The following is a 62,160-nucleotide window of genomic DNA, read 5'->3' as shown; positions in this document are numbered from 1 at the left end:
CTCTTCTACTGACAGAATTACTAGTTTACATGTCTTTTCCTCACCCCTTGCTCTTTACCTAATGTGCATCATGCACTCTGAATTTATTGAATGAAGTAACTTGTGCTATTGTAGCCTAAAGTCAGAGCAAAGAACTAGAGTGAAGGGTAGGATTTGGATAGCAGAGAGGTGCAGATGGAAATGAGTGGGTAATGGAGTTATGTGCACCAGGCACAGATTGCTGATTTTTAGGGAACCGGGATGTAAATAATTATTAGTGAAAAAAAGAATTTTAAATTTATTTGATTACTAGAATGGTACTTTACAGTCTTGTAGTGCTTTTCAAGACCCATTATGAAGGGACTTCCCTAATGGTGCAGTGGTTGAGCATCTGCCTGCCAATTCAGGGGACATGCGTTCGATCCCTAGTCCGGGAAGATCCCACATGCCACAGAGCAACTAAGCCTGTGCGCTACAACTACTGAAACCCACGCTCCTAGAGCCCGTGATCTGCAACAAAGGTAGCCACCGCAATGAGAAGCCCGGGCACCACAACGAGGAGTAGTCCCCACTAAAAAAAAAAAAAAAAAAAAAAGAAAGCCCGCACATAGCAACAAAGACCCAATGCAGCAAAAAATAAATAAAATTAAAAAAAGAAAAGACCCATTCCGAAAATTACTGTCAACATGAAAAGAGAGTCGTTTGGTTCATTTTAGTTTTCTTCTTGTTGGGATTCTGCTTTTTGGGCTTTCCAATCATTTTTTCCCCCTGCCTCATGGTTGTAGTATTCCCTGAAGTAAACAAGATCCCTTTTGAAAGGGATCTTGATTTAGTGGGAAGAGCACTGTATTTGGATCAGAAGACAAGTTCAAATACCAAGATCAGCCCTGCTAAATTCACAGGATTGTTTTGAAGATCAAATGAGGTAAAATCTTGTGAAGGTGCTTTAAGAACCCTAACACTATACAAATGTGAGGAATGGTTATTAATCCCTGATGTTTACAGAGCTAGAGGGTGTAGGCCTTGGAAGAACCCTTAGTGAGCATCTAGTCTATGGGAAAGGCAGTGTGGTATAGTGGAAAGAACAGTTTTTGATATTATACTGACTCTGGTTAGAAATCTAGCCAGGCATTTTGCTACCTTTTGCCTTGAGCAAAATATTTGAGCCTCTGTTTTTATCTAACGTATGGGGATCATAGCATCTACCACCCAGGGTTGTTGTGAGGATTAAATAAAATAATGTATATAAACTGTATAGTACATAGTAGGTGCTTAATAAATATCAAAGTCCCTTCCCTTGATGAGCAGTGTTGGTGTTCCCCTCTCAGATTGGGGGTCCCTTCCTCTTCTCTTAAGCATAACTTCTTGCATCGATATTCTGGAGATTGGTCCCTTCTGGAAGAGCAGGAATAAGAAAGGAACACTTGTGTACTCTTGGTTTTTGTTGGTCTAATTGGTTGGACCTTCTTGCCCAGGGTGCCCAAACAGTAGGCACAGTTGCCGCAACAGACCTTGGGAGTCTGGCATTACAGGAAGAGCCTGGAGACGCTGCTGCATTCAGCGTCCATGCATGGGTAAGGCTTTGTCAGGAAGAATGGTTGCCCAAGGACCCCACAGTGTACTCTCTACCTGAGCACGTGTAGGGGCCTGCCAAGACCTCCTGAGCACCTGGCTTGCTCCCCACGTAAAGGTTACTGGAGAGTGAAGTCTGGATCAGCTCATTCAGACACAAACCACAGGTGAGATAGGCCTTGGCCACCTTCCAAAAGGACAGGACTTCTGTGCTGCAGGGCTACCACACACCTCTGTTGCCTTTACTCCAGTTGGCCCCCTCCTGTTCCAGCCACAGAAGTACTCCCCCCTTGTTGACACTTGCCAAACAATCCCTACTCTCCTAGAAATCTGATCACTGATGACTCACTCCCGTAAGACCTACTATCCTTTTTTCTTTCCAACTATTACAATTTCTCCCCCCCATGTTGTTAATCCTACCAACTCATCACATTGTTCCATCTAGTACTTCTTTTTTTTTTTTAAAGCCCTTCATGACATCTGTTTTTTTAAAAAAATATTTATTTATTTGGTTGCACGGGGTCTTAGTTGCAGCAGGCGGGCTCCTTAGTTGTGACATGAGAACTCTTAGTTATGGCATGCATGTGGAGATCTAGCTCCCTGACCAGGGATTGAACCCACGCCCCCTGCATTGGGAGCGCAGTCTTATCCACTGCACCACCAGGGAAGTCCCCTCATTCTAGTACTTCTGTGGACTACAGGGCCCAGAAACCACAGATCTCCCCAAGCAGTGTGTTCTGACAGAAAGAGCTAGAAAGACACAGGGGTGAGTCTCAGCTCTCCATTTTCTGTTTGGACAAGTTACTTAATCTTCCCAGTGTTTCCAAGTCTATAAGATGTTTGGTAAGACTGACCTCAAGGGTTGTAGTACCAATAATATGAGATAATGTGGGCAAAGCACACAGCCCAGAGCCTGATGATAGGAGTTCAGCAAATTGTGATCTGACCCCCTCCCCCTTCCCCAGGGTGTGCTGGAATTTACCCACTGTGCTTTTTACTTTAAATCCTTTTTGGAACAGGCTCCACAATAAACTAGCAAAACAATAAAATACAGACCTCCTTTTCTCTCTCCTTTCCCCCTTTCTTCTTTCTTCCTCTGCCTTTTCTTTGTGGTCCTTTTCTTCCCTTTCTGTTCTTTATTTCACGTGTGTATGTGTCTGTTATTTCTTTTCTGCTTCACCTACCATACCTTAGCCAGGGTCAGGGAGCAGTTAACCAAGTATTTTCACTGTGAGAATCAAATCAGAAGATAAAAGGAGTCAAAAGAGAAAAGTATTCTAGAATGGAGCCAAGTTTCTCACTTCACGCCCCCAGCGTTAGAAAACACATTATTGGTATAGATCTAAACCATTGTGGGCTAGGTGAAATTTAGGGGGAAGACTCCCTAACCTGTCTTTAGTATGGCCAGATCACCCTTTTCTCCCTTCACATCTTACTGATTTGTTTGCAGTGATGGACTTCAAGGTCAAAAGACAGAACTGTGTCAGGCAGGCCCTTTTGGGTTCCCAGAAGCAGAGGGGGATGAGGCAGTGGGAGGAGAGGCCATAAGGATGGTAGAAAGAGAAATGAACTGTGAGAGGATGGCAGAATTGGAGCTCCTTGGGCTAGAGACCTTGACCAAATCATTCTCCTTTCTGCTTCCTTATTTCTCTCTTTATGAAATGAATAATTATCACATGTCTTGTAAGGCGGTTAGGAGGATCAAATATAAAAGTGCTCATGAAATGTGAAATAGTTAAACTGCTGCTTAGATGAAACGTCATAATTTACATTTATTCAACTACAGAGCACCTATTTCACGACATCCATTGCTAGGCACTGGAAAAACAAAGATAAAAAGGGTCTTTCTAAGAAACTCAAAAGCTAGAGGGTATTTTTAGGATAATGGGTACAATGGGGTCTTTAGACAGTGGACCTAAAGACTTAAGAACTAGAATTGGCCTAAAGATAGGTATGATCAAGCTACTGAAAGTGCAGAGGGATAATAACAGTCTCAACATACCTTCAGTAGGTGTGCCCCAAACTTTCTACGGTGTGTGTCACCAAGGTGAGGGCTGAAGCAGTTCAAATGCTCCATGAGCAGGAGGAAGCCATGGGACGACGTGGAGGGTCCCCTCAGAGAATGGAGCCTCTTCAGTATCGGAAACCACAGGAAACCAGGTCAATGCGTGGGGCCCACTCCCTCAGCTCCAGGGCTCAGCTATGAGACCTGCGGCTTCCTGAGCAGACTGTACTGATGAGTGGATCCTGGAAGCTGGAGGCCCTTTGGCAGAAGTGCTGGAACTGGCCAACGGGTAGAGAGAGAAAGCTGGACCCTAGTCCTGAAAGTCAGCCAGGTGGGAGCCAGGATGCACAGGGGGACATGTGAGGTTTACGTGCTTTTTTGTTCTGCCCACCTCTAAGTGGTGCATCAGTCACCTCGGTCTCCAGCACCCACTGCAGAGAAGTGCTTCATGGCTCTGTCAGTCTTTTAAGTGAGAGGATGAAGCACGTGTCCAGGGGAGATTCAAGGCCAGGAGCACGCTAAGGGGCGGGTCTGATCTGCAGGGTGTTGCAGGAGTAGGAGGAGTTACGAAGTGGGTGCAGCCGCCATCCATCCCCCTGACCCTGTGCCGGCCTCTTGCCTGTTATTTCTCTGCCAGAGCAGGAGCCCCCTTGCCCTCCAGGTAGGGGAGTAGGGTTTTCTGGGGGGCAAGTGTCCTTCAGTCCCTCCACTTGGAGGAGAAGGAATGTGGCCTGGCTGGCTGGTTGGGCTTGAGGAGGAGCTTTGGGGCAGGGCGGGGCAGGGGCAGGCTGAGGCGAGGGCTCCTGCTGGCACTGCACTCCCTGCTGCTGCACGGCAAGGCCCTGCCACTCACCTTCAGGAGGCGCAGCCATGTTCTGGATACCCTGATCCCTCGGAAGCCCATGGGGAGCACCGGACTGGCAGCCCTGCTCCTGCCTCTCGTCCAGCTGCTCCTTGGCCTGTCTGCCTCTGCTAGTATTGGCTGCCCCTACCTTCCCAGCTGGAGCACCCTCTGTCTGCTGGCGTCCCACATGGTAAGGTGTGCCTGCTGCTGCTGGGTGGGGACACCTGGCTGGCACAGGCTGGTACAGCTCCCCACTCTCCGCCTGTCCTTTCCTGCTACCCAAGTCCCTGAGCTCTGGTGGCAGCCTCAGTGTGTTCTCTACATCGTCTTGAAGGGATGGATAGTCAAGGTCCTGGTGCACTGAGGGCCTGGGCAGGGTGGAGCTGGGAAGAAAAGCGCCAGAGTGGATGGGCTATTGGCTTCTGCAGACCCCGAAATTAGGTGATGTGAGGCAAAGACCCCAGGGAGAATGCTCCTCGTGGGAATACCTACTAATTATACTTCTGTCCTTTCTTTTCCCTATTGGGCCCTGTGCCTTCAGGATGACAGTTTCACTGGTGAGTCTCATTCCCTGCCCTGCTCCTCTTCCCCATTCTCCCATTCTAATTTTTGGTTCTCAACCTGGGAAGTAGCATAGTATCAAAGAAAAAACACAAGGTGAGCCTGGATTTGCGTTGTAATTCTGCCGCATACTCCATGCGTGGCTTCAGGCAGTGCACGGTTTCTGAAGGGTATAGCAGTGCGGCAGAAATGATTATACAATGAAAACAGCTGTCCCTGAGCTGTGGGGAGGATTAAATGAGAGCCAGGTAAGTCTCCAGGCACTCTCCCTTAATTGGTCCCTCAGCAGTCAGTAATACAACAATGATCCTTCCTGTTTTAGGGTACATTTTGTTATACTTCGTAAGGCATTTTCCCACGCATCATGTTACTTGATCTTGACAGCAGCTCCACTTTATGAATGATGAAGCTGAGACTTAGAGGAGTCTGTAACTTGCCCCAGGTCAGTCAGCCAGGATGTAAGTGGCAGAGCTCAGCCTCAAGTCCAACTTTTCTGAGGCAGGAGGGAACTCCTGGGACCTTACCATTTGATTTCCTTTTCATCTTTCACAGGAAGGTCTGCCCAGATTCCTCGCCATACCCTATCGGCCTTTCCCCCCTCCCCAAAGCCTTGGCGTGCTTGGCTCTGCCACTGCCCCTGCTGTTGGTGCCTGCATCTGGTGTCAGATCCTTCGGGTATGAGAAACAGTCCTTTGGGCCATTCTTAGTGGAGATTGGAATTTGGGGGGGCCCCTAGGCTGACGCTAGTAAAACATATCCTACTAGAAGAGATGTTTGTCCTGTTGTCGACCTCAGCAGAGAGTTAGGCCCTCCTAAAAGAGCACACACCATGATTGATATTTGTGAGTTCAGTTGTATCGTTTTGTGAAGGTGTTTCTCCTTTCAGCTGGTACCAATTCTTGGGATTAAAATGTTTTAGTTCTATGAGTTTACTATTTTTACCTTCTATCTGTAAAGTAAGATCTGTCTTATTCAACTCTACATTTTCATTGCCTAGCTCAGTGCCTGGGGCATACTAAATGCCCACATACTGCTTAAGAATTGACAGTTTTTAATTGTTCACTGTTATAAATAATGCTACCATGAACATCTTTGTATATACATAGTTTTTCTCTACTTAAGAAGAGAAAAGCCTTTTTTGATTGTATCATAACTTAGGACTAAAGAAGTTTGCGATCATTACCCTCCCTGATCTAAAATGACTGACTGTCCAACACTGGGTCACATCTCCAGGTAGCGGAGGGGCCGTGAAGGGCTGGATAGTAAATGTGTCCTTCCCTGTGCAGGTCTTCAGTGGGACTGGCTCCACCTCCTGGTGCAGAAATCCAAAAAGTCTTACAAGTTCCGGTTCTGTAGGAGGCACACGATGCCAGCATCTGCTCAGGTACTCTCCCTGCCAGTTCCAGCCCTTCCCTATACCCCACAGCCCTTCTCTTTCTGGCTTCTCATTCTGTTCTCCAGCCATAAAAGAGATGGAAAGAGTGGAGCTCAAGAAGACTGTTCTGTCCATTACACAGTTAGGGACACTGAGCCTTAAAGGTTGAGCAGCTCGCCTGTGGTGCCCTGGATTCCAGAGACAGGAATAGAAGCCAGAGTTCCTGATTCCTGGCCTGAGACCAGCCCAGCCTTGCTCTCTGCCTGCAGAGGAAGCTGCTAAGTAGCCGTTGCCTGTCTGAGAAGGGCCATCACATCTCCGTCCCCTCCCCAGACACCTCCCACAAGGGGCTGCGTTCCAAAAGAACCCAACCTGCAGATCCAGAGAAAGGGGAAGTTCTCTCCAAACGTGGCTCACAAAGGCTTGGAGGTAGGCACATCGTGTGACTGGAGATGGTGGAGCCAAGTAGTGGTACCTGTGCTAAGGCCAAAAGACAAGGCCACCAAGTCCCCCTTCTCCCCAGGGCCTGAGTTCTCCTTTGACTTGCTGCCTGAGGCACGGGTTATTCAAGTGACCATTCCTCCAGGCCCTGAGGTCAGTGTGCGTCTTTGCCACCAGTGGGCACTGGAGTGTGAGGAGCTGAGCCGTCCCTTTGATGCCCAGGTATGGAGGGCCATCTGCCTGTAAAAGCCAAATCACACAGGGCTGGAGTGAAAGGACCTACCCATTATACAGATGGGGAGACTGAGTCCCAGAGAGAGGTGGTGATTGTCCAAGACTTCCTTACAAGTCTGAAGTGCCTAGCATGAAGACTTCTTTGGTCTAGGCAGAGAACACAGGGGGCCTTGTCTCCTGGCAGGAGAGGAAGGAAAGGGCAGGCAGAGACCTGCGCCAGCCATGAATGCCTAGCAGAGAAATGGATATGGCACTTACCCCCAGTGAGGACCCTCAGTGAGATTCAGGTTGCATTAAGAGGACTTTTCAGTTCCCCCAAGAAGCTGTTCTCCTGAGAAAATAACAAAATGGTCACATCTGTCTTGGTACCCTTCCATCTCCCTCCCTTTTGTCACTGCTCCTCAGAGAATGAGATGTCCCCTATTCTTCCAGTCTAGGCCCTGACACTCCACCTCAACCTCCAGTTGTCACGGATGCCCTTGTATACAGTTGGTACCATTTGAAGGGACTGGCGCTGTACCCGAGTCCCTCAGTTCTCCACATTTAAAATGGTGATGATGCCTCCCAAGATCACCATGATGCTAGCATTTAATTAATTGAGTTGGTGCTTCTAGCACCTAGCACTCCCCCTGGCATATAGTAGGGGCTCAATAAATGTATATTCCTTTCCCCATCTCCTCACCACTCCCCTCATTCCATATATTGAGACACCTAGAGCAGATGGTCAGATTACAGGGCAGAGCCCCCCTGAGAAGAAATGTCTCAAAGAAATGTCTCAGATAAGAGGAAAAGTAGGGTATGTGGTGACCAAGGTCCCAGTTTTCTCCTGCCGTTTTCCAGGGTGCCTCTGCTCTTTCTCAGGCCCCTCTTCTTCTCTTCCTTTGCTGCTTTGTCCACAGAAAATTGTGTCTGGGGGCTGCACTGTAGACCTGCCTTATGAATTCCTTCTGCCCTGTCTGTGCATCGAGGTGAGCAGAGGAAAAGGTGTGGGTGGTCCATGGCTTCACTCCTAGGCCACCCAGATAGCACCATTGGTCAAGCATATCTCCACTAAGTCAGGTTTTAAAAGGGCTGATGTTAACGAGATGCTAGGGAAGACTGGTGCCAGCCTGACAGTGAGCCACACACAGAGCCAGGGATGGAGGTGTCCTGCTGACCATGGCACATTCCTGGGGGTGGGTCCAACCTCAGCCCCACCCAGACCCAGCTTGCCTTTGTTGAGACCCGACCTCAGCCCACAGAGGCAGAATAGACAGCTGCCTTCACTGGGTGTTCTGAGCTGTCACAGTGGGGGCTCGTGGCCACTGCAAGGCTCCATATGGCCCCAGAAGTCTCACCCCCACTAGCCCTGCATGGAAGTCCTCCTCCTCTCCTTGTAAGACTGAGGTGCCTAGCATTAAGACTTCTTTGGACTAGACAGGAAAGGCGGAGGCCTTGTCACCCAGGAGGAGACAAAAGGGAGGGTGCAGGCAGAGACCTGGAGCGGGGAGCACCTGCCAGGGGGATAACATTGGGTGTTGGGCTTTCAGAGGGAGGGGCCCTATGGGGCACTCAGCGCCTTAGGAATCGCTGAGAGTGGAGGCCAGGGAAGGCCAAAGTTGAGGAATGTGGACCTCATGATTTGCCTCTTTGTGGGGATACGTTCTCCTCTCCGGGAGAAGAGGACTCAGCCCCTCACCCACTGATCTTGCTCCTATAGTCTGGGGTTCCTCCCTGAGTGCCAAGTGCCACCCACCGTTGCCCACACCCCACACTTCTTCCCCTCCTCGGTGCCCTGCCAGCTCAGGCAGCTTGCATCTGGGCAAGGTCAAGCCAGAATGAGTTTCAAGTCTGAGTGATGTAGGGAAAGCCATTCCTCTGACCCTTCTTCCCTCCTCCCCTGTCCCCTCAGGTGTCCTACCTGCAAGAAGACACCGTGAGGCACAAAAAATGTCCCTTCCAGAGCTGGCCTGAAGCCTGTGAGTGCTACTCATGTGACTCTTGTGCATGCACAGCTTCTCTCTGTCTCTCTCTCCCCCACAAACGTACACGTACATGCACATACACACACACGCACTTGCACACCCTCTACACCTGTGTTGGAGAAAGTCCCCAGAAGGCATGCAGGCACTTTCTCTGGAGTCAGTGGGGGCAAGTCATGGGCTACCATGTCTAGCAATCAGCCTGCCAATAAATCAGAGCATTGAACATTGTACTAGCACTGTTCAGAAATATCTACCCCAGGAGGTAATGTCCTAAGAAGGTGGACCAGAGGACCCGGGCTCACACCCCAACTCTGCCACTTACTCTTCTCTGAGCCTCAGTTTCCTCATCTGTAAACTAATGATACTTGTCCTGCCTCACTTTCCAACTCCTTGTGAGGCTGGAGTTCAATGTTATATGCGAAAGTGGTCGGTGACATCTATGCATGCTGTTGAGCCCAACTTGCAGAGACAGGATTCTCAGACGTGACAGATGAATAGCTCACAGCATCCTATGGTCCAGGGCAGGGTGCTAATTAAGGAATAGGCTGTAAGGCGTGAACTCAGGGGAGGGAGAAGCCCATGACGGCTGTCCATGAGTAGAAAAGGTCTCCTAAAGGGAGTGACACCTGAGCTGGGCTCAGAAAATGCGCAGGATTTAGAAAGGAGAGAAGGGAGGGGAAAGCATTCCTGATTCTGAGAGGAACATAAGCAAAGATATGAAGATTTTGAGTTTGGGGAGCAGCAAGGGGTTGGCCAGAATGGAGGTGCAGGAAGGAGAGGAGACAGCTAAATAGAAGAGGCAACAGGAGGGGCAGGAGGAGGCATGCTCGTTTATCAGGCACCTAGGCAGACCAGGGCTGTGCCAGGCTCCCTCACAACTATCATCTCCGGATGCTCTGGGGATGGGGCTCAGGCCTCCTGGGCCTCACTCTCTGCCCCTGCTGCCTGCCCAGATGGCTCGGACTTCTGGGAGTCGGTGAGCTTTACTGACCACAGCCAGCACAGCCAGATGGTCATGGCCCTGACACTCCGCTGCCCACTGAAGCTGGACGCCTCCCTCTGCCAGAGGCGGGGCTGGCACACCCTCTGCGAAGACGTCCCCAATGCCACGGCTCGAGAGTCAGAGGGGGTGAGACGGCCTCCCTAGGACCTGGGTGGGCAGGGCTGGGGCCCAGGGCCCTGCTCCCTAACTCCCTTCTCCCACCACAGTGGTATGTCTTGGAGAAGGTGGACTTGCACCCCCAGCTCTGCTTCAAGGTACAAGCATGGGCAACATGGGAGGGGGAAGGGTGTGCATGGTGCCTGGAGCTTGCTGACTTGCCATTCTTGGATTTCTCAGTTCTCTTTTGGAAACAGCAGCCACGTTGAATGCCCCCACCAGACATTCGGTGAGCCAATAAGTGACCCTGGCTGGGACCCCTTCCCACCATTTCACCCTCATGCAACTGCGGCAAAGCCAAACTCTATCCCTGCCCTGACTTCTCTGTTAACTGCAGCCCGGCTTCTATCACCTCCCACAAACCATCATCTATTACATGATGCCCTTTCCTACCCCCTGGCAGCCCCATCCTGGAACGTGAGCATGGATACCCAGGCCCAGCAGCTGGTCCTTCACTTCTCCTCAAGGATGCCCGCCACCTTCAGTGCTGCCTGGAGCCACTCAGGCTTGGGGCAGGACAGCATGGTGCCCCCTGTGTACAACGTCAGCCAGGTATGGCCTAGCCAGGGCTTGGCCCCCACTAGAACCTGTTGATTAGAGCACAGCAGGTGGAGGCAAGCAAATCTCTTACAACATCTGGTTATTTATTTACTTGGCCAGGCTTTGTTCAGCTGCCTCCTCTGCCAGTCATTGGGGTCTTCAATGGAGCAGTTTCTAATCCTTTTCTTTTTTATTTTTTATAAACTTATTTTTATTTATTTATTTTTGGCTGTGTTGGATCTTCGTTGCTGTGCGCGGGTTTTCTCTAGTCGCGGCGAGTGGGCTCAGTAGTTGTGGCTCACGGGCTCAGTAGTTGTGGCTCACGGGCTTAGTTGCTCCGCAGCATGTGGGATCTTCCCAGACCAGAGCTCGAACCCGTGTTCCTTGCATTGGCAGGCAGATTCTTAACCACTGCGCCACCAGGGCAGTCCCTCTAATCCTTTTCGATTTTGAACCTACAGGGATAAACAGAGACAAGAGACTGGCCCTCCCACTCCCAGCTGTTCTCTGGCCCACTCGAACTCCCACCACATTTTATATTGATGCCTTCTCTTGAACCAGCTGTCCTCTACCACTACTCTCCTGCCTTCCTCCACAAGGCTCCTGGCAGACGTTCTCTATCTTTGGGAGGCAGAGCCCCAGGAGGCTGAAGTGCTCTTCGCAGAATACTGTAAACTACTGACAGATTTAACTCTATCATGTGAACTAACAGCAGTTTGACTAGCAGACTCTCTTCTGTGTATCTGACATAAAAACCACCATCAAATGTATCCGCAGGGCTTCCCTGGTGGCACAGTGGTTGAGAGTCCGCCTGCCGATGCAGGGGACACAGGTTCGTGCCCCGGTCCGGGAAGATCCCACATGCCGCGGAGCGGCTGGGCCCGTGATCCATGGCCGCTGAGCCTGCGCGTCCGGAGCCTGTGCTCCGCAATGGGAGAGGCCACAACAGTGAGAGGCCCGTGTACCACAAAAAAAAAAAAAAAAAAAAAAAAAAAAAAATGTATCCGCAAAACCACAGCACCAAGCTGACTAAGCATAGCTAGCTTGTTTCAGTTCTTTCTTACTTACATGCAGCTTGTTTATTTGTTTTGTATTCTGTGAGGGCTCCCAAGCCTACAGGTGGTAGGAAATGCTTAAGATTTAAGACGAAACCATGCTTAAGATTTACGACAAAGTCATGTGGGATAACTTAAGATTGAGAGCTAAATCCATGGACTCATTTATTTTTGTGAGTTGAGAACGTCATTGAGTTTCACCACGATTTGAGAGCCACTGCATCAGCACCTGCTCACAGCTGGCTGGAGAATGGGGTCTGGGGCAGGGCTGGGGTCTGGGGCAGGTGGTGGAGGGTATTCCCAAAGGGTGGAGACTGATCAGCTCTCCAACCAGCACCCAGAGCACAGGGTGAAGCCACACCCTTGCCTGTGGACAGATGGCAGTCAGTTCAGCATGCATTTATTGAGTGCCTACTCTGTTCCCACTCTGTATGAGGCCCTGGGAGATACAAGAAAAGTATATAACACAGTCTGCCCCTAAGGAGTCCATAATGTAATAACAGCTACTACTACTAAATGAATACACATTGCACTGTGTATTTTTAAATATTTATTTATTTATTTATTTTGGCTGTGCCGTGTCTTAGTTGCGGCACATGGGATCTTTTAGTTGCAGCATGTGACTTCTTAGTTGCGGCCTGCGGACTCTTAGTTGTGGCATGCAGACTTTTAGTTGCCTGCATGCAGGATCTAGTTTCCTGACTAGGGATGGAACCTGGGCCCCCTGCATTGGGAGCGTGGAGTCTTACCCACTGGACCACCAGGGAAGTCCCTGTACTTTGTATTATAAAGGGGGTTCACCTGCATATTCCCATTTGATGCTTTCAGTAACCCAGTAAAACAAGGATTATTATCTGTCACACACAAATGAAGAAACTAAGGCTCAAGGAGAAAGGAAGTCTCTCTCCATGCAAAGATCCCACAGCTAGGAACCACAAAGGCAATAGTTAAGCCTGACTTTGTTAGCTGTGGTCTCCTGACTCTACAACTTACGTTCTTTCCAATGGACAAGCTGCCCCTTCAGGTGCGCAGAACAGAGAAGGGAGGCAGCATATAATTAGCCTCCTGGTTTGTGAGCTGCTAGAGGACAGAGACAATGTCCATGCCCACCTTGTCTCCTCAGGGGCTGGCACAGAGTAGGCACCCAGAGTATGTTTGTTGACGAGTGCCTGATTGCCTGATTAATGTTTATCTGTGCAGCAGTTCAGATCTGGGAATGATCAGCGGGATCTGGGAATGAAGCCTGGGAAGGCTTCTTGTCAGGGGTAGCACTTGGCCCTAAGCCTGGGTAGGCTTTGGGTAGGGGTGGTAGGTAGAAAGGAGGAACACAGCAATGGGCAAAGACTCAGGGGCTGGACAGAGCCAGATCTGCCTCTATGGGGACAGTCATTCTGCTCTTTTTTCCCACAGACTCAGGGCTCAAGCTCAGTGACACTAGACCTCATCGTTCCCTTCCTGAGGCCAGGGGGCTGTGTCCTGGTAAGGAATCCTGCCCTCACTCTGCTGCATATACCCCCCTGTCATCTATACCACAGGTGACACATGGGGCAAATCCAGTCCATAAAAATGTTTGACAGCCAGCACGGTGTTCAAAATTGGAATTAGTTGCCACCACTTAAATATTGGGAGATGTCACATTTTAAAAAGTTGATTTCCGGCGTCTCTTGAAAAAAATCAGAAAACCTGGTGCTTTGTTTCCACGTTCAGGTATGGTGATCATGGGCTGGAGCTCAGCGGTGTCTGATTACTTCAGTCAGAGCCTGTGCCTTCCACGTCCTCATGGATGCTCTGGTTAACTTTGGGTTTACTTCCTTTCTTTTTTGATGTGGACCATTTTTTTAAAGTCTTTATTGAATTTGTTACAATATTGCTTCTGCTTTATGTTTTGGTTTTTTGGTCCTGAGGCATGTGGGATCTTAGCTCACTGACCAGGATTGAACCCGCACCCCCTGCATTGGAAGGCAAAGTCTTAACCACTGGACCGCCAGGGAAGTCCCTGGGTTTACTTTCTGAGTTTGCCACTCTTGACCTTGTTCTGTGCCCAGCCAGAGCTGGACCAGACACAAACCCTGTGCTGGAGGAATTCCCTATCCAGGGGGATTCCCCTTCACTATCCCCATGCCTTATTCAACTTCCCCTGGGAGGAGGGTTTACCCTGGCTTACAGGGATTGGGGGGCTCTGTGCCCTCAGGTGTGGAGGTCAGATGTCCAGTTTGCCTGGAAGCACCTCCTGTGTCCGGATGGTGAGTTCTTGGGAGGGGGAGGGGGAGTGAGAGGGAGGTTGGGCACTGAGGAGCCGGGCTTGGCCTCACCCTTCTTGACTCAGTCTCTCATAGGCTCCTGGGGCTCTTGATCCTGGTACTGCTGGCCTTCACCACCCTACTGGGTGTTCTTCTGGTGCTCACCTGCCAGCGCCCACTGTCAGGTAAGCTCACTGGGGGTAACCTGGGGATTCAGACTTCCTTGGCTCCTAGGCCAGTTGCCCCCATCCCTCCCCCGCCCAGGCTCCCTTCCGAAAGAGCCTTGTCCCTGCCGCTGCACCCCCTTGTCTGTTACCGAAGGCGGTGAGTCTCATGCCCCCTAGTGGGAAGGAATGGTTAAGGCAGGGCAAAGGTCCTTCTGCAGGTGGTTCACTGCACCAGTCTCTAGGCCAGACGCTAGTGGGGCGGAAATCCAGCCTGCGCTGCACCTGGCGCCCTAGCCCTCTCCTCTTCCTGGGCACCTTTATCTAATTAGCCCAAAGGCGCCCTATAGGCCTGTAGGCTAAAGCTGCCTTGGGTACCCATCCCCAGCGCAGATGAAGAAAGGGGTGGTGGTGGAGTTAACCGTATCATGTAGCCCTGAGGCCTGGGAGGAAAGGGCTGGGCTGTCCCTTAACCCCCCGACCCTATTCATCTGTTGCTCCACCCCCAGGCCCAGGTCGAGCGCGGCCGGTGCTGCTCCTGCACGTGGCGGACTCCGAGGCGCAGCGGCGCCTGGTGGGAGCGCTGGCTGAACTGCTGCGGGCCGCGCTGGGCGGCGGGCGCGACGTGATCGTGGACCTGTGGGAGGGCACGCGGGTGGCGCGCGTGGGCCCGCTGCCGTGGCTCCCTGCTCCGCGCCGCCCCGCGCCCGCTGCCGCTGCTCGCTTACTTCAGTCGCCTCTGCGCCAAAGGCGACATTCCTCCGCCCCTGCGCGCCCTGCCCCGCTACCGCCTGCTTCAAGACCTGCCGCGCCTGCTGCGGGCGCTGGACGCGCGGACTGCTACTCAAGCCACCAGCTGGGGCCGCCTCGCGGCCCGGCCGTGCCTGCGGGGTCGCGTGGAGCTGTGCCGCCAGCTGGAACGCGAGGCCGCCAAACTTGCCGATCAAGGCTGAGCAGAGCTCACCGCAGTCCAGATGTCTGTGGCCGCAGGCCTAGGGGCACTGGCTGGAAGCCCCGAATGAGGCTTCTACCCTGGAATGGTTGGATGCCTCCTAGGGGCCACTGGCCACAAAGCCTTACGCTACCTCCCAGCCCGGGAGCGGGGCATCACACTCACTGTCCCAGCCCGTTCCCCACGTTCCCCCAGGGTCCAGTCTCTTCCTCATGCTTATGCTTGAGGGTTCTCTCCCTCAGAGCCCCCAGGGAGAGTCACTCTTTCCTGGGAACTCCTCTGACCTCAGTGCTGTTGTGAGTGGGGGATCGTCCCACTTCCTCTCTCCGAAATTCCAGAGAATAGTCATCTGCACGTGCTCCAGTCCAGGCCAGAGAGGTTGGGACAGGGGTTGGGGAGGCAGGAGACATGGCAGCTCTGAGTGGGAGGTGGCTGCAGAGGGGGTGGGGGGACAGAAACCCCTTTGGGAGCCAGGGATCTCCCTTTTCCAGACCGGGGCCCTGCCCAGAGTGGGAGGAAGGGAGGGAGGGAGGGCTCTGGACCCAGGGAAGGAGGCTTTGGCCCTGGGTGATGGGGGCAAAGGTGGGACAATGGAGACTGAGATAGAGAAAGTTGAATAAAGGTGAACATGATGGATAAACTAAGAAACACAAGGTGCTTTTCCAGTGTGCCCGGGGTGCTGAGTTGGGGGAAGGCTCAGCAAGACCCTGCCTGGCGGTTGTTATGCATCATTTTCTGGGCCCAAATCCACATCCATGTCTGTCATATTCTCACAAGCAATGTCTCCCTGGAAATTTCCTTGATCCTCACTGTGATCCTTCAGAGAGAAGAGAAGAAAACACAGGTTCAGAAAGGTGGTGTGGGGCCACAGTCACGCAGCCAGCCCATGGCAACAGCACAAATAGGACCCTGTTTTCCTGGCTCTGGGTCCTGGGTCCCATCCACCCCTACCCCTCACTTGAGCATAGGCCGGGAAGTGGTGAAAATCTCACGTTACGGTGCCCCTTGTCCCTGTCCTTAGAGATCATGTCCCACAATGAGGCCCAAGGGGAATGTCTGAAGGGACCTGGGGTGGCCAGTAAGAGGGGCCCCGTGGACACCAAGATCCCAGAGTCACATGGGAAGTGCAAATGCCCCAGGATTGCCTAGGGCCTTGGTTGTCTCAATGGAGACTTCCTCTTTAGGGACTCCCAGAGTGGGTAAGAGCTCCCTCACTCAGCCATTAGGCCACCACCCTCTCCAGGGGCCCCTCCCAGCCAGGTGTCAGCAGAGAAGGAGGAGAAGGGGAAGAGGAGGAGAGGAAAAGAGGGAGGGAGTGAGGCCACCATTCCGGTCCAGGCTGCTGGCTCCCAGGCCTGGTGTTGGTGGGAGGGGCCGGGTGGGGCGGGAACAGCCGGCTGCCTGCCAGGAGCCAAAACGAAAGCACTCTGGCAGGGACTGGTTGGGAGTCAGGACTCCTGGGAGAGGGCGTGCGCAAGCGGCCCAGCGCCGGGACCCCGAGACTGGGGAGGGCTTCCGGCCCCTCCTGCCCGCAGGCACACTCCCCCTTCGGGGGGGGGGGCAGGACTGGGCCTCAGGCCTGGGTGCTGCCTGGCACCTGGAAGATGCCTGTGCCCTGGTTCTTTCTGTCCTTGGCACTGGGCCGAAACCCTGTGGTCCTCTCTCTAGAGAGGGTTGTGGGGCCTCAGGACACTGCCCGCTGCTCTCCGGTGAGTCTGGGACTGTAGGAGTGTTGAGGAAGGCTCAGGGCTCGGTCTGCGGCCATTGAGGCCCTAGCCTGGCTCCTGCCGCTGCCATCACCGTCAGAACTGCCCTGGCTGGTCTGTCGGGTGCTGATGGGGTAAGAGAAGAATGGGGAGGGGGCAAGAGCTGGGCCTGAGCTCTTCTGGGAGGGACTTGGAAAAGGGAGCCCTAGAAAGAGGTAGGCGGGTGGGGGGGGGCCTCAGGAAAAGATGGTTAGATTTGGACGCATAAACTCTAACTTGTCTTTACCTCCTTCCCAGGGCCTTTCCTGCCACCTCTGGGGTAAGTAGCCCTACTTTTAGAGAGGAAAGATCTTCCCAGGTGGGCAGAAGGGAGGGGAGCTGTTCAGTTCCATGCCCTCACCACCTACCCTCAGCCCAGGAAGAGCCCAAAGCTCCTTGGCCCTCTGGGGTTGTCAGGTGCAACCAGATTCTGGGTCTGAGGAGCTTCAGCTCCCACCCCACCCTTCACACACAGATGGTGACGTGCTCTGCCTGCCTGGGAGCCTCGTGTCTGCCCCAGGCCCCGTGCTGGTGCCCACAGGCCTGCAGACAGAGCTGGTGCTAAGGTGCTACAAGGATACCGACTGTGACCTCTGTGTGCGTGTGGACATCCACTTGGCTGTGCATGGTGAGCCTGTCATCCCATGACTGGGCATTGGTGCATGTGAGTGTGTCTGGAGTGGGCACGAAGACCAGGGAGGGTGTCTGTCAGGAAGCACGGGGCATCCTCAGTATTCTCCTGGAGGACACTGGCCAACGGACCCCCCCAGGTCACACTGGTCTCCCCGCCCACACCCCCGGCCCCAAGCCTGGCCTCTGCTTCCTAGCGCTGAGCTTCCTGGAAGGAACCCAAAACCAGAGCTGGGGCTAGATCTGAGCCTTGCTCTCGGGTCATTCCAGGGTACTGGGAAGAGCCTGAAGATGAAGAGGAGTTTGGAATTGCAGAGGACCCAGCGATCGAGGAGCCTAGGAACGGTGAGGAGAAACCGGCTGGCCCAACTGCCCCTCGCCAGAGCCTTGCCCAGGGCCCCTGAGCCTGACCGACCCCCTGCCCTGTTGCTCACAGCCTCTCTCCAGGCCCACGTCGTGCTCTCCTTCCAGGCCTACCCTACTGCCCGCTGCGTCCTACTGGAGGTGCAAGTGCCTGCTGCCCTCGTGCAGCCTGGTCAGTCTGTGGTATGCGAAATGATAATGAATTTATGAAGGGTTTTCACGGGCATTATCTCTTTAGGTCCTGATTCTAGCAGGGCTGTGAGCAAGTTCTTTCAGTCCTTTATGCCTCAGTTTTCCTGTCTGTAAAGTGGGAAAAAGAACAGTCCTACCTCGGGAGTTCCCTGGTGGTCCAGTGGTTGGAATTCTGCGCTTTCACTGCCGAGGGCCCGGGTTCGATCCTTCGTTGGGGAGCTAAGATCCCACAGGCCACCCGGTGCGGCCAAAAAAAAAGAAGAGTCCTACCTCATATAGCTGTTGTGAGAGTAAAATGAGTTGATATGTATAAAATACCTGGTATAATACCCAACACGGAAGAGTCTCAGAAAGTTTAAGTTTTCCTTTCTTTTGTAATCCTCAAAACTACCCCCATGAACTAGACATTATTATTGCCCTCATGCTCCAGATAGAGAAGCTGAGGCTTGCAGAGGGGAGGTCTGTGGGCTGAATCCACTTTTCCGGATTCCCTGCCATACTGTCCGTGTCTGCCCCACATGTACCATGTCTGTCCCCCCGCGGAGCTTCTCCCAGCCTCAGGGGGCTGCTCATGGTTGGGATATGTATCTCCACTTGGGCCAAGTCACTCAAACTTTGACTTCCCTCCTGTCCCCAGCCCCCAGTCTATATCGTCTTACCTGGAAAATAATGGGAGGTCACCTGCTGGTCCCCCTCACAGGGCAATCATGAGGCCCACTGAGGCACTGGGAGTGAGAACGACTTCTGTGGGGAGAGCCTCCCACATTTGTGCTGGGGTCTGGGGTCTCTGATCACCTTAGCTTTGGCACGTGACCTGGAACAGCAGGGATGAGGCAAGGACTAATAGAGTGGGGGCACTAATCCTGGCCCTGCTGCCACCCCTCCTGAGGCTGTGTGCTTTAGAACTGGAGGCCTTTGAGGACATGTTCACAGCAGAATTGGGGGCCATACAGTATGAATGGTCATTGGTTGGGAATAGGGCAGAGGGTGAGTGGAGCAGACCATGGAGAAGAGCCTCAATTTTGAGCCCTATACCACCAGCCTTCCGCCACCCTCTCCTCACAGGGCTCTGTAGTATTTGAGTGCTTCGAGGCTGCCCTGGGGGCTGAGGTGCGAATCTGGTCCTACACTCAGCCCCGGTACCAGAAGGAACTCAATCTCACACAGCAGCTGCCTGGTAAGTGGCCCCACAGCCTGAGGGGCCCCAAGTGCTGGCCCCTTAGTCTCTCTCCCCACTGGCCACTGCCCTTCTGCTTTAACCGCCTTCCTCGTCCCGGCCGCTCTCAGGCACTGTCACTTCCAGCTGCCCATAGTCAGTCCCTCATGCCTCCTCTCCCCGGGTGACATTGCTTCCCAGTGTCTGGGGAAGGTGCTTTGGGCACTGGAATAGATATGGGTGGTATTGAGGGGACAGGGAGCCCTCCCCAGGGCTCCCCATGGGTCGGATTGCCCCCGTTCTTTCTTTGCCCTCAACCCCACTAGAGGCTTTTCTGTGATCTCTCCCCAGACTGCAGGGGTCTCGAAGTCCGGGACAGCATTCAGAGCTGCTGGGGTAGGAGCTAGGGCCAGCAGGGCTGGGAGGAGGGTGGGGGTGGGTCTGGAGTGTGAGGGACCCTTGGAGTGAACTTCAGGTCTGGCTGCCACATCCCAGAGGCTCACAGAGCTCATCTATTCATTCATTCATTTATCACAAAAGAACTGCGGTAGCTCTTACTCAGTGCCGGGCATTTAGAATATAAAGGTGAATCTCTCACTTCTTAGAACAAATATGTATTAGTACCAGGAACATCTAGTGGCCCAAAACATTGTCAAGATTACGGCGCACCCCGCCCCCACATATTAAAATAAAAAGAATATGAAATCATAAAATAAGGGCTAAGAAACTCAAGGTTCTGATGATTTTTCTCATGTACTATTTGGACTTTGTTTTGTTCATATTTTTGTTTTGTATTTTCTTTCTTATGGTAGAACATACATACAGAAAAGTGTGTAAAGTGCACCAATTTTAATGTCCAGTTCAATTAATTTTTACATATGTATACACTTGCATAACTACCAGCCACATCGAGATAGAAACACTGTGATGCTTTTGAACTCAAATGATTTCAGCTTCATTTTCCATTTGGGTTCTTAAACTTAAGCTTGATGCCTCTTTGGTAATTCATTAAAGACTACTCAGCACCAGAGGTCTGAGGATACAGACACACATCATGGATTTCATGTCTTTGTTCATTTGGTAGACACTGATTCAGTTATTCAGCAGATGTTTATTGAGTCATTACCCTGCTCAAGGAATAGCCCTAGGCACTGGAGACAAACCAATTACAAAAAAATAAAAAACAACTGACAAAAATCCCTGCCTTCACGGAGTTGACGTTCTAGCTGGGCGTCAGGGTCAGGGTGGGGATGATGGAGGACACGATAAACACATGGAGATGTGAAATATGCAATAAGTTAGATGGTTATTAGTGCTATGGAGAAATTTCAGGGAAGGGGGATAGAGAGGTTGGGAGTTGGAGTGGTCAGTGAGCAAAAGACCTGAAGGAGGTGAGGGAGGAGCCATGGGGTATCTGAGGGAAGAGGGTTCCATGTGAAGGGAATAGCCAGTGCAAAGGGCCTGAGGCAGGAGTGTGTCTAGTGTGTTTAAGTATTAGTAAGGAGGACAGTGTGTCTGCAGCAGGTTAATTAAGGACAAGAGTGCTAGGAAATGAGGTTAGAGTTTCACAGCAGCCATACTGGGGAGCCATACTGGGGAGCTGTAATGACTCTGGCTTTTACTCTGGGGTGATGTGGGGGCCATCAGAAGGTTCTGAGCAGAGGAGAATGATTTATTTTACAGTGGTTACAGGTACTTCTGGCTGCAGAGGGAGAAGCAAGAAGAAGAGCCCTCTCCAGACCCTATACTGGGGCCTACATGGGTTCAGTCCTGGGCTGTGGCTGAAGTCTTGTCTGACATGGAGACACAGGCTCTGCCCTCCAGGGGCCTCCTAGTCTAAGGGCTTTGAAGGAAACTCCAAAGGGGCAGTGGGTGGATATGCAGGCTTGGGTGTACAGATGAGGTGAAGGAAGTCTCTCTCTTTGCCTCCTCCGCAGCCCTGCCCGTGCTCAACGTGTCTGCACATGGCAACGACGTGCACCTGGTGGTGGACATCCCTGAGGATCAGCGCTTTGGCCTCTCCCTGTACTGGAACCAGGTCCCGGGCCCTGCAAAACCCTGGTGGCACAGAAACCTGGTGAGGCCTCTCCCTCCCCAAGTCCATTCCCACTGCAGGCCGATGCTTGAGCTAAAGTTGCAAGTGCATTATCATAGGGCACCTTTGAAAAGGACACAGCCACCCACACCCAAAGCAAGGAACATTTGTGGGGGAACGGCTGCCTGCCCGGTGTCCTTAACTTTGGCTTCCAGCCTTCCTCTTCCTCATCTTCTTCAACTTCTCTCCTTCTGCTTCTCCCACAGACTGGGCCACAGACCATTACCTTGAACCACACAGACCTGGTTCCCTGCCTCTGTATTCAGGTAGGAGCAGAGTCCAGCTGGGTGCCCGGGGACAGGGATTAGGGAACTGGTGAGACGGTTGGCCCTCACCTTCCTGGTCTCCCCACCCTCCACACTCCTCTCTGAGATGGAAACTGTGGCTCCCTAGGGGGACTGGCCCTCCCTTGCACTTTGCTGTCCTATGTTTTCTGCTTGTATGTGCCCTGAATGCTCTTCGTGATCCTCTATCCCCAGCACTTCTACTTGTGCTTCAAGGCCCCCTTCAGATGTCATCTCCCCCTTGAAGGCTTCCACTACTCCTCCAATTCCTTCTTTGTGCTCCCCTGGAGAGTAGAGCATGAGCTGTGAACTCAGACTTATTTGAATCCTGACTTGCCATTTGCTAGCTGTGTGACCTTGGACAAGTCACTTCACCTCTCTGAGCCTGTTTCCTATCAGTAAAATGGGAATAAACAGTACCAGCCTCACAGGGCTGTTATAAGGAAGTGTGCCACTTCCAGCTTATATATGTTATAATAATATATTCTCCCTCTGATTATACATTTAATTGGTCATCAGGTCCCATCTGTTTTAATCTCTGACATTAATGTCTTTCATTCCCACTACCTGAAATGCCCTCACTTCCTTTCTATACACCCCAATCCTTCTTTTCCATACACCTCAATCCTTCCAGTCACCTCTTTCCCAAAGCTTTTGCCCAACCTTCTGGCCTCTTCTGTCTCCAAATCTTGCATTTCTGCCTTTTCTTTTCTATTTATCATTTATCACTTGTTTTCTTATTTGGGCACCTGTCTCTTCTTGCATACCACAAATCCTCAATAAATGAGTGATTGATTTATTAATTTGTATACATGTCTCATCCTTACTACAACTGTGAATTTGTAATTTCCTTGAAGGCAAGGAAATGATATCTATACTAATTTAGTAATTTCTCCAGAGCCTTGCATAATAACTGGTATGTAGTGGGTGCTAATTAAGTTTAAGTGAATGAATGAGTGAATGAGTGAAACTCTACTGCCTAGCACAGTGATAGGACATATAACAGACACTCATGAAATGTTTGCTGTGATATAAATGTCCTCACTGCCAAGCCCAATGCCTGCTACGTAGTAGGTGCTCTTATACATTTGTTGTATAAATTAATTTATTATCTCTAGTGCTTTAGAACAGGGCTAAGCCAAGAATGGGTGCACTTAAAAAGTCTATTGGGTACTTCCCTGGTGGCACAGTGGTTAAGAATCCGCCTGCCAATGCAGGGGACACGGGTTCGATCTCTGGTCCGGGAAGATCCCACATGCCATGGAGCAACTAAGCCCGTGTGCCACAACTACTGAGCCTGCGCTCTAGAGCCCGCAAGCCGCAGCTACTGAAGCCTGTGCGCCTAGAGCCCGTGCTCGGCAACAAGAGAAGCCACCGCAACGAGAAGCCTATGCACCACAATGAAGAGTTGCCCCTGTTCGCCTCAACTAGAGAAAGCCCGCACGCAACAATGAAGACCCAACGCAACCAAAAAAAAAAAAAATGTCTATTGGAAGAAAAAATGAATAAATGGACGTGTCCTTAACGCTGTGCTGAGAACCTGTGCTAAGTAGGTTCTCACAAAGTGATTGTGGATTTAATTGTTAAAAGTCCCTATGCCTACCACAGTGCTAAGACACATAGTAACTACTCATTAAAAATTGGTCGAGTGAAGATGTTGCCAGATGTTGGCATAGGTCTTGCTAGAAGAATAAATGTGTGCAATTCTAGGCCCTTGTAAAGGGCAAAAAGACTTGGGCATATGTTGGTGAAATACATCCTCCTTCCATATCCAGTATCCCAGAGGGATTAGTTCCAGGATCTCTGTGGATACCAAAATCTGCAGATGCTCAAGTCCTTTATATAATATAAAATGGTGTAGTATTTACACATAACCTACTCACATACTCCTGTATACTTGAAATCATTTCTAGATTGCTTATAATAACTAATACAATGTAAAGGCTATGTAAACAGTTTCCTGCAGGCAAATCCAAGTTTTGCTTTTTGCAACTTTCTGGAATTTTTTTCCCCGGAATATTTTTGATCCGAGGATGCAGAACAGCGAATACGGAGGGCCAAGGAGCACTGACTGTATGGGCTGAGTGAATGCATCCCCAGGGCTTAGCAGAGTGCTGGCTGGGTTGAACTGACCTGTAGAGCCCCGTTTCCTTTCTAGGTGTGGCGTCTAGAGCCCGACTCTGTCAGGACCAGCATCTGCCCCTTTAGGGAGGGTGAGTGGACCGGCTCTGCCAGGGCGGGAGCGGTGCGGGCGGGACCTGGTGGCACGCAGTAACCAGACCCTCTCCCTGCAGACCCCCGTGCACACCGGAACCTTTGGCGTGCCGCCCAGCTGCAGCTGCTGCCCCCGCGGGCCTGGCGGCTGGACGCGCCGTGCTCACTACCCGCTGAGGCCACACTGTGTTGGCAGGCACCGGATGGGGGACCCTGCCAGCCGCTGGTCCCACCGCTGCCCCGAGAGAATGTCACTGTGAATGTAAGTGAGGCGGCAGGAGGTTCCCGGGGTTGGGGAAGGAAGGGGAACCTAGGGGCCCAAATTTAATGACCCCACCCATTACCCTCTTTCCACAGAAGGCTCTTGAGTTCCCATTGCTGAAAGGCCACCCCAACATCTGTGTCCAGGCAAGAAAGGGGCGCCAGAGAGCCAGGCTTGGGGTCAGGACCTCCGCGGACTCCCAGACAGTCACTGTCTTCTGAATCCACTTTATCCTTGGGTCCCTGGAGCAAAGTGGTTACCAGCTTCCTCTTTAGGGGTTCCACTATTTACTTTACCGGTGCATGGCGCGGGACCCTGGGCACTTCACCTCTCTGAACGTCAGTCTCCTCATCTGTGTAATGGGGATGATAATAGTAACTACTGCATACTTCATAGAGTGGTTATGAAGATTAAACAATGCTTCATCTTAGCAACGGGCACAAACTAAATTCTCAATAAATGTTAACTGCTTTGATTATTGCTATAATTATCCTATTTCTCTACCTGTAGAAATGGGTTGCTTTATAACTTCGAAGGGTAGTTATAAAAATATTAATTCCAGATTTATTGAGCCATTATGTTTCAGGCACTGTTTTAGGCTCTTGGAATAGATATGTCAGTGAATAAAACCAATAAATGTTCCCACCCTTAAAGAGTTCATATTGTAATGGAAAAAGGCAGACAATAGGCATAATAAGTAAATTATACAGTATGTTAAAATTGTATATAAATACTATAGGAAAAGGTGGGGAAGGATAAAGGAGGGTTGGAGTTGCAATTTCAAGAGGGGCAGTCAGATGAAGCCTCTTTGAGAAGGTGGTTAGGTGAGAAGGGAGTGTATAAAGTGTTCTGTCAGAACTGAAAAGAGTTAATTTACGGCCGTAAGGCCCTTTAGCACAGATGACCTCACAAGGCTGAGGCTGAGAAAGATGGAGTGATTCCTAATTACTCAGCCTTGAACCCAGTTCTGCCTAAGGTCAAGTCCAGAGTCCAGACCCCACCCCCCAACCTGACAGGCCTCCCCTTGTCTGACCCTTCTCTTCTGGTTTTTCTGGCTTCAGCTTTTGCTTTTCCTCGTGCCCCTAACCCTGGCCCCTTCTGAGCAGGTGAGCACCTGGGAGAAGCAGGAGCTACAAGAGTGCTTGTGGGCTGGTGAGTGGGACCTGGGGGAGGCTGGGGCAGGGCCACTGCAATAGGGGTGGACCCTGGAAGTGCCAGCTCCTGGGGGTGAAAGTCAGGCATGGGGCAGGGGAGTGGCAGCCCTCAACCAGGTTGGGTCTCACTCAGAGTGGGCTCTCACCCTTTCCAGACTCCCTGGGGCCCCTCAAGGATGACATGCTGCTCGTGGAGACACGAGGCCCCCAGGACAACAGATCACTCTGCGCCTTGGAACCCAGTGGCTGCACTCCACTGCTTAGCAGGGCGTCCACGGTGAGGGATGGGGGACCCTCCTTCATGTCCCTTTCCAGCTACACTTCAAACCTGGCCTCAAATTTTCACTATTCAATTTCCCTTTCTCTGTGCCAGGCCCTGTGCTGGTCTCTGGGAATATAGGGGTAACTCAGACCTGGGCCTTGTTCTCAGTGGTCTCTGAAAAGTCTCCCAGACCCTCCCCCCTACTATTCTGCCCAGCTGTAGCCTGGTGGCCTCCTAGGTGTTGTGCCTCTAGGTGACAGCACCCATTCCTTGGCTTGGCAGAGGGCAGCTCGTCTTGGAGGGCCGTTACTACAAGATGTGCAGTCAGGCCAGTGTCTTCAGGTGAGTAGGTGGCAGGAGGGCCCTCCCCAATGCCCAAAGGCAACAGGCCTCAAACCCTGTCTTCAACCTCTTCTACCTCTTCCTGTGCCTAGCAGGAAAACTGTCACTCTTCAGGGGCAGGGGCCTCCTCATTGCCCCTCTAGCATCCACCCACCATCTGTGTGTGCTTATTTTGTGTCCAGCCCTGGGGAAGCTAAGAGTTGAAGAAGCATAGTTCCTGTCCCCAAGTTGCTCGTGGCTGAAGAGACCAGCCAAGAGATAACCATTGGGTTAAGACAGCTAATAACCAATGTGCTAAGCTTTGGGTTCCAGGGAGAGCTTCAAGGAAGGTTCTTTTCATGTGGGCCCAATCTGGCACCAGTAGCAAGGTACAGTCCAGGAAATAGGCACAGCATAAGCAAAGGCAGAGCAGCTTGCGGCTACTGTGTGTGTGTGTGAAATATGCATAGCTGAGGCTGGAAATTTGGGACCACACTTGATGGGTGTTGAATACCAAGCTGGGGGCTCTGGATTTGGTTTCGTTTGTGTCTTACAGCTGTGGGACGGTGACCTGGGAGCACTATGGGCCTGCCCCATGGAAAAGTGTGAGTATTACAAGAACTGCCCTTCTTCTCTGTACCAGGAGCTGGAATCTTGACAGGGACCATTCCTGGGGGGAGCATACACAATGGCCTTAGCCTTTCAATCAGAGGGTCATTGCTTCATTAATTCAAACACCACAGGGGGCGCTTGCAGGGATCCCAGCATCACCAAAGAGACACGTTCCCTGTCTCCATGCCAGCCATAGAAGCTAGAAAGACATTAGCTAAACAATCATTTAGGAAGTGTGGGCTATTGAAGCATTTACTATAAAAGTGTCCAAAGCCCTGAATGCATATAATGGGGACCTGACCTAGTTCAGGGGAAAGGCTGGAGGTGAACTCTGAAGGCTGAGCTAGATGAAGGGGGAAGAGATGCATTTTTGTGAAGACTCTGGGGTGCTTTTTTGAGGAACTCCAAGGTAGCCAATGTGGCTGGAGGGTCTTGAGAGATAGGCCTCTGTCATGAGATTAGGATGCAAGGGCCATGTAGGGACTTGGGAGCTGATGTAAGCAATTTGGATTTTATGTTATGAGTAGCAGGAGCTTCCCAAACGGCTATAATCAAATTAGTATTTTTTAAAATAAATTTATCTATTATTTATTTATTTATTTTTGGCTGCATTGGGTCTTTGTTGCTGCTGCATGCGGGCTTTCTCAGCTGTGGCAAGCAGGGGCTACTCTTCATTGAGGTGTGCGGGCTTCTCATTGTGGTGGCTTCTCTTGTTGCAGAGCATGGGCTCGAGGAGCGAGGGCTTCAGTAGTTGTGGCATGAAGGCTCAGTAGTTATGGCTTGTGGACTCTAGAGCACAGGCTCAGTACTTGTGGCGCACAGCTTAGTTGCTCTGCGGCATGTGGGATCTTCCCGGACCAGGGCTCGAACCCGTGTCCCCTGCATTGGCTGGTAATACATTTATTTAAAAAAAAAAAAAAAGAGCTCTGGGGCTGCCATGTTGTAATGAATTAGAGGCAAAAAAGAGTCAGAAACACCAGTTAGAAGGCTGTTGCAGTCATCCAAGAGAGTGAGGTCAAGGGTCCAGCAACCCTAGGCTTAGGGGGCAATAATCTTTTTTTAAAAAACATTTATTTATTTATGTGTTTGGCTGCGCTGGATCTTAGTTGTGGCACGTGGGATCTTCACTGTGGCATGCGGGATCTTTAGTTGCAGAATGTGAACTCTTAGTTGGGCATGTGGGATCTAGTTTCCTGACCAGGGATCCAAGCCAGGCCCCCTGCATTGGGATCATGGTGCCTTAGCCACTGGACCACCAGGGAAGTCCCTTAGGAGTCAATAATCTTAGCTGACATTTGAGCACTTAATATGCCCAGCACTCTGTTCAGTTTTTTATGTGTATTAATACATATAGTCCTCACAGCAATCCTGTGAAGTAGATATTATTGTTATCCCAATTTTACAGAGGTGAACTGAGGCAGAAGGGGAAGTCACTTATCCAAGGTCACCCAAGTAAATGGATCTATGTTCATACACTGACCCTGTGAGCTGTGGACGTCGGGCAAATCTCTTCATTTCTCTGAGCCTCGTTTTTCTCCTTCGTGAAGTGGGGGTCTCTAACAAGCCTGTCTTCTCCCCTGGGTCTCCTAGACATCCACCGGCGCTGGGCCCTGGTCTGGATGGCCTGCTTACTCTTGGCCGCTATGCTTTTCCTTCTCCTCCTCCTCAAAAAGAACCACGTGAAAGGTGAGCGCTTCCCGGCTCCCCATTCCCCAGGGGCAGGACTCGAGTGGACCTGGGAGCTGGCCAGGAGAAGGCGGTGGCTGGGCTCACCGGCTGCCTCCGCTCCTCTCCCCTCACAGGGTGGCTGAGGCTCCTGAAGGAGGACGTCCGCGCGGGGGGTGAGTGTGAGCCAGCTCCGGGCGGGGGGCGGCCCCCAGAGGGCCGGGCCTCGGGCCAGCTCACGTCTCTGCTCCTGTTGTGTTCTTTTCCACAGCGGCCGCCAGGAGCCGCGCGGCTCTGCTCCTCTACTCCGCCGACGACGCTGGCTTCGAGCGCCTGGTGGGCGCCCTGGCTTCGGCGCTGTTCCAGCTGCCGCTGCGCGTGGCCGTGGACCTGTGGAGCCGCCGCGAACTGAGTGCGCAGGGGCCCCTGGCCTGGTTCCACGCGCAGCGGCGCCAGACCCTGCAGGAGGGCGGCGTGGTGGTCCTGCTCTTCTCGCCCGGGGCCGTGGCGTTGTGCCGCGAATGGCTGCAGGACGCGACGTCGGCGCCCGGGGCTCACGGCCCGCACGACGCCTTCGCCGCCTCGCTCAGCTGTTTGCTGCCAGACTTCTTGCAGGGTCGGGCGCCCGGCCGCTACGTCGGGGCCTACTTCGACAGACTGCTGTCCCCAGACGCCGTGCCCGCCCTGTTCCGCAGCGTGCCGGTCTTCTCACTGCCCTCACAGCTGCCCGAGTTCCTGGGGACCCTGCAGGGGCCCGCAGCCCCCCACCCCTGGCGGCTCGCGGAGAGAGCGGAGCAGGTATCCCGGGCCCTGCAGCCCGCCCTGGACAGCTGCTTCCGGGCCCCGGGGACGGGACGCGGGATGGGGCCTGAGGCAGAGGACAGGACTTGAATAAAGGCAGACGCTATTTTTCTACCCGTGTCTCCCACGTGTGTTTAAGAGACCCAGCCGCTGGGCCGAACTGTCCCCGTATCTGGTATCCCCGCGCCCCTTTAACACCCGGACAGGTGCAGGACGGCGACGCCTCTGGTTGGCTGGCGTGGGGTGACGCAATGGCACATGGCCTGCTACCATTGGCTGTGGCGCGGGCTCCGCCCCCCGGACTGCAGAGCCGGCGGAGGGCGCACGTCTTACGCAGCCGGCGGCAGCGGCGGCGTTGAGGAACCTGAGCCTGTGGCGTCCGCGGGCTCGGTGGGTTGTCTCTTCCTCCTCCGCGGCCTACGTGGGTCTGGATCCTTCCTTGCCCGCTCGGCGGCCGTGCGTTTGCAGTCTGCAGACCCCGAGCCTGACCCCTTCTCTTCGTATCCGGATCCGGGCTCCTCCCCCCCTCCCCAAGACCGGGGTTCCGGACTCCTCCCCCCAAGACCGTCCATCCGACGTCTTCTCCCGCAGTATTTAGGAATCTGATCCATTCTACTTAATTCCGCTGATCCAGCCCCTAAGAACCATATCCCGACCCTAAAACAATGGGCTGACTCCTACCCCCTTGCCGAGGATCCAGGCCACCTCCCCCCTGCGGGGACGAGGATAACTTGTTCCCGTCCAGGAATTGCAGAATAGGCTCCTTTCCCCAACTATCTCCCCTCCCTCTGCCTTACCCCAGTCTAGACCTTCTTTTCTTATAACACAGATCTGGGCTCCCAGACCCGCGGCACCTCAGAACCCACGCTTTTCTTTCCCACTTGGCTCCTCCAGCGAACCCTCCCCATGTCCTGTGTCTACAGGTCCCCAGCCTGGGAAAAGATGGCCCCACGGGCCCCGAGGGGCCTAGCCCCAGCTCTGCTCTGGGGCCTGAGCCTCTTCCTTGGCCTCCCAGGCCCGGTCTGGGTCCAGCTTTCTCCGCCTCCCAAGTCTTCTTCCCCCACTGAGCCCCATCCATGTCATACCTGCCGGGGACTGGTCGACAGTTTCAACAAGGTGGGTGCACCAGCAGTGTAAGAGGAGGGGGCTAGCTACTATTAGCACAGGGGTTGAGAGCTGGGAGCTCTGGCATACAAGTCTGCATAGACTCAAGTGTCCCAGCTTGGTTACTTACTGGTTGTATGGCCTTGGGTAGGTGCCTCTCTGTGCCTCAGTTTCCTGGTCAGTGAAATATAAGTGCTAGAATGTGCCAGACACTGTACTTAGCTATTACTAGTTTTCTCCATTTCCAGGGCCTGGAGAGAACCATCCGGGATAACTTTGGAGGTGGAAACACTGCCTGGGAGGAAGAGAAGTTGTCCAAATACAAGGACAGGTAAGGAAGAGGCTGGAGGGGTGGATTTGTATATCTAACATCCCAATCTGTGCTCTGCTGGTGGAAGCCTAGAGACACTTGGGGAGCACTTATTCAACAAATGTCACTGAATATCTATAGGAGAGCACTAAACAAGCCAAGCAGAATTCTTTCTTCAAGGAGCTTCTATTCTAGTAGAGGAAACAGTGAATAAGTAAATAATGTCTTATTAGGTGAATGCCATGGGAGGCATGGCATTCAAGGTATGACATTCGAACAGAGACCTGAGGTGCAGAAGCAAACAGTGCGACAGTCGGGCAAGGGTTTTGGACAGAGCGGGACTGAGCTTGGTGTATTTGAGAAGTGGCTGGATTTGGAGTGAGCAGAAGGGAGAGTGGTGGAAGGTGAAGGCAGAGAGCCTTGAAGGCCGCAGAAAGGCATTCAGATTTCATTCTGAGTGTAGCGGGAAGTCATTGGAAGGTTTGGAGCAGGAAAGTGATGTGGTATTATTTGTACCTATAAAAGGTTACTCACACTAACAGACTATAGGGGGCCAAGGTGGAGGAGCAGGAAGACCAATTGGGAGGCTAGTGCACAGTCTAGGCGTGACGGTAGTGTTGGACCTGGTGAGAAGGGGTCAGATTCTGGGTATATTTTGCAGATAGACTGATAGGACATGATGATGGAATCATTATGGGGTGTGAGAGAAAAAGTAGAATAAAAGGTGCTCACTGGGTTTTGGGCCTGAGCAACTGGGTGAATCGTGGGACTGTCTTCCGAGATGGGAGAAACGGGTCTGGAATCAGACGTTCTCATTGAACATGTTGGGCTGAGATGTCTGTTAAACAGTCAAGTAGAGTTAGATTTAGGAGTCAGGAGTTCAGGGTAGAAGTAGGGCTGGAAACATGAATTTGACAGTTATCAGCGTATAGTCAGTGTATAAAGCCAGGGGACAAGATGAGATTTTATTGAGAGGAGAGGCCTGAGTCCTAGGCCCTCTAGCTTTTCAAAGTCAAACTGGAATTAGACCAGGTTGTCATTTCTGACCCTTTGTAGCTTAGGGTCACCTCTCTGATCCTCAATTTCCTTATCTGTAAAACGGGAGTATTAATGCCAATCCTATTTCATAGGATTGTGGTAAGGATTAAACTATGATACGTCCTAGAAATAAAAGTTTCGTTATTACGTAACACTGGTCATTTTCCTTTCCCTCAGTGGGGCTTAGTTGCCTCATTTGGGAATGAGGGGATTGACCAAAATAACCCTAAGGGCACTTCTAGCTCTCTAATGGTTACTGTTTTTTTGTTTTGTTTTAAATCACCTCCTATATGCCAGGCACTGTGCCAGACCCTTTAAATATATAATATAATACATTGTATGTGTAAATCTATTTTAAAAAATTTTTTATTGTGGTAGAATGCAATAACATAAAATTTACCATTAGAGATAGTCAGTATATTCAGGTTTTGCAACTATTGCCATTATCTAGTTCCAGACTGATTTCATCCCCCCCAAAAGAAACTCCATCCCTATTGAGCAGTCACTCTTCATTCTCCCTCCTCCCAGCCCTTAGCAACCACTAATCTGTTTTCCATCTCTATGGATTTGCTGATTCTGTTGGAATCATACAATATGGCCTTTTATGTCCGGCTTCTTTCACTTAGCATAATGTTTTCAAGGTTCGTCCATCTTGTAACAAATATCAGTACTTCATTCCTTTTTAAGGCTTAGTAATCTTCCATTGTATGAATAGATCACATTTGTTTGTCCGTTTATCAGCTGATGGACATTTGGGTTGTTTCAACCATTTGGCTACTGTGTATAGTATTGCTATGAACATTTGTGTACAAGTTTGAACACCTGTTTTGCATTTTCTTGAGTATGTATCCAGGAGTGGAATTCCTGAGTCATGTGGTGATTCCATGTTTAATTTATGGAGGAACTGCCAAACCGTTTTCTACAGCGGCTGCACCGTTTTTCATTCCCACGTGCAATGTAGGAGGGTTCCAGTTTCTCCACATCCTTGCTAACACTTGTTATATGATATATTTTTAACCACATCTACCCAGCAAGGGTATTATATTCTGTTGTACAGATGCAGGGACTGAGCTATCTTCCAGTCAACCTAGAGGAGAGCCATTGTCCCCATTTTACAGATGAGAAAACACGTTCAGGAGAGGTTAAGTTACTTGCCCAAGGTCACAGTACTAGATTGGAACCCAGGTCTCCCCAAACCAATACCCCTTCCATTGTGGCCTCTGGCCTTTGACATTATCTGGCATGAGGTGGGGAGGGGGGAGATTGTAAAGAGGGTGGTGGGTGGGCTGGAGTGTGTTCCTACCACCCATCCCTGTCTGGTCAGTGAGACCCGCCTGGTAGAGGTGCTCGAGGGCGTGTGCAGCAAGTCGGACTTCGAGTGCCACCGCCTGCTGGAGCTGAGTGAGGAGCTGGTGGAGAGCTGGTGGTTTCACAAGTGAGTAGCGGGGGCCTTCCTGGGAGGGGCTGAGGCAGGGCCGGCTGGTAAGGCAGAGGGTGGCGAGCTAGGGGCTGTGTCCTCATTCGGCTCCTTCCTCCAAACCCAGGTGTGCTGAGGACTTGCTGGGGGGCCCAAGCTCTCACTCTGAGCTGCAGACTGCCCCTCTGTCGGACGGGGAAAGGGCAGCCTTATGGGTCTTACGCCCAAGACGGGCTGTATCACAGATCCTGTGGGAGGTTGCGGGAGACGGCAGCACCTCTGACACTGTCTCAGCCCCCTCACCATCCCTCCGCCTCAGGCAGCAGGAAGCCCCAGACCTCTTCCAGTGGCTCTGCTCAGATTCCCTGAAGCTCTGCTGCCCCTCAGGCACCTTTGGGCCCTCCTGCCTTCGTGAGTTTTTCAAGTTCCTCTTGGGGGATGGAAGGGGACTGCTGGGGCCGGGGATCCAGTCCTGGCTCGGCCCCTGGCTGGCTGTGTGAGCTCAGGCTGCTCATATCACTTCTCTGGACCTCTGTTCTCGCCTGCCTCACAGGGCTGGTGAGATGCACAAATCCATGGGGAACGGCTCTGAAAAAGGATATGGGGTTAGACTGAGTCAGATGCGGCCGTGGTTTCTGTCATGTATTTAAGAAATGCCCCCCCTCACCAGGCATTTCCCATGTCTGGACTAAGGTGACCTTCCTAGGGACGGGCAGGTGCTGCTGAAGGCCCTGTTGTCACCACCTTTTTCTACACACAGTCCTGAGGCAGGAGCTGAACTTAACTACCAGCCCCTTTTAGAAAAATCTCTCTCAAAGCTGCAGATACAAAGAGCTAGCAACAAAGATGGTCAATTCAGTTTTTATAAAAGAAAAGATTTGTAAATAACCTAACTGTTCCACAATGGGGTGTTGGTTAAGTAAATTTCATAGTTTTATGACAAAATATTATGATGTCGTTAAAATTGTTTCCTCTCCAAAAATGCTTACTAATACGGGGAAAATATTCTGTACGTACAAGGTTGTATTTACGATCCCACCTGGTCTGGTGTCTGCCCACAGCCTGTCCTGGGGGTGCGGAGCGGCCCTGCGGTGGCTACGGGCAGTGTGAAGGGGAAGGAACTCGAGGGGGCAGCGGGCACTGTGACTGCCAAGCCGGCTATGGGGGTGAGGCCTGTGGCCAGTGTGGCCTCGGCTACTTTGAGGCGCAGCGCAATGCCAGCCATCTGGTATGTTCGGGTAGGTAGTCAAGAGGCGTGGCCTTGGGCAGGGGCATGTGGGGTACCTGTCTGCCCACCCTCATACTTCCCCCATTCTACCCAGCTTGTTTTGGCCCCTGTGCCCGCTGCTCAGGACCTGAGGAATCAAATTGTTTGCAGTGCAAGAAGGGCTGGGCCCTGCATCACCTCAAGTGTGTAGGTGAGTGGGGCCCTGCCCTAGGTCTGGAGGGGTGGGCAAGGTCTTGGGCTTGGTCCCCCATCAACACACACATCTCTGGGCTAGACCAGTCCAGTCCCCATCTTCATAGAGATATCAGCCTGGTTGGGAAGGCAGAAAAATAACCAGGCGCTTACAGTATAGACTGATCGTTGTACAGTGAGAAATGTCTCTCTTCCAATTCAGTGGTAGTGGGGAATCAGAGAAGCCTTCTTGGAGGAGGTGTCACTTGGGTCAAGTCTCGAAAATTGAAGAAGGGTTAACCCGGAGAATGAGCATACTGAACTTGGGGTCAGGAAACCTGTGTGCGAGACGAGGGTAAAAGCTAAGCTGCTGTAACAGAAAGATCCCCAAAGACTGTGGCTTAATGAATTTAGAGGTTTATTTTCATCTCATATCACAGTCTGGAAGCCAGTGGTCCAGACTGGCAGAAAAGCTCTGCTTGTCATAGTCATTAAAGACCTAGATTCATTCTGTCTTACTGGACAGTCATCCCCTTGGGTGTTGAGGCTGGATCACGGTCACCTCTATGTATCATGACCTGGTATTCAGGAAGTGCGAAAGAGAAGAAAGTGCACGGAGGATCCAAGTCTGTTGTATTAAGGCCAAGTGAAAAGTGGAGCACATCACTTCTGTTTACAACACGTTGGCCAGAACTGAATCACAAGGCCACACTTAGCTGCAAGGCAGATTGAAAAACACAGTCTCTAGCTCGACAGCCCTGAGTCCAGCTGCACCTCTGCATCTGTGTTGGTGGACAGCCTGCAGTATCAGCCACACTGTTTAAGCCTGGGCAAGTCCATTCCCAACAACCCTGGCCTCAGCTTCCCTGTTAGTGAAATAGGGATTGAAATCCCCACCCTACCGGCCTCTTTGCAGACATTGATGAGTGTGGCACAGAGCGAGCCAGCTGTGGAGCCGACCAGTTCTGCGTGAACACGGAGGGCTCCTATGAGTGCCGAGGTAACTGTCCGCTCCTGCGGGGGAGGGGTGTGGGGAGGGTAGAAGGAACTGCTCCACGCCTTTCCCCCAAAACCGCCGCGTTCCCAGGTGCTGGCACCGCCCCTCGCCCCCCCCACCCCGCCCTAGGCCTCTTCTGGAGCAGGGCTTCCCCCAGGCATACGGGCAGCTCGCACCCTTGTCTGTCCTCTCCCTTCTCCAGACTGTGCCAAGGCCTGCCTGGGCTGCATGGGGGCAGGGCCTGGCCGCTGTAAGAAGTGTAGCCCTGGCTACCAGCAGGTGGGCTCCAAGTGTCTCGGTGAGTGTCCTGCCACCTGGGAGCGTCTCATCCACCACAAATTGACAGGGGCCGAAATGTGGACGGGGCGTGGGAAGGAAGGGTGGAATGTTGCCTGCGTCAGCACAGAGCGGGTGTCAGGATGTGAGTGAGACCAGAGTCGGGTGCTGCCTGTGGGACCCTGGCAGTCAGGGCTCTGACCTCTCCTTGGCCTCCGTCAAGACGTGGACGAGTGTGAGATGGCGGTGTGTCCAGGAGAGAACGAGCAATGCGAGAACACCGAGGGCAGTTACCGCTGTGTCTGTGCTGAGGGCTACACACAGATCGAGGGCGTCTGTGTGAAGGAGCAGATCCCAGGTGAGCCCCAGCTTGGCCCCAGAAACCTGGGGAGGGGAGCTCCTTATCCAGGGGGAGGGCAGGCAAACCCCTCCTTCAGGCAGCTGCAGGCCCTGGCCCACCTGCACTGCCACCCAGCCCTCATGAGGCTGCACTGGGACCCGAACCCCACCTCTGACCCCCAGGGTGGCTTTTGGTGACCCCACACCTCCCAGGGTAGAAAGGAAATCGGACTTGGTGTCATATCATTCTGTGCCCACCGAGTCTCTTGCTTCATCTGCCCTCGCCCCTCCCGAGGGCTCTTGTAGGCCGTGGGGGTGACGAGACACAGGACAATCGCAGTGGTGACGATAGCGACCACTTCCACAGTTCCTGTGTGTCACACGCTGTTCCGGGCATATTGCACGTATTCACTTATTTCACCCCTAAAACAAATCCAGTGCTGTAGCTATTGTTCTCATCCCCATCTTGCATAGTGGAAGCAGGGACACAGAGACATGAAAAAACTTGTCCAGGGCCCCATGGCAAGCAGGTGGCAGAGCTGGGCGTCACATCCAGGCACTCTGGCTCTGCAGTGGGGCTAGTACACATGCTCTGACCCAACTCTCCCACGTGGCCTTGGGCAAACCTCTTCGCCTCTCTGCGCCTCAGTTTCCCATCTAGGAAGACAGGGATAATAAATGCCCGTCTTGGAGTTGTTCTCAGCGGTAAATGACACTGTGTGCTGGTGTGCCAGGCAGGCGTGTGGCAGTGATGATCAGGTGTGTGGGAGGCTCCAGGAACGGGGGGTGAGTGACGGGCACGGCTCTTGCCCAGAGTCAGCAGGCTTCTTCTCGGAGATGACAGAGGACGAGCTGGTGGTGCTGCAGCAGATGTTCTTCGGTGTCATCATCTGTGCGCTGGCTACGCTGGCCGCCAAGGGTGACTTGGTCTTCACCGCCATCTTCATCGGGGCTGTGGCAGCCATGACCGGCTACTGGTTGTCAGAGCGCAGTGACCGTGTGCTGGAGGGCTTCATCAAGGGCAGATAATCCCTGCCACACCTGCAGCATCTCCTCCTGCCCAGGCTGCCCCCAAGATCGGGACTCTCCCACCTGGACACTTGAGGCACTTGCTTTATTTTTGAGTGCGGTAAGCACCCTCTACCCACCTTATGGAGCAGTGCAGACACCTGGGCCTGGGCAGGTGAGGCCCTTGGGTGAAAAAGTAGCCCTATAGGTGGGTGCCATGAGATCTTGGCCTTGGGGCACTGGTCAGACTTCACAGTGTTGTGAATTTTTTTAAAAAGTGTCTCCTCGTTGTGGCTGCTCGTGAGCTTTGGCCCCCGCCCGGGATGTGGGGGGAGGGTGTCCCTTCACAACCCCCTCCTGCCAGCTGCATGCTGTCAGCTCCTGTTCTGTCCTCACCCCCTTGCCCCTCAGGCACTGATATATTTATTCATCTCAGGAAATAAAGTAAGGTCTTGGAAAATGGAGCAGCTTGTCTTACTACCTGCCCCCACCCACCATGGGTTGGCCTAAGCTACTGAGAGCCCCTCCACCCTTGGGGAAGTTTCCTAAAACCCTGGGAAACTGAGGGTATCCTGATGGAGGAGCAGTAGAAGGAGGACAAAGGAGAGGGTTGGCCCTGAAGTAGTGTTAAGAGAAGGGAGATGGGATGGAGGAACCAGGCTCAGGAGTGGAACTTTCTCAGTTCAGTACCAGCTATCATTTGCCCAAGGACCCTGACAAACGACTTTCATCTCTGAACTTCACTCTTCTCATCTATAAAATGGGCATGATAATGCTTCTCACTCAGGCTTAATGTGAGAATTAAGGTGATGGACGTGAAAAGCTGAAGACAGCGTACAGCAGACAGATGTTCCATGAAATATCGCTAGCCATCATTTCTAAAGTCTCCAAGGGTTGAGGGCCCTTTCCTTTGGAAGTCCTCCCCTCCGCAATAAACACAGCACTTGAAATCACTGGGGGTGGGCATATCCTCTAAACAGGATCCTGGCATGGCCGGAGGGAGGCTTGAGCCAAGTCCTAAGGGTTTATTTCTTTGGCACAAAGAGGACAGTCTGGACAGTCGAGCCTCATCTTCACACTGGAGAGTCTGGATGGGATGTTAGGGCACCTGGACCCTGTTCCCCATTCCCAAATACGTGCATGTCCACCCTGTATTCCGCATAAATCATGGCCTCTGTGCAAAATACCCGCTGAAAAATAGAGATATTTTAAAAAAACAAAAATCTGGGGGTGGGGGTGGGTTCGTGTCCGGCTGTCTCCGGAGGCTGCAATCAGTTGGGGCCCAGGAATACTCCCGGAATGTTTTTCAAATGCTCAGCATCCCAGAAGGTCATGCCGCGGTAGGGCCATCGAGGGCGGGGCCCTGGTTCTGAGTTTCTGGACCCCCTCAGAGCTCGATGGTGTCACTGGAGGCGCTGCGGGAGTCTCCGGGCTTGCATTGAGTCTGGATCCCATTCTGGGGCTCCCCGGGCCGCGCGGGACCCGGGGCAGGAGCTGGGGCAGGCAGTAGCTGCACCGTGCTGGGCAGCTCATCCAGGGGCAGACTGTCCATCGACGACAGCCCGTGGCGCCAGGGGTTCCAGCTGATCTTGAGCGAGCCCCGTGAGAAGCTGTCCGCGGAGCTGCCGGAAGCCGCCCCTTCAGGCTCGTCCGCTACATGTGGTGGGACCGGGCCGCGCACGCGCACGTCGCTGAGCGACCGGCTGCGGCCGCGGAGGAGCGAAGAACCTGCGCCGTCTAGCTCGGCGTCGGGGTGGCTGACCCGGCGCGGCCGCAGCGCGCCCCCGGGCGGCGGGGAGGCCAGGCCACGGAGGCCGCAGCGCCGGAAGATGCTGTCTCGCACCAAGTGCTCTCGGAAGAGCGCGGCGTCGATGCTGCGGCTCAGGTTGATGGGTGATGGCGGCCGCAGGTCCAGCTCGCTCATCGATGGCGCCGGCCCCATGCTGCTGCGGGACAGTCCCGGGCCACCCAGGGGACCGCGGCCCAGCGACGCAGCCGAACCCCAGGCGCCTGAACTGGGCGTGGCTGGAGGCCCACCCTCCGCCGGGTTGCGGATGAGGCTCTTGCTAATGTCCAGGGTACCTGCGCCGACGCTGCTGGGCCCCGCGTAGCAGTTGTTGGGCCTCTCGGGCACCTCGCTCTTGCCGGAGGGCGCAGGGCACGCCAGGCGCAGCAGCTTAGCCCAGCAGGCGTGCTCTGTGGGCGGCCTGGGCCGCGCGGCGGCCAGAGCGGCCAGCGCCAGGGTGAGCGCCCACGTCAGCTCCAGCAGGCGCAGCCAGAAGTGGACGCCCCACCAGGCCCACGAGAAGTGGCCCACCCGGCCGGGGCCCGGGTACAGCCAGAGCGCGGCCGCCAGCTGCAAGCCACTGGCCAGCAGCCCCAGCGCGCCCGCCACGGCCAGCAGCCTCGGGCCCGGGCTGGCATCCCAGCCCCTCGGCCCGTCCAGCAGGCGGCGACGGCACAGGCAGAGCGTGCCCAGAGCCACGGACGCACCCCAGGCGCACGATAAGCCCTGAGCCAGGAGGTTGAGCGCAGGCCTCGCCGACAGCAGGTCTGTGGCGAGCAGCCCCAAGACGTGCGCCAACGCCAGCGGTCCCAGGAGGAGAGGGTTCTGCAGCTGCTGTGGCAGCCCCGCGCCCAGGCCGAGCAGGGTCAGGGCCGCCAGCGCGGTGAGTAGCAAGGGAAAGGGCAGATTGTAGAGCACCAGGCCGGCGCGTAAACCCAGTCGTGCCTGCGAGCCATAGGGGTCGGTGAGCATGTAGGCGGACCGCAGCCCCGACGCCACCAGCACCAGCACCGCCGCCACCAGTGCCAACCGGGGCCCCGCAGGGGCGGCTGCCAGCGAGGCCAGTGCCAACAACGCAGGCAGCAGGAAGAGCACCCCGACCCCGTAGACGTGCAGCTCCCAGGAAAAGCTCAGTACCCGCCGCAGGGGACCCCAGCGCAGGGGGGGTGAGGTGGCGTTGGCCGGGGGGCTGGAGGCTGGGACTGATGCCACGGAGCTGGCGGAGGGCTCCGGAGGGGGTGGCTGGCCCAGGGCACGCTGCGTGGTGACCCGAATGAGGCCCCGGCGTGACGTCGAGGGGGCCTGGACGGGGGGCGCTGGGGGATGGCTTTGGGGGCGCCCCGGCCACTCCTCAGCTTCATCTGCAACAATAACAATATTAAAATAGCCCTTTGAAAAGTACTTTTGATTTTCCATCATCCTCCAGTGTGGTGAGCAAGTTACTTAACTTTTCTAAGCACATCTGTAAAACGGGGATGGTAACAGCACCCCTCCTCACTGGGTTGTGGTGAGGATTAAATGTTTAGCACAGTCCCCAACACCCAATAAGTGTTAAATGGATGTGACCTATCATTTTTATTAACATTCCAGCAGCTCTCAACGGGGACTACATATTAGAATCACCTGGAGATCAACTCTATCAGAATTCCTTGTGCTGGGGCCTGGGCATTGGAGTTTTTTAAAAGCTCCTCTGGCGAACTGTGGGAGTTGGAGAATCACTGCATTAAATATACCCATGTATACTTAAGAATTTATATTTAAGAATTTCCTAGCCCCCAAAGTGCAAATGACTTCTCCCAGAGTACCCAGTGAGTAGTAGTTTATTATCCTAAGTTGTTTGAAGTTGTTGACCATTTCCTTTAAGGAGGTGTTTGTCCCCTTTCACTCCCCAACCCTCGCATATGTACCTCACACAAGTTCTTAGGTATTAGAGTACCCGATCTCCCCAACCCCTGAGCCGTGCCCTCACCTGGCTGCAGGGCTCCTACAGGGCTCTCTGTTCCATTTGTAGTTGGGCCAGGGTCCGAAGGGCCAGGGATGAGGGACTTGGGGGTACCTGGGGCCTCCACTGCTCCTCTCACCCGCTGGGGGGAGATGGGGTCTGCTCCATTCATTGCTGCTATCTCTGAAATAACAAAAGCAGTCATTGCTTTGCCTGACCCTCCAGCGTTCCCCAAAATCTAATCCCCCAGGAGGGAGGCACCATCACCCTCATTTGCCAGAATGAGGAAAGCAGGACCCAGAGGGATCAGAGGTCACACAGAAACTGGGGCATCCAGCTGCCCTAGAACACTGCCCGTCCCAGCCCTGCTCAGCACCCTCACTTTGATACCCACCTGGCTTGGGCTGCCCATGAGGAGTCTCTGAGGCTGGGAGACCTGAGGGCTGGGGTCCTGATGAGCCCCTAACATCAGGGAGGTCAGTCTGTTTGGGTGAGGGACTTGGAATACTGACTTCCCAGGTCTCCCCATCTCCAGCCTTCTTGGGGAGCTCCACGGGCAGCTCCTCAGCAGGAGGAAGGCTTCTGGCCAATGCCAGGTCCGGCTGGGACCCAGGCTCCTGAGACGATGCCGCCTCAGCTGGTGATACTGAGCCAACATCAGGGGCTGCTGGATCCTGCTGAGTGAGGAGGGGGCCTTGAGCTGCCTCCTGGAAGTCCTCCTCCCTCCCACCCTGTTCTTGCAGCCCTGGCCTCATGACAGTGCCTGGGTGTGGTGCAATGGTGTGGGGAGGGCCCTTGTGGTGCCAGGGGGATGTCTCTGAGACCCCGATCTTGGCTTTGGCCACAAGACCCTCATCTCTAGGTGGTCGCTGTCCCACTTGGCTTCCAGGCTGCCCTGGGGTGGGGGGAACCGTGGCTAGCCCGAGTTGGAGTCTGGGAGTTGTGGGGATGAAAGTGAGATGGGGGATGCCCACTGGATAGGGGGCTGGTGCTTCTTGCTCCATAGATTCCTGTGATTCAGGAGGTCCTGTCCAGCCCTGAAAAATTGGCCCTCGAGCCACCTGGAGGTCATCAGTTACTGGGAGTCCTTCTCTCTGCACCCCGTGGGATGCTTTAGGTCCATGCAGGGCTGGGCCAAGGGAGTCTGTGGGCCTCTCAGGCACCTCCTCAGCAGGGACCTGGGGGACATTGGAGTTCCAGGGGCTCTCATCTCTGGGCTTCTCCCAGAAGAAGTCAAAGGCCTGGGGCTCTGTGCCAACAGGGCCCTTGGGGTGGGCTCCTGGGGTCAAGTGTGGTTCCAAGTCCTCAAGTGGCCTGGGAAGGCCCCGGCCCAGGGCAGAGCCAGCCCCCAGGGACAGCAGCAGGAGGCCACACACACAGCCCCAGGGGCTGGGAGCCATGGTCCGCTGTGATGCCTGGGCCTGGAGCCCTCAGCTTCCAGTCTTCACAGAATGAGCCTGAAAAAAGGAGAGGGGGCTGGCTTGAGACGGGTCTCCGTGGCTGCCCCAGGGAAGCTGGTGGGAAAGAAAGGAGGAATCCTCCTCCTCTACCCGCCCCTTCCTCTTCAACCTCTTCATGCCGCCCAGAGTGACCTTTTAAAACTGCATCTCTGGTCATGCCACCTGCCCTAATTCGAAACCGTCAATGGTCCCCATCGCCCTCACGAGAGAATATAAGCTCCTCTCCTGGCCTTCCAAGCCCAGACCAGGGTGCTCACCTCACCCTCAACACCCACGGAACTGCCTGGCGCCCCGCCTTTGCTTCTGCTTTTCCCTCAGGCTGCAATGCCCTCTCCCTTCTCCTTCACTTGCTGATCACAATGACCCTATGAAGTAGGCACTGTTATTATTACCCATTTTACACATTTAGAAACATAGACAGTATGACTTGCCCATGGATACATCTTTTTTTTTTTTTTTTTTTTTTTTTTTTAAATCCTATTTTTGAGGGCCCAGGTCAAATATCAGAGAGGTGGAGAGGGAGAGAAATACACCCGTGCCTTTGAGGAGTGACCTGGGTTTCAATCCCAGTTTCACCATTTCCTGAGTGAGTTACTTTTCCCCTCTGCATCATGGTTTTCCCATCAGTAAAATGGGTATAATAGTAGTACCTAACTCAAAGGGGCTCTTATAAGACATAACAAAACACAGGATGGGCCAGGCCCATAATTGGAGCTTAATAAGCATTGGAGCCCTTTTACTTTTCCTTTTGTCCAGAAAGCTTTCTTTCCCACCAGCTCCCTTAACTATGTCAACAAATAATTGGAGGACATACTATGTGCCAAACCTTGGGGATAAAGCAGTGAACAAGATTGACAAGATACCTGCCCTCATGGAGCTGGTGTTCTAGGTAAGAGACAGACAATGAATAATTTTAAATAAGGTGAGCTATGGAGAACATAAAACAGGGTTAAGAGATAGAAGGAGGGGGGGCTACTTTACCCAGGAGTGCTAGAAAGGCCACTCGGGTGATATTTAAGCTAAATGCTGAATGGGAAGAAGGAGTCAGCCATTTGATGATATCCAGAAAAAGCATCTGGAGGAGGGAACAGAAAGTGCAGAGGCCCTTCAGCAGGAATGAGGAGCACGGCAGATTCAGGAGAAAGGAGCAGAGGGAGATGAAATCAGGAAGGGGGGCCTTTCTCAAAAGCCAGGAAAAGGCACCTGCATTTTATTCTAAGTGTCCCAGGAAGCCAATGGAGATGTTAAGCATGGGAGTCATGAGATCTGAGAAGTGTTTTAAAAGGGGGAGAGAGGCTAGTGCAGAAATACAGGTAGGATATGATGGTGGCTTGTTTCAGCTTGAGTATTTATTTCCCTGACACTCCCTCTACCCTTTCCTGTCACACCAGTCACATAGTATAATAATCTCCTCTCTCCCCCACCATCCTGGGGCTTCTCAAGGGCTGCATCTGCGTCTTTTATTTCTTGTCTCCAGCCACTGCATATGCCTGGCCCAGCTGGATATTCCCTTATGGTGCCGCTTCCTGAGAGTCCCTAATGGAACCAGGAGGCAAGCGGGACCCCACGGCCAGGAAAGGGGGACCAGGAGAGGGGGCCATTGGCTGTCAGAGCCAGTGCCTGGGTGTGTTTAGGAGCAGAGGCCCTGTTCCCTTCCTCTCTGGGAAACAGTTATGCTCAAAGACCCTTGGTGGCTCACAGACACCTTGAGAAGCCGAAGAAAACTCCAGGTGCGCTCCCCAGGCAAGTGTCCAGGTTCACCAAAGCTTGTGGGTAATTTTAGGGGGAATCAAAGACCCCTTAAACCCATTCCCCAATCTGCCTCATTAGTTCGTTTCTCAAACATTCACCGAGCTCGTGCTCTGCTCCTGGCCCAGGCTCGGTGCTGGGGACCCAAAGAGAAGGCTCAGTTCCAGTGTGGGGAGTGGTGGTGAGCTGAGGGGGAAGGACTGGAAGGCCACTAACACAGGCAGTGGTTAATAATAGTACTCCTGTGTTGAGCTCTTACCCACTTAGACTCCTGTGCTAAGCTTAGCTGCTTGTCCTCGATTTTATCCACCCCTCCCCACACAAGCTGGTGTGGGTATACCCATTTCATAGGGGAAGAAAGCAAGGTTCAGAGAGGCTGAGCAACTCGCCCAAGGTCACACAGGCTGCAAATGGCCATACTAGGGTCTGTGAAACCCGCATTGGCTCATTTTACACAGGGGGTCCGAAAAGCTTTGCAGAGGAGGAGACAGCAGAGTTGGGCCTTCAGCGATAAGCATCTACCATCTACTCACCACCCGCAATCCAAGAGATGTAGTCACCTCCGGATGAGAAGGGGTCTGCACAGTCCTGGTTTCCTGCTGCTGAAGAGATTTTTTGTGTGTGTGGGGGGGTGTTCTCCCTCCCTCAGGGACTGGGAAGAGGCCGGCCTGGGGGCAGGGCGAGGGCCGCCGCAGGGCAGCCTCCAGGAGCTGGTCCATCTCAGGTTACCTCTCCTTTTCCTCCATCTCCTCTCCCCTGGCTCCGCGCCTTCCCGCAGTGTCCTGGGTGGGGGGTGCACGCTGGTGCAGGCCCTGCCGCTCGCATCTGAGAGGGGGGCTGCAGGCCATGCTCCCTGCCTGGGTCCCGCTATCACCCCCGCCCTAGTCCAGCTCCTCACCTGGGCGCCGAGCTGGCAGCCCCCGCGTTCACCTTGCGCGCGTCCCTGAAGCCGCTTGCCGCGCCGCATCCTCCGAGATGCTCAGACTTGGCTAACAGAGCCCGGCGCTGCCGATGGCGGAGCCCGCCCACAGGAGCGCCATGCCCGCTTAACCCTTTCCCCTTAGGGGTGGATTCTTCTCCCAGTCCTGACCACCCCTCTCTGAGAGATTCTCAGGGCTAAGAAGGGAACTGAGGTCACCTCCGAGGGATGTAGAAATCACTTCCGCAGCATCCCCGAAAACGGGGCAGCCAATCTCTGTTTGCATACCTCCTGGGATGGGGAGCTCACTTCCTTAATGTCTCTAGACCTATATCCTTATAGGGCTACATACATACTACATACGGACCTACAGGTAAATCCTACCTACAGCTCGATGTGTATCCTTCAGCTTTTTCAAGGCACAGCCATATATACTTTTTAAATAGAAAAGAGATCATACTGTACATGTCGTTCTGTAACTTGCCTTTTTCCCCTTCACTTTGCAATATATCCTGGCACATTTTCCATGTACATTTCTACAGATCCATCTCATTTCTTGTATTCAGTGTTGAGAACTGCAGCATATGATCAGCCTGTCATTTTTATTTATCTGGTTCGTGAGGTTGGACATGTAGATTGTTTCTAGCCTTTTGCTAGCAGGAATAATGAGGCAGGGACATGCTCGCATAGACATCTTTGTACACATGCACTAGTGTACCTATCAGATCATTTCCTCCCTGAGGCATGGTTAGGTCAGTGGGTCTGCACATCTTCAGGTCTGTCTGTCAGAATGCTCCCGGTCCCGCTTTGAAGACAGCTCCTGATGGACTAAGTCTCCACCATTAGGTTCAACCCATTAAGAGGAATCCACACAAGGAATACATGTGGTCATTAAGTATGATGTAGAATCTTTAATGGCATGGAGACATGTCCAGAGTAGATTGTTGTTTATTTATTTAAATTTCAGTCATTTGAATTATAAAAGTAATATGTGCTGATTGTCCCAATTCAAGCAACATAGAAATGTTCAAAGAACACATGAACTGTCTTATCCTTGGTCTCTCCAACTCTGCCCCCCAGATATACCCATTGTTAACACCATTCTGTTTTCTTTGCATCATATAAAATAAATATGTGCATGCATTTCTACAAAAATGGGATCATACTATGCCTATTATTCTATAACTTTGTTTTGCCTTGAGCAGATATATGTTGGAAACATTTCGAAGGCGATACATACTAGCTCCACCCTTTCTTTCAATTAGCTGCACAGTATTGTATGATGTGGATGTACCGTTAGTTTCGCAAACATTCCCAGTATTCCCCTACTGATAAGTAATCAGGTGGTTGACAGCTTTTTTTTTTTTCTCCTAGAAACAATGCTGCAGTAAGCATCCTTACATGCTAATATATACATCATTAATTCTGATACTCCAAATTCTCTCAGATAAGTATTTGTATGATCCCATTTTTGTTAATATCTGTCAATCAGTCAATCAATCATCTATCCTATCCCTAAATATTAGAAGGTAAATAGTGGGTGATGCGATTTTTATCTAATTTTGCTTTTCTGTTTACCAATGTTTAATACAATCATGTATTTCTTTTGTGATCAGAGATAAGAAGGATAAATATCATTTTAAAAAGAAAGAAAGATCCTTCCTAGGTTTGAGCCGAAATCTCTCTCCCAGTGTTTTCCTACCTGCGTCTCTCACAGAAGAGCAATACTCACCCATTAGTTGTGTCTGACATGTTGCAGTTTGAAGGGTGTTCAGTCCCTAGTAGCTGATAAACGGTGGAGACTGAATCCAGCTTTTCTGACTCTGGGAGAGGGTTCAGGCTTTCCCCATTTCACCATATCATCTGACCAGCTTTACTGTTTTTCTTGTGGGGACCCCTTCAGGATTGTAAAGTCATTTCTCATTTCTCTAGAATTTTCTCCTTCCAGGCCAAACGCTCCCAGTTCTTTTAGTCTTTCCTCGAAGGACAGGGTTCTGGGATTTCACCATTGTGACATCTCTCCTCTGTTTCCTTTTTACCAGGTCAACGATGTCCTCTTTAAAGTATAACTCTTGGAACTGAACCCAGTTGAGAATAAAGCTTTCACCTCCCCTTTCCTAGATTCTACTCCTCTATTAATATGGCCTCACCCTAAAGTAATGTTTCTGGCAGCCACATCACTTTATTGCCCAGTATTGACTAGGTCTTCCGCATCTTGTTGTGTCCATTTGGTCTCTTGACCCTCACTGTAGGATGCTACATTTATTTGTTGTTTATTTTATCTTGTTAGATCTAACCAGTTGTTCTGATCTTGTGGGAAGTTATCTAGATCCTGATTCTATATGTAATAGATAATTGGCATTTTGGGGCATTGTCCAAGATCTCTCTTCCTGACAGTATCCTAATTTCCTTTGAGGGACCTCTGTCTTCTCCCCTGTGGGCAGTCTTGGTGGGAGGACAGTTCTAGGGGTGCACTACAGAAGCTGCGGGGTCCAGGTCCCTCTTCTCAGTGCCTCCTGTGAACTCTCTAATGAGTCTCCTTAGAGATGTCGAGATTCCCTGAGCAGGTTTGGAGCTGGCTTGGTTCCCTTCCTCAGTTTCCCCCAAGGAGGGCAGGGTGTGTGTGCGTGGACCACCCATTCATGCCCCTGCAGAGTCTCACTGCCTTGACAGTGCCCAACCCCCCAATCCACTCAGGATCCTTTCGCTGCTCCCTGGATACCTCTTTGGAGCCAGAAGCCCCAATCCCATTGTGTTTCCACACCATGGATTGGTAGGGCTTTTGAGATCACACACAAAGGCAAGGGATATTATGATCCCTTTGCCCAGAGGCCAAGATGAAAGCTGATCCAATGGAAAGAGGAGACTGACGGGGGGTGGAGGTGAATGTAAGTGGGGAGCATGGGGTGCCAGGTGTAGGTGGGGAGTATCCTGACTCTCAGAGGAGCTCCTAGCATCATCCTGGAGACTCTGGGACAGCAAGAATGGGCAGGGGATGATTCCAAGCTTCTGGGGGATGGTCAGTAGCTCTGTTTACCAAGTGCTTAGTCTGCCAGGAGCTGTGCTACACAGCGTACATGTATTATTCTTTTTAATTCCTGACAGCAACCCTATATATTATTATGCTCTCTATTTTACAGGCAGCAAGTCCAAGCTCAGAGAGGTGAAGTAATTTGTCCAAGGACACACAGCAAATAAGAAGCCAAACCATAAGAGCCAGTGATCTTAAGAGTGATGGCACCATCCTGCCCCTCTGGAGGCATCTCAGAGAGAGAAGGGAAGATGAAAAACCCAGGCCTTCCAGGTGGCTCCAACTGTGCTAGGAGTTTGAGTCTGAAAATAGGCCTCCAACTGGGATCTCTCGAAAGGACAGCAAACCACCAGCGTTGGGAGTTGTTGGGAGCTAACCTAGAGTACCTGGGAAGTTCCCAAGGAAAGGGAGAGAGAAGGAAAAGGCAAAGGTGAGTCACAGCAATGATGTCGGGTGCGGTGGGGCGTGGGCGAGATGCTGCCGCCTGGAGGACATTCTTTGTGTTCTGCCCGCTGTCCTATCTCTGAGGACAGGAACAATTATACCCTTTCACTCAACTGGCCAAATTAAGCCTCAAGGGTTCCTGCAGTCTTAACTCATTCCTTCTCAGTTTTTAGCCTCCGCGGATACCAACTAAATGAACCCAGTCTTTTCAAAAAACATATTTTTTTGTTGTTAATAAGTCTGATTATCCAGTACACACTTTAAAATCAACTGTTCCTTATTTCATTCCCTCTCACTCCCAATTCCCTTCAACTCTTTCTGATTATTCCTTCTGGTTTTTATATGTATTTTCTAAGCGTCAGATTTATACTGCTAATGTTAATTTGTTTTTTCAGTTTTAGATTCTACCAATTGACTACTACAAAGGAACGTGAAGATTTAGCTCTCATACTGCCTTCCACGTTTTTCTGCGCAGCCTTTGTTTATATCATAAGTCTGCATTTACAAGAATCACGAGACAAATTATTCAGGCTGAGTCAGGAGTGTACCGTGATTATAATTCCTTTGCTAGATGTTCTGTTTTTCCTGGGGTAAGTGTTGCTTGGTTTTTTACTTGCTTAATTTTCTACGCATCTATCACGAATTCATCTATCTATCGTTAATTCCCCTTAATCTTTCCTTGAAGCGGAAAAATAATCTAAAGATTTGGTTTCCCATCCAGATAAGAATACTTTCAAAAAGACTCACAGACTTCTGTAACAAATACGTGGTTTCTTCAACAAATAAACAGCTTGAAAAAAAGCAGGGGGAGGGGAAAATGTTATAAAAGAGACTTAAGAGACATAGCAGTCAAATGCCACATGTGGGCCTTGTTGGGATCCTCACCCAAACAAACCAACTGCACAGAGGCGTTTTAAAATACCTGGGGGTGGTCTGAACATTGGTTGGTCCTTAGCAGACTAAAGAATAAACATGTTTGGACTAGGTGAATAACGGCATAGTGGGTCATGTTTTAAAAATTCCTTATCTGTTAGAGCTACTTACTAAAATATTTATGTGTGAAATGATATCGTATCTAAGATTTACTTTTAAAACACTCCAGGCAAAAAAGCGGGTTTGGAAGATACATGAAATACTGGCAAACTGTTGAGAATTATTCGTTATCAGTGGAGGGAGATGGGTACGTCCTTATACTATCATCTCCACTCTTGTGTATGGTTGAAATTTTCCATAATAAGAACTTTTAAATGAAAAAGAAATTCACAAAGAAATGGAAGAAAGGAAAAGATTGCACAGGGTTGGCTGTGCATTTTGTGAGCTGGTTGCTCACAAAAATAAATTTAAATAAAACATTTTATGTATTGGGTACTAGCCCACTTTGGAGGGGCAGGGATACAGAACTCAGGTTTCTGAAGCCCACTGACCTTCCCTGGCTGCCCCAGAGCCCGGGAGATGGGGAGGTGGGACCAAGGTGAGAGCAGGGTCAGCAGGAGGGGTGGCAGGGCAGGGGGTTAAAGCACAGGAGAGGCTCAGGGACATGCTGGCAGACCCCTGACACCCCTCTGCACCCAGCAGTCGCAGATGTCTCCTCGATGCCCTCCTTCTGCAGCCTGGATCGTCTACAAGAGCCTCTCATAGCCATGACCATGAGAGATCTTGATGTCAGCTGCCAAGGGCTTATGATCCCCCTCTCCTACTTAACAGTGAGGTAATTCACATGACATAAAATTCACCTATTTAAGGTGTACTATTCAGTGGGTTTTATTATATTCACAAAGTTGTACAGCTATCATTACAATTTTATTTTTTATTTCATTTTTAAAATACATTTATTTATTTATTTATTTATTTTTGGCTGTTGGACCTGCGTTGCTGTGCGTGGGTTTTCTCTAGTTGTGGCGAGTGGGGGCTACTCTTTGTTGTGGGGCGAGGGCCTCTCATTGCAGTGGCTTCTCTTTGTTGCAGAGCACAGGCTCTAGGTGCGTGGGCTTCATTAGTTGTGGCACGCAGGCTCAGCAGTTGTGGCTCACAGGCTCTAGAGCACAGGCTCAGTAGTTGTGGTGCACGGGCTTAGTTGCTCCATGGCATGTGGGATCTTCCCTGACCAGGGCTTCAAGCCGTGTCCCCTGCATTGGCAGGCGGATTCTTAACCACTGCGCCACCAGGGAAGTCCCTATCACCACAACTTTAGAACATTTTCTTCTTTATTATATTTTTTATTATTGAAGTATAATTGATTTACAATGTTGTGTTAGTTTCATGTGTACAGCACAGTGATTCAGATATATATACACACACACACATATATATACACATATATTCTTTTTCAGATTCTTTTCCCTAACAGGTTATTATAAAGTATTGAGTATAGTTCCCTGTTCTACACAGTAGTTCCTCGTCAGTTATCTGTTTTGTATATAGTAGTGTGTATATATTAATCCCAAACTCCTAATTTATCCCCCACCCCTTTCCCCTTCGGTAACCATAAGCTTGTTTTCTATGTCTGTAGGTCTATTTCTGTTCTGTGAATAAGTTCATTTGTACCTTTTAAAATTTTTATTTATTCATTTTATTTATTTATTTATTTATGGCTGTGCCATGCAGCATGCGGGATCTTAGTTTCCCGACCAGGGATAGAACCCATGCCCTCCGTTGGGAGCACGGAATCTTAACCACTGGACCGCCAGGGAAGTCCCTACCATTTTTTTTTTAGATTGCACATATAAGTGATAGCATGTATTTGTCATTCTCTTATCTGGCTTACTTTACTTAGTACTGTATGATCATCTCTAGGTCCATCCATGTTGCTGCAAATGGCATTATTGCATTCTTTTTTCATGGCTGAGTAAGATTCCATTGTATATATATAACACATCTTTCTTATCCATTCATGTCGACGGACATTTAGGTTGCTTCCATGTCTTGGCTATTGTAAATAGTGCTGCAGTGAACATTGGGGTACATGTATTTTTTGTGAATTATAGTTTTTTCCGGGTATATACCCAGGAGTGTGATTGCAGGATCATATGGTGATTCTATTTTTAGTTTTTTAAGGAACCTCCATAATGTTCTCCACGGTGGTTATACCAATTTACATTCCCACCAGAACATTTTCATCACCCCCAAAAGAAACCTGTACCCATTAGCAATCACTCCCCATTTTCCTCCTCGCAAGCCCTGGCAACCACTAATCTATCTTTTGGCCCTATGGATTTGCCCATTCTGGACATTTCATAAAAAATAGGATCGTATATGTGATCTTTTGTGATTGTCTTCATTTAGTTCCACACTTCATCGCATCATAGGTTGTCAGAACTTCATTCTTTTTATTACTGAATGATATTCCATTGTATGGATATACTGTATTTTATATATGCATTCATCGGTTGATGGACATCTGGGTTGTTTCCACTTTTTGGCTATTGTGAATAATGCTGCTGTGAGCGATGGTGTACAAGTTTTTGTGTGGACATACGTTCTCATTTCTCTTGGGATATCTGTCTAGGAGTGGATCATACGGAAACTTTGTTTAAGCTTTTGAGGAACTGCCAGACTGTTTTCCAAAGTGGCTGCAGATCTCCTTTTGGCAGATGGGGAGACTGAGGCCCAGAGAGGGGAAGTGTCTTATGCAAAGCCACACACTGAATCAGAGCAAGAAAGGAGGAGCTAATCATCTAAATGGCCTCAACTCCACCCCACTATGACCTCACTACCGTCTCACTCTCCACTTCTACCCCATCCACTCCTTTCCCTGCCCAGCAGCAAATCCTTTCCCATCAGTCCCTCCGCAAGGCTCCTGAAGCCACATCAAGATCAAGTTCGTGTCTGAGGGGTGACTTACAGGCTCTCTGCCATCTGGGCTTGCCTTTGCTTCATCACGTTTTTTTTTGTTTTTTTTTTTTAACTGCAGCTTTATAGAGATATAATTCAAATGCCTTACTATTCATTTAAAGTAACCCGGCGCTCATTACATCTTTTTATTCTCTACACTTCAGGGTCACCCAAGTCTTCTTTCGGTTTCGTGAAAACACCACCACCTCAGCTCTTGGGACCTTGCATACACTGTTCCATCTGCCTGGGATAATCTTCCCTTATATCTTCCCCTGGCTCTGTATCTAATTCCTTGTAATCCTTCACATCTTGAGATGATACTTTGCTGGGCCTCCCAGGTTGGATGACTTGCAGGACATTCCCACAGCCTCCCTCGGATTATCCCTGTCACGACGTGTGACAGTTTTCTGAGCCCTTAAGGTCTGGAGCGTGGCTTGCTCGTGTGCACAGTTTTGGGCAGATGGTCAATGAATGTCTTGTTTAGTGAACAGGAAAATCTGAAAATATCTAGCATGGCATGGGGCACGTTGTAGAAATCCAGTAAATATTTGCAGTCTTCATGGCCTACTAAGATAGGGCAGTACCTCCTTTGGGAAACATTCCAGGTTATTAAAGGGTAAAACATGATTGTTTTTTCTTTCCTGGTACCCCTGCCACCTTCCTCTGGCAGCAACATCCCTATTTTCCTTTAGGGAATCATCCTTATCCCATTTTCATTCCTTATAGTTTAGGTAGGGCTAAGCATTTCCTGGAATGTGTACATGACCCAAATCAAGTAGCTTGACTTTTATTGGAATTTTAAGGGGTGCTTTTCACTGGGGTTACTAAGCTGGTGTCTCCATGAGAAGACAAACTACCTGATTGTAGAAAAAGGCAGACCTGAGAAAGCAACCAAGTCTTGATGATATCAGTGAGGCCCTGGCTACAGTGAAGACACTGACCACTGAACATTTTAGTTACTGAACCAACTTACATTCCTTTAAAAAAAATTGCTTAAGCCAGATTGAGTTCTGTTTCTATCACTTGCAGCTGCAGTATTCTTCACAGTTAGTAATCCCGCGTGTCTCACACATACACCCATGCCCATCACACTCCTTACAGACCAAACAGAGGAACCACACTGACTTTTGCCTCTAAGTGCAGGTTTACCTGCTGTCCTCAAATCTAAGTCATCATTATTTTTCTGAGCTGTGTCGTGCAACTGTCAATGTTTAGCCTTCCACGCAAGGTGCCTTCCATACCGCGATCAGTAAGTGGACATTTCAGGTTGTCCCAAATGGTTTCAGGTTCTAAGTCCAGGTTGGGGGAAAAGGTAGAACGCTCATCTAGCAGTCTGACCCAAATTAAACTCCAAGAAGCACACGTGATAAGGACTGTTCCCTGAACTTGTGAGCTGGTTCTGGGAAGAGCCTGCTAAAACAAACTTGGCTTTATTCCTTTGACTTGCTGGTACCAAGGAAATGTGCACTTACCACTGTGATGGGTCAGAAAAGTCTCACACATTTTACCCTCCTAACTTTGCTACAGGGAAAGGGACAAACTGTGTGTGGATCAAGAGGCAGACTGAAATGCTCTGAGGATGCCTTGTAGGAAAGAGGCTGACATCACTCAATCACCAGTTACTGTTCCCATTCCTGCCCTACCTGGACCTTTTGGTATATACCATACAACTCCCCCCAACTTGTCAGGGAGCAGTGAATTGTAGACATTTTAATCTGAAGGTCTTTGCTGGTTCTGTTCCCTTTGCTTGGGATGCCCTTCTACACTGCAGAACTCTTTCAAGGCCCAGGTCAAAGGTTAGCTCTCCTCGGAACCCTTGCTCCTTTAGTATTTTATTTTAGCAGCTCTTTTAAATATTAGCATTTCTTACCTTGGGTCAGTGGGTCACTATGAATAGGCTTTGGAAGGTCTATTAATGCTCCTGGGGTTACCCGAGAGGTCTGTGTGTCTGTGCCCATGTGTGTTACTCAGGAGGGGAGGGTCAGAACTTCCATCAGAGTCTCCAAGAGGTCCTGTGACCCAGTGAACGATTAAGAGCCACCAATTTCTTATGTGTCTCTCTTATGAGTTCCTGAGGGCAAGAGTTACATCTTTTTCCATCTTAGACTCTCCAGCACTGGTCCATGATAGACACTCATAATTGCTGGCAGAAGGCTCTTAGTGACCCACAGAGGCAACATTTTTACAGGCAAAGGAAAGAAAACAGAATGGTTTAATTTGTAGAGTTGAGTTGTTTGTTTTTGATTACAGCATTCAGCATGTAAATTACATTCACCTCTTGGTACAGAAATGGCCCTCTGCCACTTCCCTGGGACAGTTAATCCAGGCAGAATTATTCCTGGGCAACCCTTACCTATGTGTCTGCCAGCAATCACCCTCTCTCCTTTTTTTTTTTTTTTTTTAATTTAAAAAATTTGTTTTCCTCTCTCCCTTCTTACAATCATATGTAAGCTCTCTCTCATCCAGAATAACTCGGACGTGGGGTCTTTCGTTCAACTGAGTAGCCATATACAGTACAGCACCACTGATTTGTCAACGGATTTGATATATTCTGAACTCCAGATCAAGACCTTGCATTACTTAACCGTTGAAGTCTTTGAGGATCCCAAAGGCACTTGAGAATCTGGCAGTGTCTCAGGGTCACCAATTTTCACTGGACAGTATTAAGACAGAGAGAAGGTTTGCTAAGTCTGTCCTGGCCCTGGGTATTCACTCTGAAAAGAGTTTGTTTGAATAAGTTTGTTTGAATAACATATTGGCTCTTCATGTCATTCTGCAGGTGCAAAATGAACAACACAGAGAGTTTCATTTTGCTCATCCATTGGTCCTAAATTTTCGGTAATGAAAATGTATTATTTGTGTAAGGGAAGTTATAAAAATACTAACAAAAAATTAAAGGTAAAACGCGGGGTGTTTGGATCCCAAGAAAACAGGAGTTTACTATGGTTTAGAAGTCAGAGTGACTGTACATAATAATTAGGTTTAATCGACAATACTTTTTCTGAAATTCCTGAATTTTTGCTAAGTTTTATATATCATCACTAGCTTGAGTTTCCCCCCTCTCTTACTTTTATTACTAGAGTCACCAAAAGGAAAATTTTAAATATTTCAAAACTAGTTGTTTCTGGGCAAGTCACGCAGCACACACTCCTCATGTCTCTTCTGGTTTCAGACATAAAGGGGAACCCAGCTCAGACAAGAACAATCCTTGCTGCACACCCGCCAGCTCACGCATCCCCCTTTTTATTCCAAGAGGCTCCAGCTCAAACAAAAGTTACAAGGTTAAGCGCTACTCCGAGTTCCTGACACAGCTGACCCCCGCTTGGTCTTCAAAAAATAGAGGTCTGTAATTCCTTTTTGAACATGCCTTCGAAGTGGAGGTCTTTGGCCATGAGCTCCTCTTCGACATCATCTAGTGCCCACTGGTGATCCGTCAGCTCCAAAGCTTCCCACTCTGTCTGCAGAGGAAGAGAACGTGGGGGCAGGGAGAGAAGGGCTGTTATAAGAGCAGCGCTGACCTGCTTGGGCCAGGAGCTGGGTTCAGCTATGGACATGTGAAGCTCACTCAATCCTATGAGGTAGGTGCTGCTCTCCCCTTACCCACCCCCGCCCCCAAGTTACAGACTAGGAGACTAGGCTAAGAAAGAAAGGATTTGTTCAAAGTCATTGGCGCTGGCAACTAATTACATTTCTCAAGTATTCTATTAATGCTGACTACTTTCGCCTTTAGTAGGTTTTTAAAAAAGGTTGTGTGAAACTTCATGTGCAATACAAATGCTAGCTCATGGGTGTGGGTTTTAAATACATAATTCAGGCCGTCAAGTTCACCCCTCTAACGCGTGCAGTTTAGTGGTTTGTAGTAAATTCACAAAGATGTGCAACCATCATCACTACCTAATTCCAGAACACTTTCGTCACCGCAAAAACAACTCCATACCAAACAGCAAACACTCCCCACTATCCCCTCCCTCAAACCCTGGCAACTACTACTTTACTTTCTGTATCTTTTTTTTTTTTTTTTTGGCTTTGTTGGGACTTCGTTGCTGCGCGGGCTTTCTGTAGTTGCGGCGAGCGGGGGCTACTCTTCCTTGCAGTGCGTGGGCTTCTCATTGCAGTTGCTTCTCTTGCTGCGGAGCACGGGCTCTAGGCATGTGGGCTTCAGTAGTTGTGGCTCATGGGCTTGGTTGCTCCGCAGCATGTGGGATCTTCCCAGACCAGGGATCAAACCCTTGTCCCCTGCATTGGCAGGCGGATTCTTAACCACTGCACCATCCGGGAAGTCCCTGAACATTCTTGTACTAAGTTTTTGTGTGAATATGTGTTTTCAGTTCTCTTGGGTACTTAGCTAAGAGTAGAACTGCTGGGTCATATATGGTAACTATGTTTAACTCTTTGAGGAAAGGCTAAAAACTGTGTTCCGAAGTGGCTGCACAATCCAGCAGGTATGAGGGTTCCAGTTTCTTTGCATCTTTGTCAACGCTCATTATCCATCTTTGTATCTCATTGTGGTTTTTTTTCTTTTTTCTTTTTTTTGCAGTACGTGGGCCTCTCACTGTTGTGGCCTCTCACGTAGCAGAGCACAGCCTCTGCAGGCTCAGTGGCCATGGCTCATGGGCCTAGCCGCTCTGCAGCACGTAGGATCTTCCCAGACCAGGGCACGAACCTGTGTCCCCTGTATCGGCAGGTGGACTCTCAACCACTGTGCCACCAGGGAAGCCCACAGTCTTCATTTTGACAAAGTTCCACTTATCTATTTTTCCTTTTGCTGCTAATGCTTTTGATGTCATATCTAAGAAACCACTGCCTAATCCAAGGTCACAAACATTTACACCTACGTTTTCTTTTAAGAGCTTTATAATTTTAGTTCTTTAAGTCTTTGACCCATTTAAAAACTTTTATTCAAAAAAAATTTTTTTTATTGTGTTAAAATATATATACAATACAAAATTTGCCACTTTTAGCCACTGTTAAGTATACAATTTAGTGGCATTTATTAGGTTCACAATGCTGTGCAACCATCACCACTATCTATTTCCAAACTTTTCATCCCCTGAAACAGAGACTCTGTACCCAGTAAGCAATAAGAATCTTTTCTCCCCCACTGAATTGTCTTGGCACCTTTGTCAAAAATCATTTGATCTAAATGTATGGATTTATTTCTGAACTCTCAATTCTATTCTGTTGATCTGGATGTCTGTCCATATGCCAATCCCACACAGTCTTGATTACTGTAGCTCAGAAGTAGGTTTTCAGATCAGGAAGTGTGTGTCTTCCAACGTTGTTATTATTCAACATTGTTTTGCCTGTTCTGGGGCCCTTTCATCTCCATATGAACTTCTGGATCAGACTGCCAATTTCTGCAAGAAAGGTTGGTGCAATTTTGATAGGGATTATGTTGAATCTGTAGATCAACAGATCTAGGGCTATTGCCATCTTGATAATATTAAGTCAAGATAATATGTACATGGATATATTTCCATTTATTTAGGTCTTCTTTAGTTTCTTTCAGCAGTATTTTACAATTAACAGTGTACAAGTCTTGTGTGTTTTAAATTTCTTCTTATTTTATTCTTTTTGATACTATTGTAAGTGGAATTGGGTTTTTAAAATTTTTTTTTATTTGAAGTATAGTTGATTTACAGATGTCGTACCAATCTCTGCTATACAGAAAAGTGAATCAGTTATACGCATATAGACATTATTTTTTTACATTCTTTTCCATTATGGTTTGGAACTGTTTTCTTAATTTCAATTTTTCAGATTCTTTATTACCAGTGTGTAGAACAACGACTGCTTTCTGAATATTGATCTTGTATCCTAAAACCTTGCTGAACTTATTACATGTAATAGTTTTTTTGTGGATTCCTTATGATATTCTATATACGAGACCATGTTATTTGCAAACAAAGATAGTTTTACTTCTTCCTTTCTAATCTAGATGCCTTTTCTTTCTTTTTCTTGCCTAACTGTCCAGGCTAGAACATCTAGTACAATGTTGAATAGAAGTGGTGAGAGTGGACATCCTTGTCTTGTTCCTAACCCTAGGGGAAAAGCTTTCAGTATGAGTATGGATGTTAGCTGTGGGTCTTTCATAGATATCTTGCATCAGGATGAGCAAATTCTCCTCTATTTCTAGTTTTTATCATGAAAAATTAGTGAGAGTTTGCTGTACAAAAATTATATTGGATTTTACAAATTCCAGAATCATTTCATGAAAGGCTGTAAGTAATTTAGATTTTTTTTTTTTTTTTTTTTGGCTGTGCCGTGTGGCCTGTGGGATGTTAGTTCCTTGGCCAGGGACTGAGCCCAGGCCCTCAGCAGTCAGAGCACGGAGTTCTAATCACTGGACCGCCAAGGAATTCCCAATTTAGATTTTACTGAATGAAATTTATATCATGGTCCAAAAAAGTTCAAAATATTCCAAATGTTTAGCTGGTACCTCTGATTGGGCTGTTTTTATAACTTTATTTACAGTGTGGATTAAATAGGGTGAGCATTTAAAAACCAGTAAAAGTACCAAGAATCTCTAATTTACTTAACAGATGATTCTGTCTCTGGAATAAGAGACATGTAAATGGAAATACATTTTTGCTAAATTTAAAGGATGGAACCATACATACTACACTCACTTCAGGAAATTTTTTTTTTTTTTTTTTTTTTTTTTTTGCAGTACGCAGGCCTCTCACTGTTGTGGTCTCTCCCGTTGCGGAGCACAGGCTCTGGACACGCAGGCTCAGCGGCCATGGCTCACAGGCCCAGCCGCTCCGCGGCATGTGGGATCTTTCCAGACCGGGCACAAACCCGTGTCCCCTGCATTGGCAGGTGGACTCTCAACCACTGCACCACCAGGGAAGCCCAGGAAATTCATCTTTAAAGGTAACTCTGGTAACACCTTTCCGAGCTTCAGTGAAGCTCGGAGGAGAAGTGAGTGTACCTTAAAAGCTTTGTTGGTGTCTGCAGGCATGGCCATGGCTGCTCCAGTCATCTGTTCCTGCATCATCCGTGATTGGTCAGCAGCTGCAGCGTAAGACACATCCGCATGAGTGCCAGGGCGCAGAAAGCACCCAGGACCCTCGGAGAAGGATGGTCCTTACACAGCACTTACAGATGCTTGGTAGTGGCCCTAGTGGGCCAGTTCACTGGCCCTGTCACGCACTATGTGAAAGCACTTTACCTCTTCTGAAAAATGGACATGATAATAGCAGGAGACGGAAGATAACTAAAGGAAGTGCTAAACTTTATTTCAAATTTAAGTAACACTAACAACAGCCATCAGTTACTGAGCAACTCCTACATGCCAGGTACTTCACTAAGTACTTTATGTATCTACCTCATCTACTCCTAACAACAAACCCAGAAGTCAATTATTAAGATAGGCAAACAGAGGATTGGAGTGGGTAAGTAACTTGCCCAAGGTCCCAGCTATTAAGTAAGAGAGCCAGGATTGATACCAGCAGGAACTCTAGGCAATGAGTAAACTGATCAAACCCGGCCTTCTTTCAGCTTCAGGTTTACAGGCTTGTATTGCTGGTGCTGGATCCCTCACAGGAGGGCATCAGACTCTGGGCAACTAAATACTGTCCCCATGATTACCAAGGAGAATTCAGGTCTTCAGTCTGACCCTGGGGTTTTTAAGACTCAGAATACCTCAGAAACTTATGAATGCGTTTAAGGAATGAAGCACTGTATCTGGCTGTGCTCACAAACAGCACAGCCTACGTGATCATTCTGGCCCTGGCATGACTGACTCATCTACTGAAGTATTTGCTTCTTACCATTATCTTGGCCCAAAATCAGAGAGTAAATGCTTCGAAGCCCAAAGACATTGAGGAAATACCAGGATGCAGAACTCACCCTAGGAAGCAAAAGTGAAACAATGTAGGTAAGTTATTTCAGAATTCATGTAGTTCACACACTTTTCTACCAACCAGAGTTGTTCAGAGTAGGTAAAGGGATCACCTGGGGCAGGCTGTAGTCATCCAAAGCACAACCAAAGAAGAAGCACAAGTTGTGAAGGCCACGTTACAAATAGTTATAGCTCTCTGCATGCGAAAAGCTGAGCACTGGATTTGGACAGACTTTGGGGTCAAATCTCAATTCCTCCACTCACTTCACAGAGCTGCCATGAGGACAGAATAAGGTAATATATGGAGGCAAACTGCTCCTTCCGGCTCTGTGATAAATTCTTTGGCATTCAGTAGCAGGAACTGAACTCACAACTCGTGTGCTTCATTTTATCAGGGAATGCAAGCTTTGTTTAATTTAATTTTTCCTTCATACATAATGGATTTTCAAACCATTTATTATTTGTAATCATAAAAACAACACACACTTGTTATATATAATAAATGTAAACAATACTTAAGTACATAAAATATAAATAGAAAGAGGCCTCCTGTCCTGAATTCCATTCTCTAGAAGGAATCACGAGTGTTGGTGGGCTTCATACCGAAGACTGTAGCAACTGGGAAAGCCATTCCAAGTTTTGAACTATTATCATCAAAGCTCTCCTTAGCTTAGGTTTCCCACCTTACCCCAATAAAGTTAATATGCTCGCATATAATAAAAACTAAAGAGTATAAGAAATGATACAGAGATGGAAAGAACCCACACTTCATTCCAATACTTGGGTCACACCTATCTGTACATAATGTTGCAGGTTGGTAAGCTAGTTTATATCCGGTTCTAGGCTCCTTTGTCCATGCGAGTATGTCAGATGCTGAGAAAAGACAAAAAAGCTTTTCTCCAGCCCATGAAGTTTTTGTTTAGCCCACATGAGACTGGAAGGTCAAGGTTTAATAGAGTCATGCTACTCATATTAAGTATAGCTTTTCTCCTCTGGGGGAAGGGTGCATAGCCAAGACTCTCCCAGCACCGGGTCTATCCTGTCCCTCCCAAAAAACCAGAGACTGCTCTGCTCCAACCAGGGAGTGAATCAAGATCAGCACTGGTTACCCGTTTCCCATTCGCCTCCTCCTCCTACTGTTTGGCTTCCTTTAGATGCTAGTCTTTGGGAAGCCATAGACAAAATAATCTGGAGAGACCACATGAAGAAGCACTGCTGCATTCCAGAGGCTGTAGCAGTGTTCTAAGAGCTCTTAGATTTTGGGTTTTATTACTCTGGCTATAAAAAACAGAATGGTAAGACACGAGTGTTGGATTTGGACAGGTTTGTGGTCAAATCTCAATGTCTCCAATTCATAGGGTTTCCATGTATTATAAAATAATGTATGGAAAATCCTTAGAACAGTGACTGGTACCAATGAAAAGGATTAATGTTGTTATTAGCAGTAATGTATTTTGGAAAAAAGAATACCAACATCCACTTCTATAAGCTCCAGGGTATGTATTGCTAAAAAGTCTGCCTTGGCCAGAGTTCCTGGCTTTATCTTTTAAATTTCTTGGGGTGGACACATCTGCTCTTGGACTCCTAAGCCCCACGATGCTAGGGAAAAAGAGGCAGATACAGGGCTTCCCTGGTGGTGCAGTGGTTAAGAATCTGCCTGCCAATGCAGGGGACACGGGTTTGAGCCCTGGTCCAGGAAGATCCCACATGCCGCGGAGCAATGGAGCCCATGTATCACAACTACTGAGCCTGTCCTCTAGAGCCCGCAAGCCACAGCTACTGAGCCCATGTGCCACAACTACGGAAGCCTGCGCACCTAGAGCCCGTGCTCCGTAACAAGAGAAGCCATCGCAATGAGAAGGCCGCGCACTGCAATGAAGAGTAGCCCCCGCTCGCCACAACTAGAGAAAGCCCGTGTGCAGCAACGAAGACTCAACGCAGCCAAAAATAAAATTAATTAATTAAAGAGGCTGATACATTCTCTCCTTTTGCAAGACTCATGTAAAAGTTGCCATAATCCACCTGTGGCATTGAGTGGAGTTTCAATGAGAAAAACTCCAAAAACCCGTTCCAGTGAAGCAGGCAAACTGGAAATCCTATTCAAGAGATCCCTGTTTTAGATTTTGGTTGGTGTTTTTATTAAATAGAAGAAAGTCCTTACCAGGAGGCATCTAATGTGAGTAGTTCAATTCCTTGCTGTAGCATAGGCTTAAAACGGAGGGTCAGTGGAAATGGGACCTTGGCTGCAGAGAAGAAAGAAAAAATTCAGAATCACTCCCAGCTTCCTTTGTAGAACAGTTTAAGTGTGACGCACATATTCTTTCCCTGAGGAGGTGGGAAATCTGTACCATAAAGTGTTTAGAAAATGATTTCCACAAGGAGATGTGTGTCACCTCCTGAAGAATTAACAGTCAAATGTCACT

General features: G+C 50.1%; 5 protein-coding genes across 14 annotated transcripts in view; 3 read left to right on the top strand and 2 right to left on the bottom strand.

The window, feature by feature from the left end:
* Positions 1-3,678: 3,678 nt before the first annotated feature.
* On the top strand, positions 3,679-15,528 carry IL17RE (interleukin 17 receptor E). The gene is given in 19 exon segments (XM_024764707.1): positions 3,679-3,711; positions 4,099-4,217; positions 4,416-4,590; positions 4,942-4,957; positions 5,514-5,636; positions 6,248-6,345; positions 6,606-6,765; positions 6,860-6,999; positions 7,911-7,979; positions 8,903-8,969; positions 9,929-10,104; positions 10,185-10,232; positions 10,315-10,363; positions 10,538-10,686; positions 13,140-13,208; positions 13,921-13,972; positions 14,056-14,154; positions 14,643-14,817; positions 14,819-15,528. Coding segments are annotated over 17 exon segments (1,890 nt in total). The 5' UTR covers positions 3,679-3,711; positions 4,099-4,217; positions 4,416-4,458; the 3' UTR covers positions 15,087-15,528.
* A 134-nt stretch (positions 15,529-15,662) lies between these two features.
* Positions 15,663-28,955, top strand: IL17RC (interleukin 17 receptor C). 9 transcript variants are annotated; one of them, XM_024764638.1, is made up of 19 exons: positions 15,663-16,794; positions 17,089-17,110; positions 17,306-17,458; positions 17,731-17,805; positions 17,897-18,006; positions 19,081-19,192; positions 19,523-19,567; positions 21,109-21,248; positions 21,473-21,532; positions 23,709-23,763; positions 23,845-24,026; positions 24,122-24,172; positions 25,133-25,178; positions 25,336-25,457; positions 25,725-25,784; positions 26,320-26,368; positions 27,966-28,061; positions 28,178-28,216; positions 28,312-28,955. In XM_024764638.1, exons 1-19 carry the CDS (start codon positions 16,690-16,692, stop codon positions 28,929-28,931), a joined length of 2,142 nt encoding a protein of 713 aa, XP_024620406.1. In that variant the 5' UTR covers positions 15,663-16,689; the 3' UTR covers positions 28,932-28,955. The 9 variants fall into 9 exon arrangements, with proteins under 9 accessions (XP_024620406.1, XP_024620407.1, XP_024620411.1 ...); XM_024764639.1 differs by having other exon boundaries at positions 16,634-16,794; positions 25,088-25,178; XM_024764645.1 differs by having other exon boundaries at positions 16,653-16,925; positions 17,897-17,995; positions 25,088-25,178.
* A 162-nt stretch (positions 28,956-29,117) lies between these two features.
* On the top strand, positions 29,118-37,193 carry CRELD1 (CRELD disulfide isomerase 1). Of its 2 annotated transcripts, XM_024764649.1 has the most exons (11): positions 29,118-29,231; positions 29,765-29,957; positions 30,194-30,276; positions 32,618-32,728; positions 33,030-33,121; positions 33,772-33,948; positions 34,033-34,128; positions 35,026-35,109; positions 35,309-35,404; positions 35,606-35,740; positions 36,536-37,193. In XM_024764649.1, exons 2-11 carry the CDS (start codon positions 29,784-29,786, stop codon positions 36,748-36,750), a joined length of 1,263 nt encoding a protein of 420 aa, XP_024620417.1. In that variant the 5' UTR covers positions 29,118-29,231; positions 29,765-29,783; the 3' UTR covers positions 36,751-37,193. The 2 variants fall into 2 exon arrangements, with proteins under 2 accessions (XP_024620417.1, XP_024620416.1); XM_024764648.1 differs by lacking the exon at positions 29,118-29,231 and having other exon boundaries at positions 29,748-29,957.
* A 923-nt stretch (positions 37,194-38,116) lies between these two features.
* On the bottom strand, positions 38,117-41,857 carry PRRT3 (proline rich transmembrane protein 3). The gene is made up of 3 exons (XM_024764637.1): positions 40,852-41,857; positions 40,485-40,640; positions 38,117-39,876 (listed from the first exon to the last, which is right to left on the bottom strand). Exons 1-3 carry the CDS (start codon positions 41,855-41,857, stop codon positions 38,117-38,119), a joined length of 2,922 nt encoding a protein of 973 aa, XP_024620405.1.
* A 12,228-nt stretch (positions 41,858-54,085) lies between these two features.
* The window catches only part of EMC3 (ER membrane protein complex subunit 3), a 16,527-nt gene continuing 8,452 nt past the window's right edge, over positions 54,086-62,160 (bottom strand). Inside the window, exons 5-8 of the mRNA XM_024764612.1 lie at positions 61,899-61,980; positions 59,667-59,746; positions 58,826-58,908; positions 54,086-55,349 (exon numbers count right to left, since the gene is read on the bottom strand). Coding sequence (XP_024620380.1) covers positions 55,221-55,349; positions 58,826-58,908; positions 59,667-59,746; positions 61,899-61,980 — 374 coding nt within the window. The 3' untranslated portion in view covers positions 54,086-55,220. The remainder of the gene's footprint in view (positions 55,350-58,825; positions 58,909-59,666; positions 59,747-61,898; positions 61,981-62,160) is intronic.

Source organism: Neophocaena asiaeorientalis, unplaced genomic scaffold (genome assembly GCF_003031525.2).
Source record: "Neophocaena asiaeorientalis asiaeorientalis breed wild unplaced genomic scaffold, Neophocaena_asiaeorientalis_V1.1 scaffold230, whole genome shotgun sequence".
NCBI classification, from domain to species: Eukaryota; Metazoa; Chordata; class Mammalia; order Artiodactyla; family Phocoenidae; genus Neophocaena; species Neophocaena asiaeorientalis.
Note: the sequence above shows the minus strand (reverse complement) of the source record. Positions and strands in the feature narration are given on the sequence as shown.

Coding starts and splice junctions, on each gene's coding strand:
- IL17RC (XM_024764639.1), top strand. CDS start 16,690: ATGCCTGTGCCCTGGTTCTTTCTGTCCTTGGCACTGGGCCGAAACCCT. Junction 25,458..25,724: donor TGCTTAGCAGGGCGTCCACG/GTGAGGGATGGG, acceptor TTGGCTTGGCAG/AGGGCAGCTCGTCTTGGAGG. Junction 25,785..26,319: donor AGTCAGGCCAGTGTCTTCAG/GTGAGTAGGTGG, acceptor TGTGTCTTACAG/CTGTGGGACGGTGACCTGGG.
- CRELD1 (XM_024764648.1), top strand. CDS start 29,748: ATGTCCTGTGTCTACAGGTCCCCAGCCTGGGAAAAGATGGCCCCACGG. Junction 30,277..32,617: donor TTGTCCAAATACAAGGACAG/GTAAGGAAGAGG, acceptor CTGTCTGGTCAG/TGAGACCCGCCTGGTAGAGG. Junction 32,729..33,029: donor GAGAGCTGGTGGTTTCACAA/GTGAGTAGCGGG, acceptor CCTCCGCCTCAG/GCAGCAGGAAGCCCCAGACC.
- PRRT3 (XM_024764637.1), bottom strand. CDS start 41,857: ATGGCTCCCAGCCCCTGGGGCTGTGTGTGTGGCCTCCTGCTGCTGTCC. Junction 40,641..40,851: donor TCATGGGCAGCCCAAGCCAG/GTGGGTATCAAA, acceptor TTGTTATTTCAG/AGATAGCAGCAATGAATGGA. Junction 39,877..40,484: donor TGTAGGAGCCCTGCAGCCAG/GTGAGGGCACGG, acceptor TTATTGTTGCAG/ATGAAGCTGAGGAGTGGCCG.